Consider the following 72,089-nt stretch of genomic DNA (forward strand, 5'->3'; position numbering starts at 1 on the left):
GAAAGAAGTTTGAACTTATATGAATGTTATTTCAAATCTAATGTTTTTAGAGGATTTTTAAGCCCCACGAAAAATTTTTCTGACATAGATCTAAAAATTATGGTTGTTTATGCTGATTTCGAAGAAATGATGATAGATACATGTTAGAATTTATTTTGAATCATAAATATGAATATGCACAGTTCTATTTTTGAAAAACTAAGCAAATGAACAAAAAGCATAAAAATGAGCTCAAAAGAAAAATATATAGCATGTGTTAGGTTGTTTGGATAATTCCACAATCCTTAGTAGATGGAAATTAGATGTAAGTTGAAACTTTTAATTCCATTTTCGAAAAGGAGAGTGGAAAACTTCATGATCCTAAGTAACTGAGAACAGATACAAGTTGAAATGTTTGACTCTCATGTTATAAGGGTGAATGAAGGAAGTCACTTTTATGTCTTAGTTGATATCTTTTGGTATGCATTAAAAAAGTATAGAAGATATTGACATTTCACAAGGCATAAAAGCAGACCACACGCAAGCTATATGAGAAAAATAAGTGCGCAAAAAGAAAAAGCGTGAAAAGAAAAAAAAGAGAGAAAAGAGCTTAAAAAGAAAGAAAAGTTCAATGCTTAGAAGTGTGATTGAGAAAACCTGTGCAGAAAACATATGAGTGAGGATAAGTAAATAATAATATGTTTTTATTGGATTTTCTAAGAATAAAACATAAATAATTATGATATTTAGAAAAGTGAAAGAAATTCTTTTTCTGTGGTAGTGCATAAAAGACTAATTATATTTCGATTTTGAAATAATAGGAAATATTTGTGAAAACAAAGTCTTTAATTACCTACTGCTTATGAGGATGTGTAATATTATGCATACATGACAGAGATGTTTGTGGGTAGCATCACTGCAAACCCTCACGAGACCTTACTCGTCCACTGGGGTAACCCAGGGGTTGAAAGGGCTTGTTGCATGAGCTAAATGCAACCGTGATTCCTACGAAAGTGAGTTAGGTGATAGTTTGATTTCTTGCATTTTTCTAGTTTGCTCGAGGACTAGCAAAACATAAGCATGGGGGTATTTGATCATGCATATAATTCAGGGTTTATTAACATTTAAATATGCATGATTTTATAAAATAATGTTTCAAAAACCCAATTTTATGTTAGTTTTTGAGTAAATGTGCTAAAATGATTTAAAATTAGAAAATGCATGAAAAATAGTTTTATTTTACATTCTTATGCCTATTTTAGTTTTTGTAGTTGCTTTTAGTTTTTATTAAAAAGAAAAAAAATAATAATAATAAAAAAATTTGGAGAAAAATAGTTTTATATTCATTTTAAGTGTTTGTGTTTTTTTAGAAAAGAAAAAAATATAGTAGATTAGTTTTTGAAGTTTCTTTATAAATAAATAGTTTTGTTTTTGAAAATTTTCATAATAAACCGATTCATACGGTTTTCTTTACTTTTGAAAAAAAAATAATAATAAAAAATAATAATAATAATAATAAAAACAAACCATTATATGGTTTGTAATTTTTGAAAACTAATGGAAAACTGAAAAAATATATAAATAATAATACAAACCGGTTGGAACCGGTTTGTATTTCTAAAAAAGAAAATTGAAAACCAAACCGGCTGGGACCGGTTTGGAAGTTTTGAAAATGAATAATTGTTGTTACAAACCGGTTCCAACCGGTTTGAACCCTTTTAAAAACCCAAAAAAAGAATAGATCGGGGTTTCATTTTTGTGCGCCAAAATTTTTCTCTTCCCCCTCTGATTTTCTCCCTTTGTTCCCTTTTCCCATTTACCGGATGCTTACATCTCCTACTTCTTCTTCTTCTTCCAGCAGCTGATCTTCTTCATCCGGTGGCAAGGAACTTCTTTAATCGGTGGCAGCGCACGAGGTGGAAGCCACCTCTTCCTTCATTTCCCGGTAAGTCGTCATCTACCTCTTCTTCTTCTTCTTCTTCTTCTTCGTTTTAATTCTTTCTGAATGATAATCTGCTGAATCTCAATTTGAAAAAAAAAAACATAAAAAGAAAAAAAAAATTCTGTGAAGAACTCCGGCGATTGACAAATATTCTGTCGGAATACTGTTCTAATGAATAAATGTTGATGATCTGATCAAATTCTTGATTCAGATGTAGTGAATTAGTTTCTTTATATCAGAAAATAAAATAAATTTCTGTTCTAAGTAGTATCGATCATCTGGATTGATTTTTTTTGGCGTATGCAATTGAAACTATGGAGTTGCTGTAGATGTTGCCGGAATCCCCTGCATTAACCAGAGAGAGATTGATTTTTTTTAATTTGTTTACTGTTTTTTTTCGGTGACTGAATTGAAATAGGATTTAGTTTTATGATATTCCGGTGGATCCCTATTCTGTTAACCATTTGCAAAAATCTCTTGTTTCAGCAAGAAACTTCACATGTATCGTGAAGATATTTGACATCAGTGGTGTTTCCAAAGGAGGATATATTGTTTTTGTTATGTCAATGGAGAATAGCTGCTAGTTGAATCATGTGTTGCTGTTTTTAGAATTTTTAATGGAGAATAATGATATGATCAGACTTACTACATATTTTCAATGAATTCTTTGTTATACATTGAATCAAATCACTCGGTATAGAGAATAGTCTTCTACTGATAAGATCCAGTGAAATGCTGAGTTTCATTGTTCATTTTTTTTCTAAAAATTCACTGTTAATTCTTAATGAATTCATTGCAAAGTTTTCATTGAAAGATAATTAGATCATATTTGAGCTTTGTTATTTTACTGAGAATTGCTGAGTTTTAAATTGCTGATGCCTTGATTAAACAAGTATTAGTTCATAGCTAAATTGATTAGTTCATTAGTATATCATTGTTTAGCTTAATCTACTAATTGTTGGTATAGTCCATTAATACTTAGTAATTAGTTACACCATTAGTTAGTGTTAGTTAAATCTAATAATTAGCATTGTTAATTACTTTGTCATTAGACTAATTAGTCAATTAGTAGTTAGTAATCATTTTACTTTGATTGTAATACTTGTGTTCCTTTTTAGCTATTGTCTACTTCTTTCTCTTGTACTGCTCGTGTCCTTTTGACTTGTGCAGGATTGCACGAGATTGGAGCAGAAGAGACTACGTGACACGAAGTACGAAGATAGAAGATTTTTACTTTTCAGTTTAGACTTAGAATTTTAATTGGGTTTGTAAATATTGCACTTTACGCCCTCTGCGAAGGGTATTCATTTGTTGTAATAGCTAATTGTTTTTACCTTTTCTGAACATTTTACATTTCAATAATTCGGCAATAAAGAATAGTTTAGATTTGTGTACTTGAATACGAAATATTCCCGTTCCCTGAGTTCGACCCGGTCTCATCCACTAGTGAGAACCGGTTTTTATTATTTGATGTCTGGTTTTCACATGTTTTTCATATAGAAATCTTTTCAAAATTACAACGGTTTAAAAGAAGACATCAGTGTTTTCCCCCGATGATCTTTTTGCACTCTTTTGAGTCATTGGGCTTTCTCGGTTTTTCACATCATCCTTCATTTGGATGTCCTGACTTTTCTCTCTTTTTCAGGGAAGGGTACGTCACAAACTCCTTCATCTTGGAGATGTTCCGATCCTTCTTTTATCTCAGGGATTCTATATGATATTGGCTCAAAAAGGTCTTTAGATGTAGCTGAAATCAAATATCTTTTAGGGTTTGTCGGTAGGTTCATCGCATCTGCCTTCATCTCGACAGTGATCCGAACTTTTCCTGGAAGGATCTGTCACAAACTCCGTCATCTTGGAGATGTTTCAAATCTTCTTTGGCCCCGGGGATCTACTCGCTTAATTCGCCTTCATCTTGACGACAATTGAGAGATCTCTTTTGCGGATATTTGACTGAAGCTTTAAATGAATAAATGAGGAGATATGGATTGAGTATATTCTTTTTATGGCTCAAGATATTTCCACTGCCTGATTGCCAGAAAGTCATTTAAAACATGCGTCATAGCTAAGATCAATATCAATTCGCTTCTGGCTTTTCAACATCATTGAAGATTTCTTTTATTGATCATATCGAGGACATTTCTTACATCCTTTTGGTTGATCAATAGGAAAAGATTTGAATTTTACCTCTTTTTCACAAAAAGTTTCACCTTTTGGAAAGAAATAGTAGAGGTAATCTGAGGAAATTCTTTTTGTGTAGTCAGACTTTTAGAATCAACTAATGCTTTTAGCAGATTGGCAAAGTTTTCACGAACTTCTTGTGAAATAATCACTCAATATAGATTTTGATGAGACACTTATCTGTAATTTAAAGAAATGGTGTAAGAATCAGACTGATGAAATACATTAGGTTTTAGAAATCCCGACCAGTTTAAGAGAAACTGGATTTTTGATAATCCCGACCAGTGAAAACACCGGATTTCAAATCCCGACCAGTGAAAAATACTGGTTTTCAAATCCTGACCAGTTATGACAGCTGGATTTCAAATCCCGACCAGTTATGAAAACTAGATTTCAAATCCCGACCAGTTACGAAAACTGGATTTCAAATCCCGACCAGTTATGAAAACTGGATTTCAAATCCCGACCAGTTATGAAAACTGGATTTCAAAATATGAAGGATTTAACCTGATGGTTTGAAAATGATTGAACTTGAGAAATTATAACCCGAGGGTTGATGAGATTCTGAAGATATTGCAACCAGAGGTTGGGGGACTGATAAAATTGTGAGATTGGAAAACTTGAAGGTTTTGGAAATGATAGGATTGAGAAGTCGCACCCTAAGGGTTTGATCTTGTCGAATACATGACCAGCTAGAGCAGGATCTTTTGGAATTATATGACCAGCGAGATGCTGGATCTTTTGGAAATACACGACCAGCGAGATGCTGGATCCTTTGGAAATACATGACCAGCGAGATGCTGGATCTTTTGGAAATACATGACCAGCGAGATGCTGGATCTTTTGGAATTACATGAAGTTTTGGGAGATTTAAGTCAAAACTTGAATGTAGAAGGAGAAAGGTCTTTGGTTAGAAGACTGATTTTAGAAGGTTACCGGTGTGAGAACCGGATTTTCCAAATGAGCTCAATTTTGAGAAATAACCAGTGCGAGAGCTGGGTTTTGAAGATGAGCTAGATTTTCAAAATGAGTTTTTAGAAGATAATTCAGGATTTATCCCCTTATCCTGAACGGGGAAATAAAAAAAAGAATACCTCATTGAAAGGAGGCATCAGGTTTATCCCTTAACCTGAAAGGGTACATTTTAAAGATAAAGGTAGATGAAATTTTAATAAGATTGAAAAATTTGTTAAAACTTGACAGGGATGAGCATTAGCTTGATGTAAATCTGATCAAACCAATATGAATTAAATGAAACGAAAAATAAAGACCGCAAGACTAATTAAGATTTATCAAAATTTGAGGAAAAGAGCTTTCGTCTAATCCTGCCTGCATATGATGGAAGAAGACGATTATAAAAATGAAATAAAATGCCCCAGTATCATGGAGAAGAATGTAAGAATTGATAAAAAATCATTATTTTATTGAAATGGCTTTTTCGAAGAGTACAAAGGCTTTAGAATGAAAATTCTAGGTATAATATTTCTTCAGATGCAGAGCATTGATGGGATCTGGCATCTCCACTCCATCAGAGTTGATTAGACGATACGAATTGCGAGGCAGTGCTTCCTTAACCACATAAGGGCCTTCCCAATTGGGTGACCACTTGCCCCATGGTCGATGCTTGAGATGAGCTGTCGATCTGAGCACCAAATCGTTAACTCGAAATTTTCTCTCAATGACAGACTTGGCATAATGTCAAGCTATCCTTTGTCGATAAGCTTGAGCGTGCTCTGCTGTTTTGAGTCTCTTTTCATCCAATAAATCTAGTTGTACCAATCTCTGCTGCTGATACTGATCAAGTGGCAATTCTATGAGAGAAGTGAATTTGAGAGCGGGCTTTTGGATATGGAGAGGTAACACCACTTCAGTCTCGTAAACAAGTTCTGAAGGAGTGGTATTAGTCGGAGTCCGAATGCTGGTCCGATATGCCCAAAGCGCGTCATGAATTTTCTCATGCCAATCTCGACCTGTCTTCACAGTCCTTTCCAAAATACGGATCAAAATTTTATTGGTGGCCTCTGCTTGGCCATTCCCTTGAGGATAATAAGGAGCTGAGAAATTATGGCAAATTCTGAATTTAGAACAGAAGGTTTTCATCCTCTCATTTTTGAAATGGGTTCCATTATCTGAGACAATATCATGCGGTATGCCGAAGCGGCAAAGAATATTTTTGTGAATGAAAGAAACCACGTGGCGGCCTTCTACTGTGCGTAGAGTAACAACTTCAACCCATTTTGTGAAATACTCTGTCACAGCCAGAAAGTATTTGTGGCCGTTGGAAGTAGAAGGAGTAATCGGGCCTACGACGTCGAATGCCCACATAGAAAATGGCCAAGGAGAAACAACTGATTGTAGATATGCGGCCGGAGCATGAATGTAAGGCGCGTGTAATTGGCACTTGACGCACTTCTTTACAAATCTATGACAGTCTTGCTGCATGGTATTCCAATAGTACCCTGCTCGAACGATCTGCTTGACGAGAGTCTGATAGCCGACATGGCCACCACAAATCCCTTCATGTGCCTCTTGGATAACTTCCATAGCCTCTTCTTTGTCTAAGCACCTTGAATATTCAGAACTGAACCCACGGCGGTAGAGGACATTGGCAAGAATGAAATATCTGGTAGACATGCGTTGAATCGCGCGTTGCTCCCTTTTTGGCATTTCTGGTGGAAATTCACCAGTCTCAATGAAATTTTTGATATTTTGATACCAAGGCTTCTCCTTCTGATTAACCTGGTTTATTCGCATGATTGAAGCGAAAGCAGGTTGCTCAAGTCTGCCCACTTCGAAAGAGCGACATGATTCACCACCTTTGAAGGATAGAATGGAGCCCAGACTGGCTAAACCATCAGCTATCTGATTATGCTCTCTTCTGATGTGATTGCGCTGAAATTCTTCGAAGCTGTCCACAAGGGCTAAGACGATCTTCTGGTAGGGAATCAATTTGGAATCTTTCACTTGCCATTCAGTGTTAACTTGACTGACGACCAGTAGGGAATCACCAAAGGCATGTACTCTTTTGACATTGAAACTTTGCAGAATTTTGAGGCCTTGTATTAAAGCTTCATACTCGGCCATATTATGAGTGCATTGGAAGCCAAGCTTGAGAGAATAAGGGATCATTTCTTTTTCTGGAGTGATTAGCAAGACTCCAATCCCGATGCCAGACATGTTTTTTAGAGCCATCGAAGAACAAGTTCCAAACTGGGGGCTGTTGGATATTACAGATGTGTTCATCAGGAAAATCATCGTCTGCTTTGATTTCTTCTGTCAAAGGAAAATCTGCTAACTGATCTGTGATCGCTTGGCCTTTAATTGACTTTTGAGAAACATACTCTAGGTCATATTGCATCAGAAGGACTTGCCACTTCGCAATTCGTCCAGTGAGAAAGGGTTGTTCCAAAATGTATCTGAGAGGATTAAGCTTTGATAAGAACTTAATTTCAGAAGCCAACAAGTAATGTCTTAACTTCTGGCACATCCAAACCAGAGCTAGACAAGTCTTCTCCATCTGAGAATACTTCTTTTCATAATCAATGAATGTTTTGCTCACGTAGTAGATGGCGTGCTCTATCAGGCTGCCTTCTTCATACTGAGCGAGGAATCCACCACAGGCATTCTGATTGACTGAAATATATAGCAAGAGAGGTTTCCCCAGCTTTGGCGGCTTCAATACTGGTGGATTGAGGAGATATTGCTTGATGCGCTCAAACGAGAGCTGACATTCCGACCCTGTGAACACCCCAATTTTTTTTTAAAAGTTTTGTAAAAATGACTCTTTTGCCCCTAACCCCATTTTCTGAGAAAATCAAAGCAGTTTCAACGCTCATTCTTCAGATTGTCTAAACTATACTCCATATTGGTAGGTTAATTTCGGATCCGAATCCAGCACTTGGAATCCATATTTCCTCAAAAACCGGATCTAAACCCATTTCTGAAGAAATCTTCTCAAAATAGTTTCTAAAATTCTCAGAAAAACTCCTTTTGTAAATATTTTACAAAAACATCAAAAAAAAAAATTAGTTTCAATCTTTTGATTTCTTGTAAAGCTTTAGGATTTTATTCTAAAAATATATATATATATGTATATATATATATATATATACAAAAAAAAAATAGAAAAATAACATGAAAAAGCAAAAATTCGGAGAAATTACAGGAAAAACAAATGATTTCAAGCTTTGCAAAGTTGTCTTTTGCTAAAAACCTCATTTGAAAAGCTATTTTACAAAAAAATTTCTTAAAAGGAGTCTTCTTTTTGGAAAAAGGGAAAATCCACAACAAACTCCTCCCGCGCTCCTTCCTCCTCCTCTTTTTCATCGTCCATCTTAAAACGATCTTCTTCATTCTCCACCCTCAATCCTTAACGGATTTCCATTCTCGAATCCTCCACGGCACCTTTAAGAAGAGGCCTCCAAGCTTCTTCTAGAGAGGATTTTATTTTTTTACAACATCCATCGATTATCACCCATCGTTCTCGCATTTCCCCTTCTCCTTCAAAGGTCATTCTCCTCTTCTCCTTTTGGGTTCCGAGGGAAACTCTGCAGTAGGGCACCATCCCCCTCCTTTTGATCGATCTCCGACCCCTCCATCCACGAAGCTTCTCTCTTCTGCATCATCGGTTAGCTTCATCGCTTCTGGATATACATCCTCTGCCGAAGGAACCCCCTTCACGCCTCTGATCTGCTCTTTCTCTAAACTTCCAAAGAGGATTTTTCCCTTCAGGATTCCGGCGGACAAGGTAAGAACCCCATCCATCTACCTCCTCCAGTTTGCTTTTTAATCCTCTGACTTCACCCCATTAGTGCATTGTTGGGTATGTCGGGTTGCTTTTTAGCAACATCGGCCCCTCCTCATGCTACAGTAAAAGGAATCCTCTGATTCCTACATTTTCTTGCCAGATATTTCTGTATTTCTATGGTCTCTGCATTTTTTTTTTTTTCTCTGTTTATATTTCGATTTTTGTTCTATTTTGTTTCTTGATCATGCTCATTTCTATCTCCTATATTATCTGTACCCTTTTTAGTGTTTGATCATTCAGATCATCGCACCCGATTCAGGTTATCCTGATTATTTGACATTCGTTTGTATGATTCGATCATTGTCATTTTCAGTATATTACTTAATTTGCATATCACACCCTTTACATTTTCCGCTTGGTCATTGCTGAAATGTATCATCGTCTATTCTTAGAATCTACTTTGATTCTCGTTTTAGCAGATGGCCATGTTCGTTCATCACATACCCTGCAACCCACTTTCACTGAGCCATCGTTTTCACGTCCAGCTGTATCTGGGCACTGCCACAAAATGCAGCATACAAAGTCACCCTTCCCCACATTTGCTGTGGTTAATATTCCTACTAACCAATGGTGGTCCTGATAAGGCGAAAAACCTGAGGGGAATATGATGATGATACCAGGGCAGACCTTATATCTGCCCAAAACTTCTGATGTTATCCAAAGTGAGAAGGCATGAGCCTTCTATTGATAAGGTTCATGGCCGATCTATCTTCGGTCATCCTGCTTGCTGGCCATTTGATAATTTCTAGAAAAAAAGTTTTTAGGGGGGTTTTGCTTTGACAGAAGACTCTCCTATCAGTAAAGCCACCATTTGCTGAGATGATTTTCCCAGGTTCCTCTTATTCCTCCATTTGGCAGTATAATTCATTAGTTAGTTCCTCATACATTAATAAGCCATTTTCGTCAAGTGCGCCATCACTTGCTGTCTAACCCCAGCAAGAATCCTATCACTGAGGCAATTCCAATCCTGTCAGCCCATCGTGGGTTTTCCCACCATGAGTCAAGATTAGCTCAGGGAATTCCTTGAACCAGCAAAGAGCGTGAGTTTGCATCACTCAGATCCTTTTTTTTTTACATCTGCAAAAATAACTATTCATTTACACTTCACCCATTCTTTTTTTTTTTTCTCTCTTTTCTCCACTTCAGCATATATGCCTATGCTCTGCCATCCTGCAGAGCTACACAACACATTGTCATGCATACTTTAAACTCTTGTCTGTAATAATGAGGTCCATTGCTATAGAAATATGATCAACTCTAAAAATCTTGAAGATAGTATGACAGTGGATGAGTCGTGCACAGTTTCTCACAATAGAATTGTCTACCTCGTTTAAGCTAGACTTGATTTTTTTTTTTTGGTGAGGGGTGTTTACTAAAGATTCAGAAGATGCATTAGAACAGAGTATTTCCTCTACATAACAGATCAGACAAGATTGTTTCATCTTATCTTTGGCAAAATAGATCTGTCGTGGTTTTTCTTTCTTTCTCAATTACTGCCATCTCAAGCTCTTGTCGACCTTCAGAATTACATAGCATGGGCACAGTAGCCTTTCTGGACTTCAAGGCTATACTGATATTCATGAAGGAGCAAATGTTCAGGTTATCCGATATCTGGATAGCTGTAAGGTACCCATCATTTTGGTTTTACAGGAATTCTATCCTTAGGCTATTAAGATGAAAACATCAAGTTGGATCCTTGATTTTATGATGTCCTTTGGGCAATGAATGAGTGTATCAATTGGTGTTGCTTTTCTAGTAAAAAAAAAAAACTATAAAGAACTGTGATCATTATAGCATACACAGCACCCATCATTTTTTTTTTTTAAATTTCCTGCTATTGAGGTTGCCTTGATCAATAATAATTAGTTGGTTTTGTTTTTTTTGAAGTTTAGTGCATCTTGTCCTGTGTATGCCAGGCTCATTGTATGCATTTTTTTTTATGTTATATTCTCATAGGTAGTTCTGCATAGGCTGTATGTGTTTCTGCAAAAACTCAGGGCTAGAGTACATCCCAGTGCTGGATAGAGGTCAAATCAGACTTCTGTCATCAGTTGGTGGTCACCAATGACCTAGTTTTCCAATAAAATTAATGCCTCATCAGTAACTAAAATTCTTTCCCCTCATCCTTTCCTTTTTTTTTTTTTCTCTGCATGTATGTTTACTAGAATCCGCAGAATGTTGATTCATAGTGATTCCTTTAGAATCTCACCAGTCTTTTACACTGATATGTTGAAATAGTGTTGATAATACCTAGTGAATAATCGCCTGTTCTGGTAAGAGTCTTGTTGTGTCATTTTTTTTTTTATAATTATTCTTAAGATAGCATTTTTATTGTTCTCTTCTACATAGTGTGTTTTGTTTTTTTTTTTTTTGCTAAGTTTGCCTTACAGGAGGGCTGTGAATGGTTGAATCTCTATCCTAGATTAGGATCCTGTAATCTTAAAATTCAATTTTTAGCTAGATATTTAATGAGAATGTTATGTTTCCCGTCTTAGATTAGGATGAATGAGCATTGTAAAGTCATGATTTGCTTGCTCTCATACATTTTTTTTTTCTTTATTTCTCAAATTCTCACAATGGTGAAACACGAATGACACGTGCACCATTTCATAAAAGGTAAGTTAATTCTAAGTTGATGATTTACACCAACGGCCATAGTCGGGGTGTAAACAAAACTTAGTATTCTTATCTTTTATGAAATAATACTGGATCCATACTGGATCCTCTTTCAAAAATCATCATCTTCTTCAAATATTTTATCTTTTATCAGAGTTTAACTTAGAATTAATTCAATATATATGCCAATGGCCATAGTCAGGGTATATTGAGGGTTAATTCTATTCTAAACTCTATAAAAGCACAAAATGTGTTTCATTCTTCACTAGAATTTAAATATAGATTATTATATAATACATTCAATGACCATAGTCAAGGATGTATTATATTTTCAATCTTATTTTAATTCATTTAAAGAATGAAATAGCTTTTCAAAGTCTAAATTCAAAATTCTTCAAAATCATTCATCATTTAGGATAGAACTGCATCATATTTTCAAAAATTCCAAGTGATGTAAATATCTTCCTCAATCTATCTTCAATTCTTATAAAATCCAATTCATCCTTTCATTTTCAAAATTCAATTTTATTTTCAATCTCAAAGTTTAATTTAACTTTGAGATTCCAAAGTCATTTTTATTCAAATTCAAATCGGATTTCAAAGTTCAATTTGACTTTGAAATTCCAAATTCATTTTATATTCAAAACTCTAATCAAAACTCAAAGTTCAATTTTAACTTTGAGACTCTCGATTCATCTTCTAAATTCCAAATTCAGAAATTCAAGGTTTAATTTGACTTTGAAATTCATCTGTATATTCAAGTTCTAAATTTCATTTTTTTAAGTTCAAATTAAACTTAGAAATTCTTGATTCATCTTTTGGATTTAACTCCAAATTTCCTTTTAGGATCCAAATCCTTATTCCACTTTGGATCTCCAATCATAGATCCAAATTTCTCTTAGGATCCAATTCCTTATTCCGCTTTGGATCTTCAATCATAGATCCAAATTTCTCTTAGGATCCAGATCCTCATTCTACCATTGGATCTCAGATTCGGATCCGAATTCCAATTCTTAGGATCCAGAATCCAACCCCACTTTGGGTCTCAGATTCAGATCCAAATTCCAATTCTTAGGATCCAGAATCCAACCCTACTTTGGGTCTCAGATTCAGATCCAAATTCCAATTCTTAGGATCCAGAACCCAATTCACCTTGGATCTCAGATCACAGATCCAAAAATTCATTCTAGGATCCAGAACCCAATTCTCCTTTGGATCTTAGACTTCGGATCCAAATCCATTCTAGGATCCAGAACCCAATCCTACATTGGATCTCAGACTTCAGATCCGAATCCATCCTAGGATCCAGAATCCAATTCTATTTTTTATCTCAGACTTCAGATCCAATTCCATCTTAGGATCCAGAGTCCAACCCTATCTTGGATCTTAGATTTCAGATCCAAATACCATCTTGGATTCCAAATCTTAAATCCAATTCCATTCAAAATTTCAAAATCCAAATTCCATCTTGGTTCCAATTCATTTGAACCAATTCCATTTCATTCCTGATTTCAAATCAAGTTCCCATTTCAGATCCTGAATTCAAAATCCAACTTTTGAACTCTATTCAGAATCCAGATATTGGATTCGGATTTCATCTTGAAAATCCAACTTTTAAATCAATTCCATTTCTCAAATTTCGTGCAAATTTCCCAAATCTATATTTCCTACTGATTCAATTTTCATTTCTATTTCTGACTCAAAGTCCATTTATGACTTAGAGAAATTATTTCTTCTTCTCTCTCAAAAACTTCAAAAAAACCCATCTCTTTCCAGATCTAGATTTATCTTCCCAAGCTCTTGATTATTCTAAAAAACTTAGAACTTTAATCTTAAGTTCTAAGTTAGGAATCATTTCTTTACTTTATCAATTTCACTTGGAAATTCTTCAAAATATTTTCAAAAAGAGCATACATCTTTGCATATTGCACAAGCATGATTCATTGTGCATTTAGACTTAGGATAAAACTTAGATAAATTCTTTACAAAGCAAAAGGCATAAAATTCGACCCTTGGTTCGATTACCCCTGGTAAAGGCGCCAGGAACGGTCGAACCTCGTACCGACGAGCGGATCCTGTCTCCCAGTTTTCCCGCAGATATTTCAAAAACGGAGGCGAGTTATTTCAAATATTTTTAAAATTAAGGTCAAGTGAGACCCGCAAAAGAGTTCCTCTTCTCTTCCCTTCTTTTCTCTTCTCTCTTCACTTTCCGACTTCTATTTTCTCCCTTCAAAAGGAGGACATAGAGGTAGGAAAGGAAGAAAAAGAAAGAGAGTATTACGAGAGGAAAAATTTTGCGATGATCACAGAAGTGGCGACCGAGATGGGACACGTCTCCGTCCGGTCAAATTATGCCTTTTCCTTTTGCTTTGATATTATCCAAGTCTTTATTCTATATATGTCAGCTTCATTTCCATGCAAACCTTAGGAGCCTAGACTCTGTCCTAAAGCTGACATCATCGCATATAGGATTTAAGAATGGTTTGGTAGGACCATATTGAGGAGATTATTCCATGCTCACATTAGACTTAGGTCTGAAATACAACCCTCCTCAATTCTAGGGATTGAATGTAAAAACAATGAATGCAAGTGTATGCTTCTCTTCATTTTTTCTATCTCTTTAGGACTTGCATTAGAGCCATCTGATTTCTTGCATGTTGAACATATTTTGAAAACCTCCTTACCTATATTGTCCCGGTCTTCACGTTGCTGGGCTGTCTCACTGAACCATAGTTCGGGAAAGAGCCTCACAACTGGACCACTTATTTGGGTTCGCGCCCCCCTACCACGTACCTAAGGGCCATAGTCCGAGGTATATCGGTAGGTGCTCAAGGATGTTGGGAAGCCATTACCTTAGAACCGGAGAAATATTTCTATGCCACGTACTTCGAGCTTCGGCTTGGGTATATCGGCGTATCTTGATCGGAATCAGATAATTTGAACCTTAGAGTTAGGATTAAGGTCCTACAAGCCATTTTCAATATTGCATTTAGAGTCAGCCATTAGGGAGTGCTGTATGCGCATCCTTGTTTATGCAGCTTTGGTTGTGTGATATTTTATTCTCTCATATATGTGTATCAGACCCTTTTAAAAAAAAAAAAAAAAAAAAAAAACCTGGGTGTATTATTCAAAACTTGCCCTTATTTCTAAAAACCCCAGGTGTATATTTCTCTCTACCTACATTTTCTTTTTCTCTTCTAGATCAAATTTTCTTCAAAACCCTGGAAAATTTCTTTAAAATTTTATCAACCTTTTCAGAAATTTCCAGGTTGATTCTTTAAAGAGTCTATCCATAAGTCCTGCATTCTATCTAATTCTCCTTATTTTCTTTGCCTCAGTATCTCTCCGATGGCATCTAAATCTCCCGATACTATCTTTCCTTGGGATCATGTCCTCTATCAAATAAGGGATGGAACCCCAGATCTGTGGGTCATCCAGTCTCGTACTTTCTTCCCACGGTGGTATTATTCTTGGTTCGCCACCTTCTCACGTATGTTCCCAGATCACTTGGATGACTGTGGGTTGGAGATGGCATCAGCAGTAGGCAAGCGAGTCATCAATGGAGCGTTGATTCAGGCCATGGCAGAACGATGGAATCCACGTACCTGCACATTTTGGTTTCCATGGGGAGAGATGACTCTACTGATGGACGAGTTCAACGACATTATGGGATTGCCCGAACCAGATGGTCAGCCAGATGATCCTGTCGAGCAACAATTTTTTATCAACATCAAAGGGGTAGATGTTCGAGAAGCCTTAGCAAGAGCAACAGGGAGCAGATCCTGGCCTCTCACCGAGATTGGTGAGAATCAGTTCATCGACCTGTTCGAATTATATCAAAAGTACGGAGCCTACAAAGAGGTTGACACTTTGTCCCGAGCAGCGAAGGACAGAATTCAGCACGCCATGATCCTGTGCACAGTGGGGTTAGCCTTCTTCCAAGATGGTCAGAATTTTATAGACATCAGAGTTGCCCAGCTCTTTCGGAGATGGGGAAGCAAGCAGACCCATCAGCTCTCAGTCTCCATGGCCGCATTAGCCTTCCTTTATAGAGGTTTGGCTCGATTCGCTCTTGGGGAGACCATTCTGGTAGAAGGATGCACTTATGCCTTGCAGTCGTGGTTCCTACGCCACGTTCCCTCAAAAGCCAGTTCTTTCAGGTTCAACAGTAAGCAACCAAAGACAGTCATCCAATGCCGAGCTCTGATCGAGAAGCTGCATCAGGAGGAGATCACCTGGGATTTCTTTGACAGAAGAGAGACTGTTCCTCGATACACTTATGCTCGTGACAAACGCTACAAATTGATGGGCCCTTTCTTTTGTGTCGATTATCAGCCGGAACGATGTCTGAGGCAGTTTTCACAGCGGCAGGTCCGTGCCAACACCTATTTTCCGACAGGCAATGTGTCAGAATTCAACCTGCAGTCGGATCAGTGGTCTGGGGCATATCATGTCGCAAAATATACCTGGAATTCCTTTATTTCTCTGTCTATATTTCCTGGGCCAAATGTATCATCCGAATATCAAGAGTGGTGGCAAACTATCTGCCCACCCTCTCTTTTTCCTTGAAAGTTACAAATATCAATAAAATTTTAGTTTTTGGCCAAAAATGTTATTTTCTGTATTTTGTTTGTAGCACAAATAAAAGTCACAAAAACTTGAGTGACGACCTAATCCCAGGTAAAAGGGATATTCCTCCCGCATTTCTTCAAATCTTATCATGGTTGACAACCTCGCCTAGGTAACAAGGCACATTTCTCTGTTACCATCAAATGGTAACACAATAATCACAAATCGTGCGATGACCCGATCCCGGGTAATGGGATAATCTCTTGAAATTGTCTACCAAATCCCTCATTTCTTGCTTTCTCTCGAAGAAATTATGATTTTCAAAAAGCTTCTCCATACTCTAACCATTCCCATATTCTGCAGGAAAGCTTAGGCATCTGGAAAATGGTTCAGACAAGGGCTGACAAAAGGGCTGCTCAACAACACAGTGACAACGAGTCAGAGGAGATGAATTCTCCTAGATTGTCCAAAAAGCATGACTCCGGAAATGAAAGCGATGTTGATCCGGCCATGTACCGGGTTTTTCAGAAAATGATGACTAAAATGATGGCCGAGCAGGCTAAGGCGGCTCCAAAGAAGGCGGCTTCTAAGACCAAAGCTAAGAAGAAGCCCATGAAAAAGCCCGTCAAGATCAGCAAGCAAAAGATACAGCGTGACAGTACCTCTGAAGATTCTGAGTCAGCAGAAGAAAACTCTGAAGAAGAGCAGTTGATTTACATCCCGAAACATCTGCGGCAGTCTAAGAGGCCGGTAGAGGAGCCAGTGTCCGTGAACAAGCCCAAATATGGGGCCCCCGCAGAAGACTCGATCCAGGCATTGACAAAAATTGTCAAAGACCTGCAAGTCCGGGACAAAGGAAAAAGGGCATACACTAGGCAGGATTTCTACCTTGGTTTGGAAGGAGACATCAATTTGGAGAATCTCCCCCGAAAATTCATTAAATTCGATGGATCCGGAGACCCCAAGGCCCACCTTGCCATGTTCTTCGCAGAATGCGCCCGGTTCAGCGAAGACAACCGTGCCCTCTTCCTCTGTTTTCCCCGCAGTTTGGAGGGAATAGCCGCCAAATGGTATGCTGAGCATGTCAATCCCATCGAGTTAAGGGATTTTGACAAAGTCGTCAATATGTTTGTGGAACGCTTCCTATTCAACACGGAAGCTCTGCCCACCCTGAACCACCTGTGCAACCTGAAACAAGAGCCCAATGAAAAGGCTAGGGATTTTATCCACAAGTGGAGAAGCCTGTGCAACAAAATGAGAAACCCTATCTCTGAGGAGCATGCCCTCCAAGTCATTCTCAACAACTTCTCCCAGCCCCTAAAAGCCTCCTCTTCCCATATCCCTCCAAATCATTTATTGAACTGACGGAGCGAGCAGAATGGCTCGAAATGGGAGTAGAAAACGGGATGTACGAAGGTGTTGCCTTAGCCAAAAATGTGCAAGACCCTAAGAAGAAGGCACACTTCACCTACTCCGCCGAGGTTCCAGGGGATGATCAGGGCAGTAGCAGCAAACAGGGCAGTGGCAGTGGCACGAAGCCCGAGCAGAACAGAGGAAGGAAAGGGAAATTCTTCAAAAACAATGATAAGCCTCTCCCGACCGGTCCTCAACAAAAGGGGGACCTTCAAGAAAAACCTAAACATATAAACTGGAGCAGGGATCGGAAGTTTACTCCCCTCGACCAGCCACTGGAGAAGATTTTGGAATATTTGCTGTCTCACGGGATGGTAAAACTTCCCAAGGTGGCAGATCCACCAGTGCTCATGGGAAGATTTAAGGAACAATACTGCAAATTCCACAGAGCGATGGGCCACGACACTGAGTACTGTTTCGTCCTGAAGCATCTGATTCAGGATTGTATTGATAAAAGCATCCTCATCGAGGATGAAGAAGAGGGCAAAATGGACATTCTGTCCGCCCCATTCCCGAAACATTCAGTGTCAACCGTTTCAGAAGGCTCTTTTCTCCCGCAGAGTCACATACATCCTTGCTCCAGCAAAGAAATAAGTTTGCAGCATCAGGTGATGGTTCTACATCAGAGTCGACCTGCATTTCAGAGAGGGGATATCCTCTCATTTTTAAATATTAGAAACATGTCAGTTGAGAGTGGAAAGATCCAAGTTTTTCCAAAAAGATTTGTGAAAAGGGAAGCCTGCATAGAGGAAGCAGAAACCTCGGAAGCAGCAGAAGAACGGGCCAAAAGCCTTCAGAAGCCCATTACAGCGCTCTCCAATATCTCCATCTTTGAGTTGACTCACGACTCTCCCCAGCATAAAGAAAAACTAGATGATCTATTAAGAAAGATCAAAGTAAAGCCGGGCACCACGCCCGAAGACATGGCGCAGATAGTAAACCAAGCAATGACTAACGCGCCTATTACCTTTTCAGATGAGGACTTGCCTAAGCCTCATTCATTCCACAACAATGCATTGTATATAGTGGTCAGGACCAGGGGCATGACTGTCCCGCACGTACTCATTGATGGGGGCAGCAGTCTGAATATTTGCCCAGAAATGACAGCGAAAGCATTGGGATTAAAGGAGGAAGAATATGTGCCTGATCCCATCACCATCTATGGCTTCGATAATCATGGGCAAACTGCCAAAGGCAAAGTCTTTTTGGAAATCTTCATCAACTACTCAGTGCATACTGTATTGTTCCATGTCGTCAATGTACCACCGACTTACAATCTTCTGTTGGGACGAACATGGATCCACAATGCCAATGCCGTTCCATCAACTCTCCACCAGTGCATCAAGTGGTCTAAGGGTGGAATGATCACCACCATTTTGGGTGAAGATCCTGAAGAGAGGCTGCCACAGCCTATGATTCCTCGACCGACATTTACAGCAGATATTCCAAGCATTCGAGAAGCAGATGAGATCAACCTCAGCGATAGTCTAGAGATGCTGAAACTGAAAGATGTCATGGAAGAGGAGAATATTGCAGCTACGGTCCAATGGCAGGGACCTTGTTTCTTCAAGTTAGGAGGACGCATTGATTACGCCTCCTTCAAAGATCACCCTTTATTCCCTCAGTTCTCCAAAGCCAGAAAGGGATTTGATCTGCTGATAAAACATGGATATCAGCCATTCCGGGGCATAGGAAAGAATGAAGATGGTATAGTGGAGCCAATCGTTCCTACTCAGCATTCAGACAGCTCAGGGTTGGGGTTCACCGGCCAGGATTCCAGCAAAAGGACAGTTTTCGTCAGGGGAAACAAGTGAAGATGATGCCTTAGTTTTCTTGCTTTCTTTTCTTCTCTTTTTGTAGGGACAATACAGTCCCATCTTTTGTTAAAGTCTTGTAAATACTTTACCTCAATCAATGAAAAAATCAAATCTTCTCTTCAAGCGTCTATCATTTTTCTTCTTATACTTTGTCTATGTCATTGCTCTTGCTTTATACAAAAATTTTGATTTGGCTCATACTTTCTCTTGAAAACAACCTCTTTTTGGCATTTTCAGGACCATTAAACTCCTGAATCAATGACAAGATTTGTTATCAATCCCAAGTATCTAAAATTGGCAAGGTTTCCTGAGATGAAAGACAGAGCAGAGGTCAGTCAGGCAACAGAGCAGACTGAAGAGCCAGCTGAATTTGATTCCACTATTCAGAATTTACCAGAATTTGCTCACATTCAGAAGCAGGATGAACCATCAGCCTTGGTTCAAGATCCAACTGAGGATATCAACATTGGGTCGGAAGATGATCCGAAGATTCTCAAAATTGGGTCGAGCCTAAGCGAAATTGAAAAAGCTAGACTCATCCAATTCCTCCAAAGGCATCAGGAAGTATTTGCCTGGACTTACGAAGATATGCCAGGGTTGGATATCAAACTGGTTGAGCATCGACTCAAGTTGAAACCAGAAGACAGACCAATCAAGCAGAAACTGAGGAAATTAGACCCTCGAATTGAGCAACAAGTCAAAGAAGGACTGGAAGATTTATTGAAAGCAGGCTTCATCCGGGCCATTGATTACCCAGATTGGTTGGCAAATATCGTAGCAGTCCCTAAAAAGAATGGAAAAGTTCGGATCTGCATTGATTTCAGGGATCTCAATAAGGCCACCCCGAAAGATGATTATCCACTTCCTAATATTGACCTCTTGATCGATAGCACAGCAGGTCACGCCATGTTTTCTTTCATGGACGGATATTCAGGTTATAATCAGATCAAGTTGGCCGTTCGTGATCAGTCGAAGACCTCATTTACTACTCCATGGGGAACCTTCTGCTATACAGTTATGCCATTTGGGCTCAAAAATGCCGGGGCGACTTATCAAAGGGCAATGGCCGTTATTTTCCACGATCAAATGCACAAGAATATGGATGCGTATGTGGATGACATTTTGGTTAAGTCTAAAGAAGAAGAGGATCACCTCGATGCTCTTAGTCAAGTTTTTGAAAGACTTATTCTTTACAAATTGAGGCTTAACCCTCAGAAATGTGTTTTTGGAGTAGAGTCCGGCAAACTGCTCGGCTTTATTATCAGCAAGAAAGGGATCGAGGTGGATCCGGCTAAAGCAAAAGCCATTATTGACATGCCGCCTCCAACTAATCTGAGAGAGCTGCGAAGCCTTCAAGGGCGTATTCAGTCTATTCGCAGGTTCATCTCCAATTTGGCTATGAGATGTGAGCCTTTTAACCACTTGCTGAGAAAAGGAGTTAAATTCGAATGGGGATCAGAATGTCAGCTCTCGTTCGAGCGCATCAAGCAGTATCTCCTTAATCCACCAGTTTTAAAGCCGCCTAAGCTGGGAAAGCCTCTCTTGCTATATATTTCAGTCAATCAAAATGCCTGTGGTGGATTCCTCGCTCAGTATGAAGAAGGCAGTTTGATAGAGCACGCCATCTACTACGTGAGCAAAACATTCATTGATTATGAAAAGAAGTATTCTCAGATGGAGAAGACTTGTCTAGCTCTGGTCTGGATGTGCCAAAAATTGAGACATTACTTGTTGGCTTCTGAAATTAAGTTTCTTTCAAAGCTCAATCCGCTCAGATACATTCTTGAACAACCTTTTCTCACTGGACGAATCGCAAAGTGGCAAGTCCTGTTGATGCAATATGACTTAGAGTATGTTTCTCAAAAGTCGATTAAGGGCCAAGCGATCGCAGATCAGTTGGCAGATTTCCCTCTGACAGAAGAAATTAAAACAGAGGATGATTTTCCTGACGAGCACATCTGTAATGTCCAACAGCCCCCAGTTTGGAACTTGTTCTTCGATGGCTCTAAAAATATGTCTGGCATCGGGATTGGAGTCCTGTTGATCACTCCGGAAAAAGAAATGATCCCTTATTCTCTTAAGCTTGGTTTCCAATGCACTCATAATATGGCCGAGTATGAAGCTTTAATACAAGGCCTCAAAATTCTGCAATGTTTCAATGTCAAGAGAGTGCACGCCTTTGGCGACTCACTACTTGTTGTCAGTCAAGTTAACACTGAATGGCAAGTGAAAGATCCCAAATTGATCCCATATCAGAAGATCGTCTTAGCTCTTATTGACAGCTTCGAAGAATTTCAGCTCAATCACATCAGAAGAGAGCATAATCAGATAGCCGATGGCTTAGCCAGTTTGGGCTCCATTTTATCATTCAAAGGTGGTGAGTCATGTCGCTCTTTCGAAGTTGGCAGACTCGAACAACCCGCTTTCGATTCAATTATGCAAGTAAATCAGGTCAATCAGAAGGAGGAGCCTTGGTATCAAAGTATCAAGAATTTCATTGAGTCTGGTGAATTTCCACCAGAAATGCCTAAAAGGGAGCAACGTGCAATCCAGCGTATGTCCACCCGATATTTCATTCTCGCCAATGTCCTCTACCGCCGTGGATTCAGTTCTGAGTATTCAAGGTGCTTAGATAAAGAAGAAGCTATGGAAGTTATCCAAGAGGCACACGAAGGGATTTGTGGTGGCCATGTCGGCTATCAGACTCTCGTCAAGCAGATCGTTCGAGCAGGGTACTACTGGAACACCATGCAGCAGGACTGCCATCGATTTGTGCAAAAATGCGTCAAGTGCCAATTACACGCGCCTTATATTCATGCTCCGGCCACATATCTACAATCAGTTGTTTCTCCTTGGCCATTTTCTATGTGGGCTTTTGACGTCGTCGGCCCGATTACTCCTTCTGCTTCCAACGGCCACAAATACTTCCTGGCTGCGACAGAGTATTTCACGAAATGGGTTGAAGTTGTTACTCTACGCACAGTAGAAGGCCGCCATGTGGTTTCTTTCATTCATAAGAACATCCTTTGCCGCTTCGGCATACCACATGATATTATCTCAGATAATGGAACCCATTTCAAAAATGAGAGGATGAAAACATTCTGTTCTAAATTCAGAATTTCCCATCACTTCTCAGCTCCTTATTATCCTCAAGGGAATGGCCAAGCAGAGGCCACCAATAAGATCTTGATTCGTATTTTGGAAAGAACTGTGAGGACAGGTCGAGATTGGCACGAGAAAATTCATGACGCGCTTTGGGCATATCGGACCACCATTCGGACTCCGACTAATGCCACTCCTTCAGAACTCGTTTACGGGACTGAAGTGGTGTTACCTCTCCATATCCAAAAGCCCGCTCTCAAATTCGCTTCTCTCATAGAATTGCCACTTGATCAGTATCAGCAGCAGAGATTGGTGCAGCTAGATTTACTGGATGAAAAGAGGCTCAAAGCGGCAGAGCACGCTCAAGCTTATCGACAGAGGATAGCTCGACATTATGCCAAGTCTGTCATTGAGAGAAAATTTCGAGTTAACGATTTGGTGCTCAGATCGACAGCTCATCTCAAGCATCGACCACAAGGCAAGTGGTCACCCAATTGGGAAGGCCCTTATGTGGTTAAGGAAGCTTTGCCCCGCAATTCGTATCGTCTAATCAATGCAGATGGGGTGGAGATGCCAGATCCTATCAATGCTCTGCATTTGAAGGAATTTTATACTTAGAATTTTCATTCAAAAATCTTTTGTACTATTCAAAGAGCCATTTCAATAAAAATAATGATCTTCTATCAGTTCTTACATTCTTCTCCATGATACTGGGGCATTTTATTTTAATCCATAATCATCTTCTTCCATCATATGCAGGCAGGATTAGACGAAAGTTCCTCTCCTCAAATTTTGATAATTCTTAATTGGTCCTGTGATTTTTTTTTTTGTCTTTTCATTTGATTCATTTTGCTTTGATCAGATTTACATCAAGCTAATGCTCGTTTATGTCAAGTTTTAACAAATTTTCCAATCTTATTAAAAAAAAAAAAAAAATTCTACTTTTATCTTCAAATCACCCTTTCAGGATAAGGGATAAACCTGATGCCTCCTCCCAATGAGGTATTCTTCCTTTTATTCCCCCGTTCAGGATAAGGGGATAAATCCTGAATTATCTTCTAAAAACTCATTTTGAAAAATCTAAGCTCATCTTCAAAACCCAGTTCTCGCACTGGTTGTTTTCAAACTTTTCAATCATATATGGAGCACATCTGAAAAACCCGGTTCTCACACCGGTAACCTTCTAAAATCAATCTTCTGACCAAAGACCTTTCTCCTTCTAAATTCAAGTTCCGACTTAAGTATTCCCAAAACTTCATGTATTTTTCAAAAGATCCAGCTTTTGCCGGTCATGTATTTCCAAAGGATCCAGCATCTCGCTGGTCATATATTTCCAAAAGATCCAGCATCTCGCTGGTCATGTATTTCCAGAGGATCCAGCATCTCGTTGGTCCTGTATTCCAAAAGATCCAGCTCCCGCTGGTCGTGTATTCCAAAAGATCAAACCCTTAGGGTGCGACTCCTCAATTCTATCATTTCAAGGTCTTCAATTCTATCAGTTTCCCAACCTCTGGTTGTAATATCCTCAAAGTCTTATCATTTTCTCAACCCTCGGGTTATAATCTCCCAAATTCAATCACTTTCAAACCATCAGATTAAATCCTTCATTCTTAAAAATCCAGTTTTCATAACTGGTCGGGATTCGAAATCCAGTTTCATAACTGGTCGGGATTTGAAATCCAGTATTTTTCAGCTGGTCGGGATTTAAAAATCCAGTTTTCATAACTGGTCGGGATTCGAAATCCAGTTTCATAACTGGTCGGGATTTGAAATCCAGTTTCATAACTGGTCGGGATTTGAAATCCAGTATTTTTCAGCTGGTCGGGATTTAAAAATCCAGTTTTCATAACTGGTCGGGATTCGAAATCCAGTTTCATAACTGGTCGGGATTTGAAATCCAGTTTCATAACTGGTCGGGATTTGAAATCCAGTATTTTTCAGCTGGTCGGGATTTAAAAATCCAGTTTCTCATAAACTGGTCGGGATTTCCAAAACCTAATATATTGCATCTGTCCAGTTTTCTAAAGACTGATTTCTTGCACCATTTCTTTAAATTACAGCTAAATGTCTAATCAAAATCTATATTGAGTGATTATTTCATAAGAAATTCGTGAAAACTTTGCCAATTTGCTAAAAGCATTAGTTGATTCTAAAAGTCTGACTGCACGAAAAGAATTTTCTCAGATTACCTCTTTTATTTCCTTCCAAAAAAGGTGAAACTTTTCGCGAAAAGAGGTAAAATTCAAATCTTTTCCTGTTGATCAAACCAAAAGGATGTAAGAAATGTCCTCGATATGATCAATAAAAGAAATATTCAATGATGTTGAAAAGCCAAGAGTGATTTGCTATTGATCATAGCTATGACGCATGTTTTAAGACGACTTTCTGACAATCAGGCAGTGGAAATATCTTGAGCTATAAAAAGAATCCACTCAACACATCCCTTCTCATTTTCGTTTAAAAGTTGCAATCAAATATCCGCAAAAGGGATCTCTCAATTGTCGTCAAGATGAAGACGAATTAAGCGAGTAGACCCCCGGGGCCAAAGAAGATTTGAAACATCTCCAAGATGACGGAGTTTGTGACAGATCCTTCCAGGGAAAGTTCAGATCACCGTCGAGATGAAGGCGAGTGTGATGGACCTACCAACAAACCCTAAAAGATATTTGATTTCTGCTATCATCTAAAGACCTTTTGAGCCAGTGAGATCAATAGAACCCCTGAGATAAAAGAAGGATCGGAGCATCTCCAAGATGAAGGAGTTTGTGACGTACCCTTCCCTGAAAAAGAGAGAAAAGTCAGGACCCATCCCAATGAAGGATGATGTGAAAAACCGAGAAAGCCCAGTGACTCAAAAAGAGTGCAAAAGATCATCGTGGGAAAACACCCGGATATCAAACTGCCAAAGTTGTCAGAAGTCATCTTTTCTCATGCAAAATTCTTTTATCAATATTTCTTCATTTTCTGCTTTTATGAAATTAAGAATATTTCTTTTATTCTCATATCAGGGAAATGGACAGCTTCCTTGAAGAAATCATCAGTGCTAAAATTTTGAATTTGACTCTTAGAACTGAGGAGTTAACCTCATTTGGGGGAAATACTCTAGGTAAAAGAGAGAATATCTTTTGCACATACGTGCACATTTCCAAATGTTTGAACCGACTACGATTTTATCTTATTGGCAAAATTTTCTAGCTATTCCAAAAATAAAATAAACATTCAATATCCATTTTGATGCAACCTAGCGTTGTCTATATCTTCCAGAAGAGTTGCCTCATCCAGTTGAAGTATCTCTTCCTGTCCCATCACAGTTTCTTCAGTCAAGGATTCCGTATGGTGGACCCACTCAGGATAAGGGTTAAACCTGAACCATTTGCAAAAGATTCTTTGATTTCAAAAGCTATTTCAGTCTCAGCAATGAGGCGCACCATTTCTTCTCCCTTTTCAAAGCTTTAGGGAACCCTATATTTCCTCCTTTCGCAAAAACCCCTATCGGATTTGTTCGTCCAAATTCCGAAGGTCCCATCGTGCTTTCTCCATTTTTTAGAAATCCGTATGGTAGATTTCCTATCCAGATAAAGAGTTAACCCAGAACCTCGCTTCGCGAGGTATCTTCCTTGCAGGTTTGGGTTAAACCTGAGTCACATTCCAATGAGATTCCTCATTTTTGACGACATGTTTTCTTCCAGTCCCACCATGGTTCTTCCTATCAAGGAACCCTTGCTTCATATATTCCTCCAAGAAAGGATCATACTCGAGCTCCATTTCACAAGGCCTTTTCCAAAATGTCCCATCAAGGTCCTCGTGTATTCCTTTCCTCATTTCAAATTCATTTTTGATATATCTTCGTCCCATCCAAGCTAAGGGCTAAACCTGAATCATTCTAAAAGAGTATCTTGTCTCACACACGAGACCTGATCAAAATTCTCATTTCCCACCATTTCAGAATTTCCATCTAAAAGTCCCATCACGATTTCCTCATTTTCCACTCAATCATATCATCTTCGAGGGTTTCGTCTCCCCAAAACCATTCAGGATAAGGTTTTAAGCCTGAAAAACCATATTTTCAAAATAATTATTCCACACCCAGTTCAGATCTGCTGACTGGGGCATTTTCAAAATTTGGAGTGTTGTCTTTGCCACCAAGCTCGGCTCTCAACCGGCTTAGTAGCAAAGAGGGGCATCTGTGAACACCCCAATTTTTTTTTAAAAGTTTTGTAAAAATGACTCTTTTGCCCCTAACCCCATTTTCTGAGAAAATCAAAGCAGTTTCAACGCTCATTCTTCAGATTGTCTAAACTATACTCCATATTGGTAGGTTAATTTCAGATCCGAATCCAGCACTTGGAATCCATATTTCCTCAAAAACCGGATCTAAACCCATTTCTGAAGAAATCTTCTCAAAATAGTTTCTAAAATTCTCAGAAAAACTCCTTTTGTAAATATTTTACAAAAACATCAAAAAAAAAAATTAGTTTCAATCTTTTGATTTCTTGTAAAGCTTTAGGATTTTATTCTAAAAATATATATATATATATACAAAAAAAATAGAAAAATAACATGAAAAAGCAAAAATTCGGAGAAATTACAGGAAAAACAAATGATTTCAAGCTTTGCAAAGTTGTCTTTTGCTAAAAACCTCATTTGAAAAGCTATTTTACAAAAAAATTTCTTAAAAGGAGTCTTCTTTTTGGAAAAAGGGAAAATCCACAACAAACTCCTCCCGCGCTCCTTCCTCCTCCTCTTTTCCATCGTCCATCTTAAAACGATCTTCTTCATTCTCCACCCTCAATCCTTAACGGATTTCCATTCTCGAATCCTCCACGGCACCTTTAAGAAGAGGCCTCCAAGCTTCTTCTAGAGAGGATTTTATTTTTTTACAACATCCATCGATTATCACCCATCGTTCTCGCATTTCCCCTTCTCCTTCAAAGGTCATTCTCCTCTTCTCCTTTTGGGTTCCGAGGGAAACTCTGCAGTAGGGCACCATCCCCCTCCTTTTGATCGATCTCCGACCCCTCCATCCACGAAGCTTCTCTCTTCTGCATCATCGGTTAGCTTCATCGCTTCTGGATATACATCCTCTGCCGAAGGAACCCCCTTCACGCCTCTGATCTGCTCTTTCTCTAAACTTCCAAAGAGGATTTTTCCCTTCAGGATTCCGGCGGACAAGGTAAGAACCCCATCCATCTACCTCCTCCAGTTTGCTTTTTAATCCTCTGACTTCACCCCATTAGTGCATTGTTGGGTATGTCGGGTTGCTTTTTAGCAACATCGGCCCCTCCTCATGCTACAGTAAAAGGAATCCTCTGATTCCTACATTTTCTTGCCAGATATTTCTGTATTTCTATGGTCTCTGCATTTTTTTTTTTTTCTCTGTTTATATTTCGATTTTTGTTCTATTTTGTTTCTTGATCATGCTCATTTCTATCTCCTATATTATCTGTACCCTTTTTAGTGTTTGATCATTCAGATCATCGCACCCGATTCAGGTTATCCTGATTATTTGACATTCGTTTGTATGATTCGATCATTGTCATTTTCAGTATATTACTTCATTTGCATATCACACCCTTTACATTTTCCGCTTGGTCATTGCTGAAATGTATCATCGTCTATTCTTAGAATCTACTTTGATTCTCGTTTTAGCAGATGGCCATGTTCGTTCATCACATACCCTGCAACCCACTTTCACTGAGCCATCGTTTTCACGTCCAGCTGTATCTGGGCACTGCCACAAAATGCAGCATACAAAGTCACCCTTCCCCACATTTGCTGTGGTTAATATTCCTACTAACCAATGGTGGTCCTGATAAGGCGAAAAACCTGAGGGGAATATGATGATGATACCAGGGCAGACCTTATATCTGCCCAAAACTTCTGATGTTATCCAAAGTGAGAAGGCATGAGCCTTCTATTGATAAGGTTCATGGCCGATCTATCTTCGGTCATCCTGCTTGCTGGCCATTTGATAATTTCTAGAAAAAAAGTTTTTAGGGGGGTTTTGCTTTGACAGAAGACTCTCCTATCAGTAAAGCCACCATTTGCTGAGATGATTTTCCCAGGTTCCTCTTATTCCTCCATTTGGCAGTATAATTCATTAGTTAGTTCCTCATACATTAATAAGCCATTTTCGTCAAGTGCGCCATCACTTGCTGTCTAACCCCAGCAAGAATCCTATCACTGAGGCAATTCCAATCCTGTCAGCCCATCGTGGGTTTTCCCACCATGAGTCAAGATTAGCTCAGGGAATTCCTTGAACCAGCAAAGAGCGTGAGTTTGCATCACTCAGATCCTTTTTTTTTTTACATCTGCAAAAATAACTATTCATTTACACTTCACCCATTCTTTTTTTTTTTTCTCTCTTTTCTCCACTTCAGCATATATGCCTATGCTCTGCCATCCTGCAGAGCTACACAACACATTGTCATGCATACTTTAAACTCTTGTCTGTAATAATGAGGTCCATTGCTATAGAAATATGATCAACTCTAAAAATCTTGAAGATAGTATGACAGTGGATGAGTCGTGCACAGTTTCTCACAATAGAATTGTCTACCTCGTTTAAGCTAGACTTGATTTTTTTTTTTTTGGTGAGGGGTGTTTACTAAAGATTCAGAAGATGCATTAGAACAGAGTATTTCCTCTACATAACAGATCAGACAAGATTGTTTCATCTTATCTTTGGCAAAATAGATCTGTCGTGGTTTTTCTTTCTTTCTCAATTACTGCCATCTCAAGCTCTTGTCGACCTTCAGAATTACATAGCATGGGCACAGTAGCCTTTCTGGACTTCAAGGCTATACTGATATTCATGAAGGAGCAAATGTTCAGGTTATCCGATATCTGGATAGCTGTAAGGTACCCATCATTTTGGTTTTACAGGAATTCTATCCTTAGGCTATTAAGATGAAAACATCAAGTTGGATCCTTGATTTTATGATGTCCTTTGGGCAATGAATGAGTGTATCAATTGGTGTTGCTTTTCTAGTAAAAAAAAAAAACTATAAAGAACTGTGATCATTATAGCATACACAGCACCCATCATTTTTTTTTTTTAAATTTCCTGCTATTGAGGTTGCCTTGATCAATAATAATTAGTTGGTTTTGTTTTTTTTGAAGTTTAGTGCATCTTGTCCTGTGTATGCCAGGCTCATTGTATGCATTTTTTTTTTATGTTATATTCTCATAGGTAGTTCTGCATAGGCTGTATGTGTTTCTGCAAAAACTCAGGGCTAGAGTACATCCCAGTGCTGGATAGAGGTCAAATCAGACTTCTGTCATCAGTTGGTGGTCACCAATGACCTAGTTTTCCAATAAAATTAATGCCTCATCAGTAACTAAAATTCTTTCCCCTCATCCTTTCCTTTTTTTTTTTTTCTCTGCATGTATGTTTACTAGAATCCGCAGAATGTTGATTCATAGTGATTCCTTTAGAATCTCACCAGTCTTTTACACTGATATGTTGAAATAGTGTTGATAATACCTAGTGAATAATCGCCTGTTCTGGTAAGAGTCTTGTTGTGTCATTTTTTTTTTATAATTATTCTTAAGATAGCATTTTTATTGTTCTCTTCTACATAGTGTGTTTTGTTTTTTTTTTTTTTTTTTTTGCTAAGTTTGCCTTACAGGAGGGCTGTGAATGGTTGAATCTCTATCCTAGATTAGGATCCTGTAATCTTAAAATTCAATTTTTAGCTAGATATTTAATGAGAATGTTATGTTTCCCGTCTTAGATTAGGATGAATGAGCATTGTAAAGTCATGATTTGCTTGCTCTCATACATTTTTTTTTTCTTTATTTCTCAAATTCTCACAATGGTGAAACACGAATGACACGTGCACCATTTCATAAAAGGTAAGTTAATTCTAAGTTGATGATTTACACCAACGGCCATAGTCGGGGTGTAAACAAAACTTAGTATTCTTATCTTTTATGAAATAATACTGGATCCATACTGGATCCTCTTTCAAAAATCATCATCTTCTTCAAATATTTTATCTTTTATCAGAGTTTAACTTAGAATTAATTCAATATATATGCCAATGGCCATAGTCAGGGTATATTGAGGGTTAATTCTATTCTAAACTCTATAAAAGCACAAAATGTGTTTCATTCTTCACTAGAATTTAAATATAGATTATTATATAATACATTCAATGACCATAGTCAAGGATGTATTATATTTTCAATCTTATTTTAATTCATTTAAAGAATGAAATAGCTTTTCAAAGTCTAAATTCAAAATTCTTCAAAATCATTCATCATTTAGGATAGAACTGCATCATATTTTCAAAAATTCCAAGTGATGTAAATATCTTCCTCAATCTATCTTCAATTCTTATAAAATCCAATTCATCCTTTCATTTTCAAAATTCAATTTTATTTTCAATCTCAAAGTTTAATTTAACTTTGAGATTCCAAAGTCATTTTTATTCAAATTCAAATCGGATTTCAAAGTTCAATTTGACTTTGAAATTCCAAATTCATTTTATATTCAAAACTCTAATCAAAACTCAAAGTTCAATTTTAACTTTGAGACTCTCGATTCATCTTCTAAATTCCAAATTCAGAAATTCAAGGTTTAATTTGACTTTGAAATTCATCTGTATATTCAAGTTCTAAATTTCATTTTTTTAAGTTCAAATTAAACTTAGAAATTCTTGATTCATCTTTTGGATTTAACTCCAAATTTCCTTTTAGGATCCAAATCCTTATTCCACTTTGGATCTCCAATCATAGATCCAAATTTCTCTTAGGATCCAATTCCTTATTCCGCTTTGGATCTTCAATCATAGATCCAAATTTCTCTTAGGATCCAGATCCTCATTCTACCATTGGATCTCAGATTCGGATCCGAATTCCAATTCTTAGGATCCAGAATCCAACCCCACTTTGGGTCTCAGATTCAGATCCAAATTCCAATTCTTAGGATCCAGAATCCAACCCTACTTTGGGTCTCAGATTCAGATCCAAATTCCAATTCTTAGGATCCAGAACCCAATTCACCTTGGATCTCAGATCACAGATCCAAAAATTCATTCTAGGATCCAGAACCCAATTCTCCTTTGGATCTTAGACTTCGGATCCAAATCCATTCTAGGATCCAGAACCCAATCCTACATTGGATCTCAGACTTCAGATCCGAATCCATCCTAGGATCCAGAATCCAATTCTATTTTTTATCTCAGACTTCAGATCCAATTCCATCTTAGGATCCAGAGTCCAACCCTATCTTGGATCTTAGATTTCAGATCCAAATACCATCTTGGATTCCAAATCTTAAATCCAATTCCATTCAAAATTTCAAAATCCAAATTCCATCTTGGTTCCAATTCATTTGAACCAATTCCATTTCATTCCTGATTTCAAATCAAGTTCCCATTTCAGATCCTGAATTCAAAATCCAACTTTTGAACTCTATTCAGAATCCAGATATTGGATTCGGATTTCATCTTGAAAATCCAACTTTTAAATCAATTCCATTTCTCAAATTTCGTGCAAATTTCCCAAATCTATATTTCCTACTGATTCAATTTTCATTTCTATTTCTGACTCAAAGTCCATTTATGACTTAGAGAAATTCTTTCTTCTTCTCTCTCAAAAACTTCAAAAAAAACCATCTCTTTCCAGATCTAGATTTATCTTCCCAAGCTCTTGATTATTCTAAAAAACTTAGAACTTTAATCTTAAGTTCTAAGTTAGGAATCATTTCTTCACTTTATCAATTTCACTTGGAAATTCTTCAAAATATTTTCAAAAAGAGCATACATCTTTGCATATTGCACAAGCATGATTCATTGTGCATTTAGACTTAGGATAAAACTTAGATAAATTCTTTACAAAGCAAAAGGCATAAAATTCGACCCTTGGTTCGATTACCCCTGGTAAAGGCGCCAGGAACGGTCGAACCTCGTACCGACGAGCGGATCCTGTCTCCCAGTTTTCTCGCAGATATTTCAAAAACGGAGGCGAGTTATTTCAAATATTTTTAAAATTAAGGTCAAGTGAGACCCGCAAAAGAGTTCCTCTTCTCTTCCCTTCTTTTCTCTTCTCTCTTCACTTTCCGACTTCTATTTTCTCCCTTCAAAAGGAGGACATAGAGGTAGGAAAGGAAGAAAAAGAAAGAGAGTATTACGAGAGGAAAAATTTTGCGATGATCACAGACCCCCATTCAAATTTAACTCCTTTTCTAAGCAAATGGTTGAAAGGCTCGCATCTCATGGCCAGATTAGAGATGAACCTGCGAATAGACTGAATATGCCCTTGAAGGCTCCGCAGTTCTCTGAGATTAGTTGGAGGCGGCATGTCAATAATGGCTTTTGCTTTAGCCGGATCCACTTCGATTCCTTTCTTGCTGATAATGAAGCTGAGTAGTTTGCCGGACTCTACTCCGAAAACACATTTTTGAGGGTTAAGTCTTAATTTGTAGAGAATAAGCCTTTCAAAAACTTGATTAAGAGCATCAAGGTGATCCTCTTCTTCTTTAGACTTAACCAGAATGTCATCCACATATGCATCCATATTCTTGTGCATTTGATCGTGGAAAATGACGGCCATTGCCCTCTGATAGGTTGCCCCGGCATTTTTGAGCCCAAATGGCATCACCGTATAGCAGAAGGTTCCCCATGGGGTAGTAAACGAAGTCTTGGACTGATCATAAACGGCCAACTTAATCTGATTATAACCTGAATATCCATCCATGAAGGAAAACATGGCATGACTTTGTGATCATCGCAAAATTTTTCCTCTCTCTCTTGTGGTTTCTCTCTCTTCCTTCTCTTTCCCTTTTCTAACCTCTATTCTCCTCCTTTTTGAAGGGAGAAGGATAAAAGAAAGAAAAGAAAGAGAGAAGAGAAAAGAAAGAAAGAGAGAGAGAAGAGGAATTCTTTTGCGGGTTTTCACTTGTCCTTTATTTGAAAAATATTTAGAAAATAACTCGCCTCCGTTTTGAAAATTTGCGGGAAAAATGAAGAGACGGGATTCGCTCGTCGGTACGAGGTTCGACCGTTCTTGGCGCCTTTACCAGGGGTAATCGAACCAAGGATCGAATCTATGCCTTTTGCTTTGCCTAAATATAACCTATAAATTTATTCTAAAGATCTAAATGCACAGAGAATCATGCTTGTGCAATGCAAGAATGTATGCTCCTTTTGAAAAGAATGTTTTGAAAATTTCCAAGTATTCTGAGATGAACTTGGTAAAGAAATGAAGAAATGATTGAATCTAACTTAGAGCTTGAGATGGATCAGAAAAGTTCTAAGTTTTTGAAGTATAACAGAGCTGGGAGAATAAATGAGAAAGAATGACTTGAAGCTTTGAAAATGAAAGGAAATGAAGTTTCAAAGTTAGAGATAGACTTTGAATTTGAACTTGAATTTAGAAAAGGAAATGAATACTTGAAATGGAATTGAATTTGGGCTTTAAAGTTTGAAATTCGGAATGGATCTGAGATAATCAAATGGTATTTAAGAATAGAAATGGATTTAGGGAGTTCAGATGAGATCTGAAAATGGAATTGGATTTGAAATCTAGGATTGGGAATGGATTTGGATCCAAAGATGGATTTAAGATCTGAGATCTGAGATCCGAGATAAAATTGGGTTCTGGATCCTAAGATGGATTTGGATCAGAAATCTAAGATCCAACATGTGATTGAATTCTGGATCCTAAAACGGAACTGGATCTGAAGTCTAAGATCCAAAAGTGAAACTGGATTCTAGATCCTAAGATGGAGTGGATCTGAAATCTGAGATCCAAATGTAGAATTGGGTTCTGGATCCTAAAAATGGATTTGGATCTGAAGTCTAAGATCCAAGGTGAAATTTGGATTCTGGATCCTAGAATGGATTTGGATCTGAAGTATGAGATCCAAAGTGAAATTGGATTCTGGATCCTAAAGGGGATTTGGATCTAAAGTCTAAGATCCGATGTAGAGTTGGACTCTGAACCCTAAGATAGATTGTGGATCTGAAGTCTGAGATCCAATGTAGACTTGGGTTCTGGATCCTAAGATGGAATTGGATCTGTAATCTAAGATCCAAAGTGAAATTGGGTCCTGGATCCTAAAGGAAATTTTGGATCTGAAGTCTGAGATCCAAGGTGAAATTTGGATTCTGGATCCTAGAATGGATTTTGGGTTTTTGAAAGTCCAAATGAGACTTTTGAAAATGGATCTGGGTTTTGAAAACCCAGATTTGAATTTAAAATTCAGGAAGGGTCAAGCTTTTGAGATTCATAATCAATCTCAAACTTTGATTTTTGAATTTTGAAAATAAGCTTGGTTTTGAGTTTTGAAGATGAATCAGAAGTTTCAAAGTTAATTCAAACTTTGAATTTTCATTTAGATTTTGGAATTCTAGATATATAAGTGAATTCCAAAGTCAATTTGGACTTTGAATTTGAAATTTAGAATTTGAATTTTGGATATAAGCTGATTCTGAAGTTTCAAAGTCAAATGGGACCTTGAAATTGAATTCTTGAATCCTTTTGAGAAATAGAGTTGAATTTGAATTTATGAATAGGATTTGATATGAGAAATGAAGGAAAGAATCACTTGAATTTATGAAAAAGAATTTTAAAAATATGAAGCAATTCTATCCTAAATGATGAATTTAAATTTTTGAAATTGGATTTTGAAAAGCTATTCCATTCTTTAAATGAATTAAAATAAGATTGAAGATATAATACATCCTTGACTATGGTCATTGAATGTATTATATAATAATCTATATTTAGATTCAAGAGAAGAATGAAATACATTTGGTGCTTTTATAGAATTTAAAATGAAATGAACTCTCAATAAACCCTGACTATGGCCATTGGTATATATTTTGAGTTAATTTTAAGTTATATTCTGATAAAAGAAGAAAATATTTAAGGAAAATATGATGAAATTTTGAAAACGGATCCAGTGTGGATCCAGTGTTATTTTGTAAAAGGTAAAAATACTAAGTTTTGTCCACACCCTGACTATGGCCATTGATGTGGATCATCAACTTAGGATTAATTTATCTCTTACGAAATGGTGCACGTGCCATTCGTGTTTCACCAATGTGAGATTTAAAAAAAAAAAAATAAAGGTAAAAGCATGAAAAATAAGTAATTTATGATATTTATAATGCTCATTCATTCTATCTAAAAGCTGGAAATGTAAATTCTCATTAAGTCCTATCTTATTACAACATATAAAATTGAATTTTTTTAACTCCAAGTAATGACATCCTCCACACATTCCCTGCAAAATCCAAGTGAGCTGAAAGATTTATGTATAAAGAGACATCATGTTATATACAAATGGTGGAATAGATACTAAGATGCACGAGAAACTAAGCTTTTAGGATGCATATGATACTATTTGTGTGAAATGAGAAGGTTTTTGGAGGACGCCTATGGGAAGGTGTAAATGCTTAATGGGAAAGGCTCCATGTATGCTTGGAGGACTACAGCAATATTGAGAAGGTAAGCTATGGAGTGTCATGAATACATGATATGGTTCCATGGAGATGCAAAGGGGCTATCTATGAGATTGCTGGATACTGCTAAATAGGCTGGCAGCAGATATTATGATGTATATACCAGGAATATAACGTGTGAAATAATGAGGCTGGGGGGGGGGGGCATGCTATGGAAGGCCAAGACTGCAAAAACTGCAAGACAGGAGTCTCAATGACTTTTGGTTGGGTTACTTGTGAGGGGAAGGGTGCTATGATTAAACTATAGAGTCCTTTTATAATCAGGATGATGCTGGAGCAAAGGTAATATATTGATACGAGTTGATGGAGATACAAACAACAAGAACCTGCTGCTGCAGATGGGGTTTTTAGCAAGTGCTGGATGGAAATTACACACGATGCTATAGGTAGGTATTTAAAGATGCAGCACATGATCATTGACAGATGGTAAAGGATGCAATGCTGTGGGAAACAAAAGATAGATTGGAAACTTTAGTTGTGCTGGATAGGTACCACTATGAGAATCACAATAGGTGGTTAAATGGCCATTGTTGGAAGTGTTGGATATGAGGAAATACATCAGGCATTGTTGTGGAAATCATAGTATGTGGAATTAGGTTGATGGCAAGGCGTAATATGTTGTTGGGATGAACACTATATGGCGCCAATGGCATGGGTATATTAACAGAGAATATGCTATCCACAGGTGACTCAAAGGAATCTAAGAGGGATGTGGCTGTGAATAAATATCACATGGGCCTGCAGTGCTGGAAATCAAAGGCTGAAGAAAAGGTGGTGATGAGGGTTTTGAGTGACAATAGTGACAATGGTTGGTGGCCTATGGTTATGCGCATCATGCTACAGGCAAATATTATAGCATGGGAAGCAACATAGTAACTGGATGAGCTTGGCAAACGAAGATAATGTTGTGCAATACTTGACAAGATGAGAGAAGGATATATTGAGGGGGAACAAAAATGTGAAAGTGTCGGTTTATAGTGTAAAGTGGAGATGGTGAAGGCTGAAGATGCTAGGTGTTGTATATTTACAGGATGGTGAGATGGAAAGAGGCACTATGATCTGTTACAGCCTTTGTGTCCATGCATGCACAGTACAAATAGTTGCCTGATGTGTACAAGGTGAAGTTGCAATGAAATGTGGTGTTGTAAATGGCACAGAGGTGAAGAAAACTGTAATGGTGCTGTAATGGTGCTAAGATGACTACGCTTTGGAAAGGTGAGTAATGAGAGATTGATGTATAGGCTAACCGTATCCAATACCAATTAGCAGAGCTACAATAACATCAGAAGCCTTTCGTAGCCCCATAGCTTTCGGGATATTGCCAGCCGTTTTCTGTTTGTTCCTCATTCCTGTATCTATCAATAGCATGGGCTTCTAGAGCTTTCATTTTATTACTCAAAAGTACTATAGCAGATGGTTTGGACAAGCATAACAAGAAAAATTAGCCAAATTTTGCAGACAAAAGCATTTTACAAAAGAGCAGAACAATAGTCAAACTGTTCAATAATGAAAGTTTAGGGAAGCATATATACAAAAGCACTATAGCAGGAGTATTCTGTGAGTTATTCTAAAGCTAAAATGCTGAGCTATATTTTCAGCCATGCAGAAACAATAATCAAATAATACTTCACCTAAGGAATGGAGAAAAATTTAGACACAGAACAAGTTGTTGTATGAATTGATAGTACAAATTGGAAGGTTTAAAACAAATTGCTTCATGGAGGAAACTGAAACAAAATGAAGAGGTTTATGTAATATGATAAAATGAAAGTGTAAAAGGAAAAAGGTCATGAGTAACAGGATAGCTGGATATTACAAAATTTTTTCATTCCTCCTGGACTGAACCAAAGATAGGATGTATCATCTAGATGATTTCAGAACTAACCATACCTACAACATAATGTTTACCTGGACCCTCAACAGATTTTTTTTTTTTGGATCAGCATTAGTTTGTCCTTTCGTGAGCTTCAACATGCTTAATAGCCTTTTTATAAGTTTTGAGAATGATATATCAGTTGTAAAGAATCATCTGAATTTGCAGATGTCGATTCAAAACTATTGAGGTGGAAATATTTCCTGAATCATCAAAGGTTGGCATCTACCTTCATTTTCTGACATAAATATCCTTCACCTTTGACCAAATCCTGTGCAGAACTTCTGCACTTGTGGAATCGCCTGGCACTCCCAAATACATTAGCAAATACTATTATATTCATTGTAATGACTAATTGTAAGTCGTTCTTCCTGCAACAATGGTGATTATCCTCATCATATGAAATCAGCAACAAGAGGTAATGAGACAAGCATGACTAAGAAGATCGATTCAAAAATTTGCTCAACCTCGTAGGGAACTATACGATTTCGTTTTCCTATTAATGTTATCCCTGACACACCCTGAGATGATGCCAATCCTCTTTAAACAAAATATCTTCAGCAAACCCCACGCCCCTTTAATGTCATGCTGCAGGGAAATGAAGAGGCACAGGTATTTGGGCGCCCAGATGTAATACGATAGATCTTACAACAGATTTACAGTAGTGCACGGTGAGTATAAAAGAGATGTGTTATGGTTGAGATTCAATTCCATGCTGCTGGTGGGTGAATAGGATCATACCTAGATATTTCTTAAGCAAGATCAGTAATGATGTTCAGAGTAATTCATTCAGATGTGAGACAATCATACCAGGACCAAAGACGCTAGCATATGACCATCAATTTCTAAAAAAAAAAAAAGGGAAAAATGACTAATGTCGTAAAAAAAATGGCAGAGAACAATTAACGACTTATGAAATCTAAAGAGAATGCTTCAACGAAAATACAGAGACAAAGCTAATGATGACAACGAGACTAAAAAAAAAAAACCAACAGGATGTATAAATTGGCATAGACATGATTTTTCAAAACAGGAATACGTATATAAAAAAAAAGAAAACAAAACCAAACAATGAATCCAACGCTAAAACGAGAAAAAGAAAAAAAATGCATGTTGATAATCAAAACAATTAATAGAAATAATAACATAAAGAAAAATATCGGCCGATGTGTTACAAGAGAACTAGAATTCCTAAACAATGAAAGGAATGAGAAAGAGGGGAAAAAAATGTGTTGGGATGGGGATTCCCTTTGCTGTAGCACAGGGATGTGTTGGGGTTGCACAGGCAACTCAACACTACAAAAAGTGCCTCGATGGTGTCTAAACAAGGAGAACTCAAAAAAAAAAAAAGAATAAAAAAGCACAGGAAATAAAATGCTTACCAGATTGTTGATCGAACTAGGAGAAGAGCTTTGGCTCTATTGGTGAAGCTTCCTCGATCGACCAAAAGGGGAGGAAGAAAGAGGGCAAATGGGAAGGGGAAGAAGAAAGAAGGAGAGGAAGAATGAGGCACATGGAGGGGTGAAAAGCGGATCGATTGAGAATTATTCACAAGAAAGGGGAGGGGTGATAACGGATAGCCTAGGGTCCTTCCTGCGAGTTCTTCTTAAAGAGAAGAAGAAGGTTCGGGAAGGGCCGAGCGGTTGTTAGAGATGGATGGAGGAGGATGATCGGGTGGTTAATGGAGTGCGATTGAGGAAGATAGGTGGTTCTGCAAAATGGGAGAGAGGTGAGAGTGAGAGGGGAAAGTGGCGAAAGTGAAAGAGAGGGGGGCGATTAGGGTTTGTTTTTGTGAAAAATTTTTGGTTTATTCCAAAAAGAGGCTCCCTAAAAGAAAATTTCATAAACATGGTTTAAAACTGATTTTTTTACCAAAATCGATTTTAAAAAGCTTAAACTTATTCATTTTTCTTGAAAAATTTCATTTTTTGTATTTTTAAATGAAATCCTAGAGTTTTACGAGAAACCAAAGGTCAAAACTATTTTTTGGTGTTTTTGCAAAAATATTTACAAAAGAGAATTTTTCTGAAAATTTTAAAGCCATTTTGTGAAAATTTCTTCAGAAATGGGTTTGGATCCGGTTTTTGAGGAAATATGGATTTAAAGTCCTAAATTCGGATCCAAAATTAATTTTGAATATACCAATGTGGAATTTAATTCAGAAAGACTGAAGAATGAGCTTTGAAACTGCTTTGATTTTCTCAGAAAATAGAGTCGGGGCAAAAGGGTCATTTTTTACAAAATTTTGAAAAATTTGGGGTGTTCACAGATGCCCCTCTTTGCTACTAAGCCGGTTGAGAGCCAAGCTTAGTGGCAAAGACAACACTCCAAATTTTGAAAAATGCCCCAGTCAGCAGGTCTGAACTGGATGTGGAAGAATTATTTTGAAAATATGGTTTTTCAGGCTTTGAAACTTTATCCTGAATGATTTTGGGGAGACAAAATCCTCGAAGATGATATGATTGAGTAAAAAATGAGGAAATCGTGATGGGACTTTGGGTGAAGATCCCGAAAAGATAAAAGGTAAGAATTTAAATCAAGTCTCATGGGCGAGACAAGATCGGCTTTTGGAATGACTCAGGTTTAGCCCTTAACCTGGATGGGACGAAGATATATGAAAATAACCTGAGTGGGGAAAGGAATATATGAGGATCTTGATGGGACATTTTTGCGAAAATGCCTTGCGAGATGCCGCTTAAGTAGGATCCTGTCCTGGATGGATATACAAAGCATGGATTCCTTGATGGGAAGAACCATGATGGGATTGGAGGAAAACACTTCGTCGAAACGAGACTCAGGTTTAACCCAAACCTGAAAAAGGAAGATACCTTGATTGGCGAGATTCAGGCTTAACCCTTAACCTGAAAGGGATGACCACACGGAATCCTCGAATGAAGAGACCCTGATGGGACTGGAAGGAAAACACCTCGTTGAAACGAGACTCAGGTTTAACTCAAACCTGGAAAAGGAAGGTACATTGATGCACGAGGTTCAGGCTTAACCCTTAACCTGAAGAGGACGACCATACAGAATCCTCGAGTGAAGAAACCATGATGGGACCTTCGGAATTTGGACGAACAAATCCAAAAGGGGTTTGTGAAAGGTGGAAGGAAATGGGGTTTCCTAAAGCTTCGAAAAAGGGATGAACTTGGACGTCTCATTGCTGAGACTAAATCAGCTTTAGAATTTAGTGACCTCTCGCAGGGAGTACAGGTTTTGACCCTTAACCTGAGTGGGAACAACCATACGGATTTTTTGAAAACCGTGATGGGACAGGAGAGATGAGACAACTTTTATGGAAAATGTAAGAGATGAAAATAAGGATATGTGAGACAAATCGATGAATAAGGTGACAGGAGATGAATCTTTCGATGGAATGAAAGATGAATAAGGCGAACCCTTTATCAAGGAGACGAATCTCTTGACAAGGCAAAAGATGGAAGAGGGCAAATCCTTTGGACAGGAGAAGGTAAAAGCGAAATATGAAGATGGCGAGGAAGATGGCAATCCTTTTAGCGAGGAGAAGACAAGATGTGAAATATGAAGAAGGCAATCATTTTGGAAAGGAGAAGGCAAAAATATAAGATATGAAGGGGGCAATCCTCTTGGTAAGGAGAAGGCAAAATATAAAATATGAAGAAGGCAATCTTTTTAACAAGGAGAAAGCAAGTCCCTCGACAAAGCGAAAGACGAGGAAGGCGATCATTTAATCAAGGAGAAAGGCAAATCTTTTGACAATGCAAAAAGACGGGAAGGCAATCCTTTTATCAAGGAGAAGGCAAGTTTTTCGGCAAAGCGAAAGATGGGGAAGGCAATCCTTTTATCAAGGAGAAGGCGAGTCTTACGACAGAGCGAAAGACGGGGAAGGCAATCCTTTCATCAAGGAGAAGGCGAGTCTTTCGACAAAGCGAAAGACGGAGAAGGCGAGTCTCTCGACAAAGCGAAAGACGGGGAAGGCAATCCTTTTATCAAGGAGAAGGCGAGTCTCTCGAAAACGTGAAAGACGAGGAAGGCAATCCTTTTTAGAAAATGAGAAGGCAAGTCTCTAGACAAAGCGAAAGACAAAGAAGGTGATCCTTTTATCAAGGAGAAGGCGAGTCTTACGACAGAGCGAAAGACGGGGAAGGCAATCCTTTTATCAAGGAGAAGGCGAGTCTCTCGACAAAGCGAAAGACGAGGAAGGCAATCCTTTTTAGAAAAGGAGAAGGCAAGTCTCTCGACAAAGCGAAAGACGAGGAAGGCAATCCTTTTTAGAAAAGGAGAAGGCAAGTCTCTCGACAAAGCGAAAGATGAAGAAGGCGATCCTTTTATCAAGGAGAAGGCGAGTCTATCGACAAAGCGAAAGACGAGGAAGGCAATCCTTTTTTAGAAAAGGAGAAGGCAAGTCTCTCGACAAAGAGAAAGACGGGGAAGACAATCCTTTTATCAAGGAGAAGGCGAGTCTCTCGACAAAGCGAAAGACGGGGAAAGCAACACCAAGATATATCAATAATAGATGTCAAGTTCTTATTTCTCATTAGGAAAGCTGGAAAAACATTGCCAAAGTGATAAAATTGTAGTTGTTTCAAGGTAATTGAAGGTAAGTATTTTCGAAAAAGATGTTCCTTCTTCCACCTAGAGTATTACCCCCAACTAGGTTAACTCTATAGAATCCAGGATCAAAGTCAAATTTAGTTGTTGGTCTTCTTCAAGGATGCTATCAATTTCCTTGATATGAAAGGAGAGGAAATTTTCTTAGCTTCATAAAAGTAATTAAATGAGAATATATTGATGGAAGAATTTCACATAGATAAAGAAGACTCTTTGTAGTTTGGGCAATTTGATATCCTGGGCATTTTCCCATGATGATCTTTTTGCACTCTTTTGAGTCATGGGGCTTTCTTGGGCTTTTACATCATCCTTCATTTTGGAGATGTCCTGACTTTTCTCTCTTTTTCAGGGAAGGGTACGTCACAAACTCCTTCATCTTGGAGATGTTCCGATCCTTCATTTATCTTAGGGATTATATATGATGGTGTTGGCTCAAAGGTACCTAGATGATAGCTGGAATCAAATATCTTTTAGGGTTTTGTCGGTAGGTCCCTCACATCCGCCTTCATCTCGACGGTGATCCGAACTTTCCCTGGAAGGATCCGTCACAAACTCCGTCATCTTGGATATGTTTCAAATCTTCTTTAGCCCCGGGGGTCTACTCGCTTAATTCGCCTTCATCTTGACGACAATTGAGAGATCCCATTTGCGGATATTTGATTTGCAGCTTAGCTGACTTGAGGAGACATGAATTGGGTAGGTTCTTTTCTAACTGCCCAAGATATTTCCACTGTCTTAATGCCAAAGAATAATCTTTAAGAGTGTGCCATAGCTATGATCAATATCAGCTCATTTATGGCTCTTCAGCATCATTGAATATTTTCTTTACCAGTCATGTCAAAGATTTTTTCTTCATCCTCTTGGTTGACCAACAAACAATTTGGAGTTTGAGCCTTTCTTCACAGAAGCTTCACCCTTTTTGGAAGGAATACTTAAGGAGATTTGAGGAAATTCTTTATGTAATAAAAGTTTGAGATCAACAACCATTTTATGGCAATTTGGCAAGATATTCCTGAAATCCTTTGATGACAAAACCTTCGCTTATCATCAAATTTTGACACATTAGTGGGATTCTGGGGAAGAATCCAACATGAGATTGAATTCTGAAGGTAAATGTGAATTTAAAGTTCTGAAGGTAAGCTTGATATAAAACTGGATTTTGAAGGTAATCCTTTGAAAAGGGTATCAGGACTCGGATTCTACAAGGAAAACAGGGAAATTCGAGTAAAACTCGAATTTTCAAAGGAAAACTGGGAGGTTCGAGTCGGGGCTCGAATCTCAAAGGAAAACTTGAAAGTTCATTTATCGAAGGCAAGAAAACTCGAGATAAAGCTCAAATTTTCGAAGAACATCAGGAAGGTTCGAGTCAGGGCTCGAATCTCAAAGGAAAACTTGAAAGTTCATTTATTGAAGGCAAGAAAACTTGAGACAAAACTCAAATTTTCGAAGGAAAGCAGGAAGGTTCGAGTCAGGGCTCGAATCAAAATTTTGAAGGTTTATTTACTGAAGGCAAGAAAATTTAAAACTCAAATTTTTGAAGGAAAGTTGGAAAGTTCGGGCCAGGGCCTGAATTTCAAGGGAAAACTGGAAAGGTTCAGATTTGTGAAGGAACAGAAGACTTGAGTAAAAACCCAAACCTTCGAAGGAGAACTGAAAAATTTGAGTCAAGGCTCGAATCTCAAAGGAAAGAGTTGGAAGTTCGAGTCGAAAACTCGAATCTTCAAAGGAGAGTTGATGAGAATGGATAGAAGAAGACTGGCAGAATTTAAGAAAAATCGAGGAAAGATTGTAACATGAAGGTTTGAATTTGAGGCTTGAATGACCCGAAGATCGTCATTGGATTTAGAGCTCTGATTTTTTATGAAGGGTCAGTGCAAAAGACTGATCCTGAGAGGCTAAGTGATCGGTCAGCCAGGCACTAGCATGAGTGCTAGGCTTACCTGTATGAGTACTGAATTCTTCAAAAATGCCCCAATGTAAGTACTGGGTTTTCTGATGGAGATTTGAAGAAAAAAGGGGACACCGACATTCTTTAAGATACTTGAGATTTGAGCAAGAATGATTGTCGGCATTTTCAGGATTTTCCCTTATCCTGAAGGGGAAAATGAAATAGACATTTGGTGAGAATTTAGAAAGGAATGATTTAAGTTTACCCCTTAACCTGAAAGGGGAGAAGAATAAAATTTATAAAAATAGAGAAGAAGAAAGGAAAGAAATTTTGAAAATTTATTTTGGAAAAGAATTCTCACAGGTAGCATTATTGCTCCTATGAGGGGTCTCAGGATTATCCTTTTATCCTGATTTTAAGAAAAGTAAAATGAAGGAAAATTGATATAAATCTAGAGAATCAATAAAGATTGGCAAAACTTGTATTTACGAAAGAATCCTCATAGGTAGCATTGTGGCTCCTACGAGGGGTTTCAGGATTGTCCCTTATCCTGAATGGGAACACCTCGGACAACGACGGTCAGGTTTTTCCCTTAACCTGAGCGGGAAAGATAAGAATAAAGGAAATACCTCATGGGAAAGAGGCATCAGGTTTATCCCTTAACCTGAAAGGGTAAAAAGATTGATAAAATTTAATGGAATTGAGGAAATATTGATAAACTTGATAAAAACTTGATAAAATTGATATAAACTTGAATAAAATGAATGAAACCGATAAAAATATCAAATTTAACTGAAAATATATAAGATTTAAGAAAAAAGGAGTTTTTCTGATCCTGCCTGCATATGGGATCTTGAAAGGAAAATGTTTATTTAAGGGATAAATGAGAAATCATTTTGGGGGAAGAAAATCCACCACAAGAAGAATGATCAGCGCAAGATCTGATCCTTTAAATCAAACATGAGAGATCATCATGAGGGTTAATTTTCGAAGGCAATGGTTTTGAAATCTAATTTTGAAGCAGAAGATCGACAATAGATCTGATTTCCAAAAATAACAGTTCGAAATTGATAATAAGATCAATACAAGGGTTGATCTTTTGAAGATAATGTTAAAAATCAACCTTGGAAGATAAGATCAATCACAGGGGTTGATCTTTAAATATAATGATTTAAAACCCAATCCTGGAAGATAAGACCAACATAGGGGTTGATCTTTGAATATATTGATTTATAACCCATTTTTGGAAGATAAGACCGATGCAATGATTGATCTTTGAATATGATGATTTATAACCCATTTTAAAAGATAAGAACAACGCCAGGGTAGATCTTTGAAGAGTTTTGAGATCAATTTTGGAAGATAAGACCAACACAAGAGTTGAACTTTTGAATAAAAAGATTTGAAATCTATTTTGGAAGAGATGATCAATACAAGGATTGATCTCTGAATATAAAGGTTTTGAAATCCACTTTGAAAGATAAGGGTTGAAAAAATTTGAAATTCATTTTGAAAGATAAGACCAACACAAGGGTTGATCTTTGAAAAGATTTAAAATCCATTTTGAAAGATAAGATCAACACAAGGATTGATCTTTGAATATAAAGGTTTACAATTCATTTTGGAAGATAAGACCAACACAAGGGTTGATCTTTCAATATAATGGTTTGAAAACCTATTTTTTGAAAACATGATCAACACGAGGGTCGACAAAGGTTGGACCAAAGAATATTTGAACTCTTTAGTCATAACAAAGACTTTTTGAAATTTCATGATTTTTGAAAAGCCCTCATAGGTAATATCATTTCTCTCATGAATGATGTCCGGATTAGTCCCGCATTCTGAAAAGAACAGGAATTTAAATGTGATTTTAACAGAAGCTGATGAAGAGATTTTTGAAATATAGATTTTCAAAAGCGAATGCCCCTATGTGGCAGAAGAAGAAAGTATTTGGGATATTTAGAGATATAAAGGAAAATTGACATTTCATTGACGAGCAAAACTGATAACAAAGAACTGAAATATTTACAAACACTTTGACCAAAAGGTCACAAAAGGACTGGGCTGACTGGCCCCCTACAAGATGACTTGGCAAAAAGGGAAAAGGTAGGAGAATTCTGACATCTTCAGTCTTCTGAGTAGCCGGAGAGAGACTTGGTCATGACGGCTAGGTCATCTTCCTCTTCATCTTCAGCAAAGAGACTCTTGTCGACGCAATCCTGAACAATATTTTTGAAGACGAAGCAGTGATCGGTGTCATGCCCCACTGCTCGATGGAACTTGCAGAACTGATTTGTGAATCTTCCCATGACCGTAGGAGGATCCACGACTTTTGGGAGTTTAACCAATCCCTTGGCCAACATGAATTCGAGGGCTTCTTCAAGCGTTTGCTTCAGAGGAGTGAACTCACGATCATTACTCCAACCTTCGCGCTTTATCTTTTCTTTCTGCGGAAAGCTAGACTGAGACGGCTTGTTATTCTGCTTAGAAGACTTTTCCCTTTGAGCTGCGCCGTGGTTCTGACCATTTTTGCTGTCATTTCGGTTTCTTCTGTTGCTATCAAGATCGTTGCCAGATGTACCAGCTGCATGAGTGAACTGCACTTTCTTTTTCTGATCTTGGATATTTTTGGCAAGAGGCATGCCCTCGTAAAGCCCGCTTTCTATTCCTGCCTCGAGCCATTCGGCTCGTTCAATCAACTTAATAAAGGATTTTGCTGGAGAAGTGGCAATGAAACTTCTCAGGGGCTGAGAGAAATTGCTGAGGATTATTTGCAATGCATGCTCCTCTGGAATGGGAACTTTCATCTTGTTGCAGGTACTTCTCCACCTGTGGATGAACTCTCCTGCTCTTTCAGTCTCATTCTGCTTTAAATTGTAAAGGTGATTGAGCGTAGGTGAAACCTCAGTGTTGAATAGAAAACGCTCTATGAACAAATTGACTACTTTATCGAACTCTCGTAGTTCGATAGGATTCACATGATCAGCATACCATCTGGCTGCTACACCCTCCAGACTGCGGGGAAAACAGATGAACAGAGCCCTGTTATCTTTCCTGAAACGGCTGCACTCTGCATAAAATGTGGCTAAATGGGCTTTAGGGTTGCCAGTTTCGTCAAATTTGAGAAACTTGCGGGGAAGATTCTCCAGATTATCATCCCCATCTAGACCATCGTAAAAATCTTCGCCAGTATAGGTCTGCTTGCCCTTACCCTTGGCTTGAATGTCCTTGATAGCTCGATTCATCTCCTTCATCTGCTTGCTCATCAGGTCCTCTGCTGGAGCCCCAGTCTTGGGCTTGTTGACGGATTCAGGCTCTTCTGCAGCTATTTTTACGGACTGCCTTTGAGGATTTTGTCTGTAGACAATCTTCTCTTCCTCTTCTGACTCTTCCACGACTGACTCTGATTCCTCCGAAGTAGTGTCTGGCTGCACCTTCTTTTTGATGATTCTGATTTGCTTCTTTAAAGGCTTCTTCCTCAGCTTGCTTTTAGGAGCTGTCTCTTTCAGCTTGGCCTCAGCTTGCTCCGACATCATCCTTGCCATCATCTTTTGGAACATGTCATACATAGCGGGGTCGATGTCATCTTTCTTGTTCTGACTCTGTCCCCTGACTGATTTAGGAGAGCTTATCTCTTCCGCCTCACTGTCGCTGAGTTGAGGAACTGTTTCTTTTCCCCCTCTTGTAGTGACCATTTTTGAAATATCAGAACTCTCTGTGGAGGAAAAGTGGAGGTTTTTAGACCAAAGATACTTTTTGGAGATGTTTTGACAAAGAGGAAGGATTTAGGTAAAAAATTTAATTGTATCCCCTTACTAGGGATTGAGGCACCACCAAATTTATGACAATTGCGTTGTTTACTATACGAGGGAGAGTAACCAACTGAAAATATGAAAAGAAAATATTATTTTTGAAAAGGATATCTCTTGATGGAAAGAGATTTTTATGAAAATATAAACAAGAAATATAAAAACAGAAGAAAAATAAAAGGAAAAATGGAATTTTGAGAATAAATGGTAAGGATTTAAAATTTTGAAGAACTTGCAGGCAGAATCAGAAGAATTTGGAAGAATTTTTAGAGGAAGAAGAAGAAGAGAAAGAATAATACACCTGGGTTTCAAAAACAAAGAGGAAAATATATACCCAGGGTTTTGAAAAATATAAGGAAGATAAAATATCATACAATCACAGATATACAAGCAAGGATGCACAAATAGCACTCCCTAAAGCTGACTCTATATGCAATATTTGAAATGGCTGATAGGACCTTAATCCTAACTCTAAGATTTATATCATCTGATTTCAATCAAGATACGCCGATATACTCAAGTCGAAGCTCGAAGTACGTGGCATATAAAGTATTTACTTCGGTTCTAAGGTAAAGGCTTCCCAACATCCTTGAGCACCTACCGATATACCTCGGACTATGGCCCTTAGGTACGTGGTAGGGGGGCGCGAACCCAAATAAGTGGTCCAGTTGTGAGGCTCTCTCCCGAACTATGGTTCAGTGAGACAGCCCAGCAATGTGAAGACCGGGACAATATAGGTAGGGATGTTTTCAAAATATGATTAACATGCAATAAAATCAGAAGGCTCTAATACAAGTCCTAAAGAGATAGATTTAAATGAAAAGAAGCATACACTTGCATACATTGTTTACATTCAATCCCTAAAATTGAGGAGAGTTGTATTTAAGACCTAAATCTAATGTGAACATGGAATATTCTCCTCAATATGGTCCTACCAAACCATACTTAGATCCTATATGCAATGATGTCAGCTTTAGAACAGAGTCTAGGCTCCTAAGGTTTGCATGGAAATGAAGCTGACAGAAGCTAGAATAAAGACTCAGATTATATAAAAGCAAAGCAAAGGCACAAATTCGACCGGACGAAGACGAAAGTCCCATCTCGGACCCCAAAACTGTGATCATCACAAAATTTTTCCTCTCTCTCTTATGGTTTCTCTCTCTTCCTTCTCTTTCCCTTTTCTAACCTCTATTCTCCTCCTTTTTGAAGGGAGAAGGATAAAAGAAAGAAAAGAAAGAGAGAAGAAAAAACAAAGAAAGAGAGAGAGAAGAGAAATTCTTTTGCGGGTTTTCACTTGACCTTTATTTGAAAAATATTTAGAAAATAACTCGCCTCCGTTTTGAAAATTTGCGGGAAAAATGGAGAGACGGGATTCGCTCGTCGGTACGAGGTTCGACCGTTCCTGGCGCCTTTACCAGGGGTAATCGAACCAAGGATCGAATCTATGCCTTTTGCTTTGCCTAAATATAACCTATAAATTTATTCTAAAGATCTAAATGCACAGAGAATCATGCTTGTGCAATGCAAGAATGTATGCTCCTTTTGAAAAGAATGTTTTGAAAATTTCCAAGTATTCTGAGATGAACTTGGTAAAGAAATGAAGAAATGATTGAATCTAACTTAGAGCTTGAGATGGATCAGAGAAGTTCTAAGTTTTTGAAGTATAACAGAGCTGGGAGAATAAATGAGAAAGAATGACTTGAAGCTTTGAAAATGAAAGGAAATGAAGGTTCAAAGTTAGAGATAGACTTTGAATTTGAACTTGAATTTAGAAAAGGAAATGAATACTTGAAATGGAATTGAATTTGGGCTTTGAAGTTTGAAATTCGAAATGGATCTGAGATAATCAAATGGTATTTAAGAATAGAAATGGATTTAGGGAGTTCAGATGAGATCTGAAAATGGAATTGGATTTGAAATCTAGGATTGGGAATGGAATTGGATCCAAAGATGGATTTAAGATCTGAGATCTGAGATCCGAGATAAAATTGGGTTCTGGATCCTAAGATGGATTTGGATCAGAAATCTAAGATCCAACATGGGATTGAATTCTGGATCCTAAAACGGAACTGGATCTGAAGTCTGAGATCCAAAAGTGAAACTGGATTCTAGATCCTAAGATGGAGTGGATCTGAAATCTGAGATCCAAATGTAGAATTGGGTTCTGGATCCTAAAAATGGATTTGGATCTGAAGTCTAAGATCCAAGGTGAAATTTGGATTCTGGATCCTAGAATGGATTTGGATCTGAAGTATGAGATCCAAAGTGAAATTGGATTCTGGATCCTAAAGGGGATTTGGATCTAAAGTCTAAGATCCGATGTAGAGTTGGACTCTGGACCCTAAGATAGATTGTGGATCTGAAGTCTGAGATCCAATGTAGACTTGGGTTCTGGATCCTAAGATGGAATTGGATCTGTAATCTAAGATCCAAAGTGAAATTGGGTCCTGGATCCTAAAGGAAATTTTGGATCTGAAGTCTGAGATCCAAGGTGAAATTTGGATTCTGGATCCTAGAATGGATTTTGGGTTTTTGAAAGTCCAAATGAGACTTTTGAAAAGGGATCTGGGTTTTGAAAACCCAGATTTGAATTTAAAATTCAGGAAGGGTCAAGCTTTTGAGATTCATAATCAATCTCAAACTTTGATTTTTGAATTTTGAAAATAAGCTTGGTTTTGAGTTTTGAAGATGAATCAGAAGTTTCAAAGTTAATTCAAACTTTGAATTTTCATTTAGATTTTGGAATTCTAGATATATAAGTGAATTCCAAAGTCAATTTGGACTTTGAATTTGAAGTTTAGAATTTGAATTTTGGATATAAGCTGATTCTGAAGTTTCAAAGTCAAATGGGACCTTGAAATTGAATTCTTGAATCCTTTTGAGAAATAGAGTTGAATTTGAATTTATGAATAGGATTTGATATGAGAAATGAAGGAAAGAATCACTTGAATTTATGAAAAAGAATTTTAAAAATATGAAGCAATTCTATCCTAAATGATGAATTTAAATTTTTGAAATTGGATTTTGAAAAGCTAATTCATTCTTTAAATGAATTAAAATAAGATTGAAGATATAATACATCCTTGACTATGGTCATTGAATGTATTATATAATAATCTATATTTAGATTCAAGAGAAGAATGAAATACATTTGGTGCTTTTATTGAATTTAAAATGAAATGAACTCTCAATATACCCTGACTATGGCCATTGGTATATATTTTGAGTTAATTTTAAGTTATATTCTGATAAAAGAAGAAAATATTTAAGGAAAATATGATGAAATTTTGAAAACGGATCCAGTGTGGATCCAGTGTTATTTTGTAAAAGGTAAAAATACTAAGTTTTGTCCACACCCTGACTATGGCCATTGATGTGGATCATCAACTTAGGATTAATTTATCTCTTACGAAATGGTGCACGTGCCATTCGTGTTTCACCAATGTGAGATTTAAAAAAAATAAAATAAAGGTAAAAGCATGAAAAATAAGTAATTTATGATATTTATAATGCTCATTCATTCTATCTAAAAGCTGGAAATGTAAATTCTCATTAAGTCCTATCTTATTACAACATATAAAATTGAATTTTTTTAACTCCAAGTAATGACATCCTCCACACATTCCCTGCAAAATCCAAGTGAGCTGAAAGATTTATGTATAAAGAGACATCATGTTATATACAAATGGTGGAATAGATACTAAGATGCACGAGAAACTAAGCTTTTAGGATGCATATGATACTATTTGTGTGAAATGAGAAGGTTTTTGGAGGACGCCTATGGGAAGGTGTAGATGCTTAATGGGAAAGGCTCCATGTATGCTTGGAGGACTACAGCAATATTGAGAAGGTAAGCTATGGAGTGTCATGAATACATGATATGCTTCCGTGGAGATGCAAAGGGGCTATCTATGAGATTGCTGGATACTGCTAAATAGGCTGGCAGCAGATATTATGATGTATATACCAGGAATATAACGTGTGAAATAATGAGGCTGGGGGGCATGCTATGGAAGGCCAAGACTGCAAAAACTGCAAGACATGAGTCTCAATGACTTTTGGCTGGGTTACTTGTGAGGGGAAGGGTGCTATGATTAAACTGTAGATTCCTTTTATAATCAGGCTGATGCTGGAGCAAAGGTAATATATTGATACGAGTTGATGGAGATACAAACAACAAGAACTTGCTGCTGCAGATGGGGTTTTTAGCAAGTGCGGCACATCAGTAAGGAAGGTTTATAGAAGATATGAAGGTTGTGGCAACAGGTAAGTGGGGACGCTGAGTTAGATGGAAATTACACACGATGCTATAGGTAGGTATTTAAAGATGCAGCACATGATCATTGACAGATGGTAAAGGATGCAATGCTGTGGGAAACAAAAGATAGATTGGAAACTTTAGCTGTGCTGGATAGGTACCACTTGAGAATCACAATAGGTGGTTAAATGGCCATTGTTGGAAGTGTTGGATATGGGGAAATACATCAGGCATTGTTGTGGAAATCATAGTATGTGGAATTAGGTTGATGGCAAGGCGTAATATGTTGTTGGGATGAACACTATATGGCGCCAATGGCATGGGTATATTAACAGAGAATATGCTATCCACAGATGACTCAAAGGAATCTAAGAGGGATGTGGCTGTGAATAAATATCACATGGGCCTGCAGTGCTGGAAATCAAAGGCTGAAGAAAAGGTGGTGATGAGAGTTTTGAGTGACAATACTGACAATGGTTGGTGGCCTATGGTTATGCGCATCATGCTACAGGCAAATATTATAGCATGGGAAGCAACATAGTAACTGGATGAGCTTGGCAAACGAAGATAATGTTGTGCAATACTTGACAGGATGAGAGAAGGATATATTGAGGGGGAACAAAAATGTGAAAGTGTCGGTTTATAGTGTAAAGTGGAGATGGTGAAGGCTGAAGATGCTAGGTGTTGTATACTTACAGGATGGTGAGATGGAAAGAGGCACTATGATCTGTTACAGCCTTTGTGTCCATGCATGCACAGTACAAATAGCTGCCTGATGTGTACTAGGTGAAGTTGCAATGAAATTTGCTGTTGTAAATGGCACAGAGGTGAAGAAAAATGTAATGGTGTTGTAATGGTGCTAAGATGACTGCGCTTTGGAAAGGTGAGTAATGAGAGATTGATGTATAGGCTAACCGTATCCAATACCAATTAGCAGAGCTACAATAACATCAGAAGCCTTTCGTATCCCCATAGCTTTCGGGATATTGCCAGCCGTTTTCTGTTTGTTCCTCATTCCTGTATCTATCAATAGCATGGGCTTCTAGAGCTTTCATTTTATTACTCAAAAGTACTATAGCAGATGGTTTGGACAAGCATAACAAGAAAAATTAGCCAAATTTTGCAGACAAAAGCATTTTACAAAAGAGCAGAACAATAGTCAAACTGTTCAATAATGAAAGTTTAGGGAAGCATATATACAAAAGCACTATAGCAGGAGTATTCTATGAGTTATTCTAAAGCTAAAATGCTGAGCTATATTTTCAGCCATGCAGAAACAATAATCAAATAATACTTCACCTAAGGAATGGAGAAAAATTTAGACACAGAACAAGTTGTTGTATGAATTGATAGTACAAATTGGAAGGTTTAAAACAAATTGCTTCATGGAGGAAACTGAAACAAAATGAAGAGGTTTATGTAATATGATAAAATGAAAGTGTAAAAGGAAAAAGGTCATGAGTAACAGGATAGCTGGATATTACAAAATTTTTTCATTCCTCCTGGACTGAACCAAAGATAGGATGTATCATCTAGATGATTTCAGAACTAACCATACCTACAACATAATGTTTACCTGGACCCTCAACAGATTTTTTTTTTTTGGATCAGCATTAGTTTGTCCTTTCGTGAGCTTCAACATGCTTAATAGCCTTTTTATAAGTTTTGAGAATGATATATCAGTTGTAAAGAATCATCTGAATTTGCAGATGTCGATTCAAAACTATTGAGGTGGAAATATTTCCTGAATCATCAAAGGTTGGCATCTACCTTCATTTTCTGACATAAATAACCTTCACCTTTGACCAAATCCTGTGCAGAACTTCTGCACTTGTGGAATCGCCTGGCACTCCCAAATACATTAGCAAATACTATTATATTCATTGTAATGACTAATTGTAAGTCGTTCTTCCTGCAACAATGGTGATTATCCTCATCATATGAAATCAGCAACAAGAGGTAATGAGACAAGCATGACTAAGAAGATCGATTCAAAAATTTGCTCAACCTCGTAGGGAACTATACGATTTCATTTTCCTGTTAATGTTATCCCTGACACACCCTGAGATGATGCCAATCCTCTTTAAACAAAATATCTTCAGCAAACCCCACGCCCCTTTAATGTCATGCTGCAGGGAAATGAAGAGGCACAGGTATTTGGGCGCCCAGATGTAATACGATAGATCTTACAACAGATTTACAGTAGTGCACGGTGAGTATAAAAGAGATGTGTTATGGTTGAGATTCAATTCCATGCTGCTGGTGGGTGAATAGGATCATACCCAGATATTTCTTAAGCAAGATCAGTAATGATGTTCAGAGTAATTCATTCAGATGTGAGACAATCATACCAGGACCAAAGACGCTAGCATATGACCATCAACTTCTAAAAAAAAAAAAAAGGGAAAAATGACTAATGTCATAAAAAAAATGGCAGAGAACAATTAACGACTTATGAAATCTGAAGAGAATGCTTCAACGAAAATACAGAGACAAAGCTAATGATGACAACGAGACTAAAAAAAAAAACCAACAGGATGTATAAATTGGCATAGACATGATTTTTCAAAACAGGAATACGTATATAAAAAAAAAGAAAACAAAACCAAACAATGAATCCAACGCTAAAACGAGAAAAAGAAAAAAAATGCATGTTGATAATCAAAACAATTAATAGAAATAATAACATAAAGAAAAATATCGGCCGATGTGTTACAAGAGAATTAGAATTCCTAAACAATGAAAGGAATGAGAAAGAGGAAAAAAAAATGTGTTGGGATGGGGATTCCCTTTGCTGTAGCACAGGGATGTGTTGGGGTTGCACAGGCAACTCAACACTACAAAAAGTGCCTAGATGGTGTCTAAACAAGGAGAACTCAAAAAAAAAAAAAGAATCAAAAAGCACAGGAAAGAAAATGCTTACCAGATTGTTGATCGAACTAGGAGAAAGCTTTGGCTCTATTGGTGAAGCTTCCTCGATCGACCAAAAGGGGAGGAAGAAAGAGGGCAAATGGGAACGGGAAGAAGAAAGAAGGAGAGGAAGAATGAGGCACATGGAGGGGTGAAAAGCAGACCGATTGAGAATTATTCACAGGAAAGGGGAGGGGTGATAACGGATAGCCTAGGGTCCTTCCTGCGAGTTCTTCTTAAAGAGAAGAAGAAGGTTCGGGAAGGGCCGAGCGATTGTTAGAGATGGATGGAGGAGGAGGATCGGGTGGTTAATGGAGGGCGATTGAGGAAGATAGGTGGTTCTGCAAAAGGGGAGAGAGGTGAGAGTGAGAGGGGAAAGTGGCGAAAGTGAAAGAGAGGGGGGCGATTAGGGTTTGTTTTTGTGAAAAATTTTTGGTTTATTCCAAAAAGAGGCTCCCTAAAAGAAAATTTCATAAACATGGTTTAAAACTGATTTTTTTACCAAAATCGATTTTAAAAAGCTTAAACTTATTCATTTTTCTTGAAATTTTTCATTTTTTGTGTTTTTAAATGAAATCCTAGAGTTTTACGAGAAACCAAAGGTCAAAACTAATTTTTGGTGTTTTTGCAAAAATATTTACAAAAGAGATTTTTTCTGAAAATTTTAAAGCCATTTTGAGAAAATTTCTTCAGAAATGGGTTTGGATCCGGTTTTTGAGGAAATATGGATTTAAAGTCCTAGATTCGGATCCGAAATTAATTTTGAATATACCAATGTGGAATTTAATTCAGAAAGACTGAAGAATGAGCTTTGAAACTGCTTTGATTTTCTCAGAAAATAGAGTCGGGGCAAAAGGGTCATTTTTTACAAAATTTTGAAAAATTTGGGGTGTTCACAGACCTGCTGTGCTATCGATCAACAGGTCAATATTGGGAAGCGGATAATCATCTTTCGGGGTGGATTTATTGAGATCTCTGAAATCAATGCATATCCGAACTTTTCCGTTCTTTTTAGGGACTGCTACGATATTTGCCAACCAATCTGGGTAATCAATGGCCCGGATGAAGCCTGCTTTTAACAAATCTTCAAGTCCTTCCTTGACTTGTTGCTCAATTTGAGGGTCTAATTTCCTCAGTTTCTGCTTGATTGGTCTGGCTTCTGGTTTCAACTTGAGTCGATGCTCAACTAGCTTGATATCCAATCCTGGCATATCTTCGTAAGTCCAGGCAAATACTTCCTGATGCTTTTCGAGGAATTGGATGAGTCTAGCCTTTTCAATTTCGCTTAGACTCGACCCGATTTTGAGAATTTTCGGATCATCTTCCGACCCAATGTTGATATCCTCGGTTGGATCTTGCACCAAAGATGAGGGTTCATCCTGCTTCTGAATGTGAGCAAATTCGGGCAAATCCTGGATGGTGGAATCAAATTCGGCTGGCTCTTCAGTCTGTTCTGCTGCCTGACTGACTTCTGCTTTGTCTTTCATCTTAGGAAATCTTGCCAATTTCAGATACTTGGGATTGATAACAAATCTTGTCATTGATTCAGGAGTTAATAGTCCTGAAAATGTGAGAGAGGTTGTTTAAGAAAAAGTACGAGCCAAATCAAATTTTTGTATAAGTAAAGAACAATGACATAGACAAAATATAAGAAGGAATGATAGATGCTCAAAATGTGAAGAAAAAATCGATCTTTCATTGATTGGAAATGAAGTATTTACAAGACATTGACAAAAGATGGGATCTGCTGTAAATGTGGGACGAGGAATCATAGGTTGTGGCAGCCTTTTATCAGGGTCTTCGCCCAAAACAGTAGTAATCATTCCACCCTTAGACCACTTGATGCACTGGTGGAGAGTTGATGGAACGGCATTGGCATTGTGGATCCATGTTCGTCCCAACAACAAATTGTAAGTCGGCGGCACATTGACGACATGGAATAGGACGGTGTGCACTGAGTAGTTGATAAAAATCTCTAAGAAAATCTTGCCCTTGGCCGTCTGCCCGTGATTATCAAAGCCATAGATGGTAATGGGATCGAGCACGTACTCTTCTTCTTTTAATCCCAAGGCTTTCTCTGTCATCTCTGGGCAAATATTGAGGCTGCTGCCTCCATCAACGAGTACATGCGGGACAGTCATGCCCCGGGTCCTTACCACGATGTATAATGCATTGTTGTGGAATGAATGAGGCTTTGGCAAGTCCTCATCTGAAAAGGTAATAAGCGCGTTTGTCATTGCTTGATTTACTATTTGCGCCATGTCTTCGGGCGTGGTGCCCGGTTTCACCTTGATCTTCCTCAATAGATCATCTAGTTTTTCCTTATGCTGGGGAGAGTCGTGAGTCAACTAAAAAATGGAGATGTTGGAGAGCGCTGTAATCGGCTTCTGAAGGCTTCTGGCCCGCTCTTCTGCTGCTTCTGAGGTTTCTGCTTCCTCTGTGCAGATCTCCCTTTTTACGAATCTCTTTGGAAAAAACTTAGGTCTTCCCATTCTCTACTGACGTGTTCCTGATGTTCAAAAATGAGAGGATATCCCCTCTCTGAGATGCAGGCTGATCCTGACGCAGAACCATTACCTGATGCTGCAAACTTATCTCATCGCTGGAACAAGGATGTATGTGACTCTGTGGGAGAAAAGAATCTTCCGAAATGGTTGATGCTGAATGCTTTGGAAATGGGGCGGACAGGATGTCCATTTTGCCCTCTTCTTCATCCTCGATGAGGATGCTTTTATCAATGCAATCTTGGATCAGATGCTTCAGAACGAAGCAATATTCAGTGTCATGGCCCATTGCTCTGTGGAACTTGCAATACTGTTCCTTGAATCTTCCCATGAGCACTGGTGGATCTGCCACCTTGGGAAGTTTTACCATCCCGTGAGACAGCAAGTATTCCAGAATTTTCTCCAAAGGCTGGTTGAGGGGAGTGAACTTCCGATCCCTACTCCAGTTTATATGTTTGGGCTTTTCTTGAAGGTCCCCCTTTTGTTGAGGACCTGTCGGGAGAGGCTTATCATTGTTCTTGAAGAATTTTCCTTTCCTTCCTCTGCTCTGCTTGGACTTTGTGCCACTGCCACTGCCCTGTTTACTGCTACTGCCCTGATCATCCCCTGGAACCTCGACGGAGTAGGTGAAGTGTGCCTTCTTCTTTGGGTCTGGGATATTCTTGGCCAAGGTGACACCTTCATACATTCCGTTCTCCACCCCCATCTCGAGCCATTCTGCTCGCTCTGTTAGTTCGATGAATGATTTAGAGGGATATGGGAAGAGGAGGCTTTTTAGAGGCTGGGAGAAGTTGTTGAGAATGACTTGGAGAGCATGCTCCTCAGAAATAGGGTTCCTCATTTTGTTGCACAGGCTTCTCCACTTGTGAATGAAATCCCTAGCCTTCTCATTGGGCTCTTGCTTCAGGTTGCACAGATGGTTCAGGGTGGGCAGAGCTTCCATGTTGAACAAGAAGCGTTCGACGAACATGTTAACCACTTTGTCAAAATCCCTTAGCTCAATGGGATTGACGTGCTCGACATACCATTTGGCAGCTATCCCCTCTAGACTGCGGGGAAAACAGAGAAATAGGGCACGGTTGTCTTCGCTGAACCGGGCGCATTCCGCAAAGAACATGGCAAGGTGGGCCTTGGGATCTCCGGATCCATCAAATTTAATGAATTTCCGGGGGAGATTTTCCAGATTGATGTCCCCTTCCAAACCGAGGTAGAAATCCTGCCTAGTGTATGACCTTTTCCCTTTATCCCGGACCTGCAGGTCTTTGACCATTTTTGTTAGCGCCTGGATCGAGTCCTCTGCGGGGGCCCCATGCTTGGGCTTGTTCACTGACACTAGCTCCTCTACCGGCCTCTTGGACTGCCGCAGATGTTTCGGGATATAGATCAGCTGCTCTTCTTTGGAGTTCTCCTCTGCTGATTTGGAGCTTTCAGAAGTACTGTCACGTTGTACTTTTTGCTTGCTGATCTTGACTGGCTTTTTTATGGGCTTCTTCTTAGCCTTGGCCTTAGAAGCCGCCTTCTTTTGAGCCGCCTTAGCCTGCTCGGCCATCATTTTAGTCATCATTTTCTGAAAAACCCGGTACATGGCCGGATCAACATCACTCTCATCTCGGGAGTCATGCTTTTTGGAATGTCTAGGAGAATTTATCTCTTCTGGCTCGCTGTCACTATGCTGTTGAGCAGCCCTCTTATCAGCCCTTGTCTGAACCATTTTCAGATGCCTAAGCTTTCCTGCAAAATATGGGAATGGTTAGAGTATGGAGAAGCTCTTTGAAAATCATAATTTCTTTGAGAGGAAGCAAGAAATGAAGGGATTTGGTAGACAATTTCAAGAGATTATCCCATTACCCGGGATTGGGTCATCACATGATTTGTGATAATTGTGTTACCATTTTGATGATAACAGAGAAATACGCCTTGTTACCTAGGCGAGGTCGTCAACCATGATAGGATATATTGAAGAAATGCGGAAGGAATATCCCTTTTACCCAGGATCAGGTCGTCACCCAAAATTAGTGACTTTTATTTATGCTATAAACAAAAATACAGAAAACAACATTTTTGGCCAAAAAGTAAATTTTTATTGATATTTTTAACATTCAAAGACAAAGAGAGGGTGGGCGGACAGTTTGCCACCACTCTTGATATTCAGATGATACATTTGGTCCAGGAAATATAGACAGAGAAATAAAGGAATCCCAGGTATATTTGGCGACATGATATGCCCAGACCACTGATCCGACTGCAGGTTGAATTCTGTCATGTTGCCTGTCGGGAAACGGGTGTTGGCATGGACCTGCCACTGTGAAAACTGCCTCAGACATCGTTCCGGCTGATAATCAACACAAAAGAAAGGGCCCATCAACTTGTAGCGCTTGTCTCGAGCATAGGTATATCGAGGAACAGTCTCTTTTCTGTCAAAGAAATCCCAGGTAATCTCCTCCTGATGCAGCTTCTCGATCAGAGCTCGGTATTGGATGACTGTCTTCGACTGCTTACTGTTGAACCTGAAAGAACTGGCCTTCGAAGGAACGTGTCGCAGGAACCATGACTGCAAGGCGTAAGTGCATCCTTCTACCAGAATGGTCTCCCCAAGAGCAAATCGAGCCAAGCCTCTGTAAAAGAAGGCTAATGCGGCCATGGAAACTGAAAGCTGACGGGTCTGCTTGCTTCCCCATCTTCGAAAGAGCTGAGCGACTCTGACATCTATGAAATTCTGACCATCTTGGAAGAAAGCTAACCCCACTGTACACAGGATCATGGCATGCTGAATCCTGTCCTTCGCTGCTCGAGACAGAGTGTCAACCTCTTTGTAGGCTCCATACTTTGGATATAGCTCGAACAGGTCGATGTACTGATTCCCACTAATCTCGGTGAGAGGCCAGGATCTGCTCCCCATTGCTCTGGCCAAGGCTTCTCGAACATCTACCCCTTTGATGTTGATTAAAAACTGTTGCTCGACAGGATCATCTGGCTGACCAGCTGGTTCGGGCAATCCCATAATATCATTGAACTCATCCATCAATAGAGTCATCTCTCCCCAAGGAAACCAGAATGTGCAGGTACGGGGATTCCACCGTTCTGCCATGGCCTGAATCAGAGCTCCGTTGATGATTTGCTTGCCTACCGCTGAAGCCATCTCCAACCCGCAGTCATCCAAGTGGTCTGGGAACATACGCGAGAAGGCGGTGAACCAAGAATAGTACCACCGAGGGAAGAAGGTATGAGACTGGATGACCCGATGATCTGGGGTTCCATCCTTTAATTGATAGAAGACATGATCCCAAGGAAAGATAGCATCGGGAGATTCGGATGCCATCGGAGTGATACTGAGGCAAAAAGAGGAAGAGAGTCAGATAGAATGCAGGACTTACGGATAGACTCTTTAAAGAATCAACCTTGGAAATTTTGAAAGATTGAGGAGATTTTAAAAGAATTTTCCAGGGTTTTGAAGAAAATTTGATCTAAAAGAGAAAAAGAGAAAATGTAGGTAGATAGAAATATACACCTGGGGTTTTTGAAAATAAAGGTAAGTTTTGGACAATACACCCAGGGTTTTGAAAAAAGGGTTTGATATATATATATATGAAAGAAATAAGAGAGTTGTCATACAACAAAAGCTGCACAAACAAGGATGCGCACACAACACTCTCTAAAGGTTGACTCTAAATGCAATATTTGAAATGGCTTGTAGGACCTTAATCCTAACTCTAGGGTTCAGATCATCTGATTCCAATCAAGATATGCCGGTATACCCAAGCCAAAGCTTCGAAGTACGTGACATAGAAAATATTTCTCTGGTTCTAAGGTAATGGCTTCCCAACATCCTTAAGCACCTACCGATATACCTCGGACTATGGCCCTTAGGTATGTGGTAGGGGGGCGTCAACCCAAATAAGTGGTCCAGTTGTGAGGCTCTCTCCCGAACTATGGTTCAGTGAGACAGCCCAGCAACGTGAAGACCGGGACAATATAGGTAAGGGATGTTTTTGAAAAACATGTTTAACATGCAAAAATCAGATGGCTCTAATGCAAGTCCTAAAGAGATAGATTAAAATGAAGAGAAGCATACACTTGCATACATTGTTTTGCATTCGATCCCTAAAATTGAGGAGAGTTGTATTTAAGACCTATGTCTAATGTGAACATGAATAATCTCCTCAATATGGTCCTACCAAACCATACTTAAATACTATATGCAATGATGTCAGCTTAGTATAAGATCTAGGCTCCTAAGGTTTGCATGGAAAATATAGCTGACATATGAAGAATAAAGACTTAGATAATATCAAAGCAAAAAGAAAAGGCATTAAATTCGACCGGACGAAGATGAGTCCCATCACGGTCGCCAAACCTGTGATTATCGCAAAATTTTTTCTCTCGTAATATTCTCTCTCTTCCTTCTTTTTTCCTTTCCAACCTCTTATTTTCCTCCTTTTTGAAGGGAGAAAGATGAAAGACGGAAAGAAAGAGAGAAGAGAAAAGAAAGAAGAGAAGAGAAGAGGAACTCTTTTGCGGGTCTCACTTGACCTTAATTTTGAAGATATTTTGAAATAACTCGCTTCCGTTTTTGAAATATTTGCGGGAAAACTGGGAGACGGGATCCGCTCGTCGGTACGAGGTTCGACCGTTCCTGGCGCCTTTACCAGGGGTAATCAAACCAAGGGTCGAATTAATGCCTTTTGCTTTGCTAAGAAATTATCTAAGTATTTATCCTAAGTCTAAATGCACAATGAATCATGCTTGTGCAAATGCAAAGATGTATGCTCTTTTTTTTAAAATATTTTGAAGAATTTCCAAGTGAATCCGATAAAGTGAAGAAATGTTTTCTAACTTAGAACTTAAGATTAAAGTTCTAAGTTTTTAGAATAATCAGGAGCTTGGGAAAATAAATCTGGCATTTGGAAATTGATCTTGAAGTCTTGAAATAAAAAGAAAATGAAGGAAATTTTCAAAGTCATAAATGGACTTTGAATTTTGAACTTGGATGAATATTTGGAATGAAATTGAATTCCACTTTTGAAGTTTTGATTTTAGAAGGGAATATGGGAAATCTAAAGGAATTGAGAATGAGATTTGTAAAAGTTGGATTTTCAAGATAAAATCCGAATCCAAATTCTGGATTCTGAATAGAGTTTTGAGTTGATTTTTAGGATCCGAAATAGGGGCTTGGTTTGAATGAAATGGAATTGGCTTTAAGAATTGGAATTTTTTTAAGTGGAATTTTGGATTTGGAATTTTGAAGGGAATTGGATTTAAGACTTGGAATACGAGATGGTATTTGGATTCTGAAATCTGAGATCCAAAATAAGGTTGGACTCTGGATTCTAAGATGGAATTGGATCTGAAATCTGAGATCCAAAATAGAATTGGGTTTTGGATCCTAGAATGGATTTGGATCTGAAGTCTGAGATCCAATGTAGGATTGGATTCTAGATCCTAAGAATTGGATTTTGGATCTGAATCTAAGACCCAAAGTAGGGTTGGATTCTGGATCCTAAGAATTGGAATTGGATCTGAAGTCTGAGATCCAATGTAGAATTGGTTTCTGGATCCTAAGAATTGGAATTTGGATCTGAATCTGAGATCCAATGGTAGAATGAGGATCTGGATAAATTTTGGATCTGTGATTGAAGATCCAAAAGTGGAATAAGGTTTTGGATCCTAAATGGAATTTGGATCCGTGATGGGAGATCCAAAGTGGAATGGAATTTATACTTGGAAATCTGGATCCAAGTTGAGATTAGGATTTGTCTTTGGATTTGGGTTTTGAAAGTCCAAATGGGACTTTTGAAGATGGATCTGGATTTTGAAAACCCAGATGGAACTTTTAGGAAAGTTTGGATTTTTGAGATTCAGAATCAATCTCAACTTTGATTTAAAACTTGAAGAAAACTTGATTTTGAATCAGAAGATGGATTAGAAACTTCAAAGTTAAATTGAACTTTGGATGTTGAATTGAGTTGGAATTTTGGAATTTCAAAATTGATTTGAGAATTTGAATTTATAAATGAACTTTAAAGTCAATTTGGACTTTGAATTTGGAGCTTGAATTTAGAATGAGTCAAGAATATAAAGATGGGATTTTTGAAATTTCAAAGTCAAATTGAACTTTGAACTTGGAATTTAAATTTTTGAGATGAGATAGAAGAATGAATTAAACTATAGACTTGAGAAAGATATTTGAGATCACTTGGATTTTGGGAAAAGAATTTTGAAAAATATGATGTAATTCTATCCTATATGATGAATGAATTTGAATAAGTTTGAAATTGGAATTTGAAAATCATATCTCATTCTTCAAGTGAATTTAAACAAGACTAATGATACAATACATTCCTGACTATGGTCATTGAATGTATTATATAATAGTCATATCTAAATTCAAGTGAAGGATAAAATACCCTTTTGGTGCTTTTATAGAATTTAAAATGAAATTAACCCTCAATATACCCTGACTATGGCCATTGGTATATATTTTGAGTTAATCCCAAGTTAAATTCTGATAAAAGAAAAAAAAATATTTTGAGAAAATATGATGGATTTTGAAAGTGGATCCAATGTTATTTCGTAAAAGATAAGAATTCTAAGTTTTGTTCACACCCCGACTATGGCCATTGATGTAAATCGTCAACATAGAATTAACTTACCTCTTACGAAATGGTGCACGTGCCATTCGTGTTTCACCATTGTGGGGATTTTGAGAAATAAAGGAAAAATGCATGTAATAAACCATTCATGGTATTCTATAATGCTCATTCATTCTACCTAAAGCAAGAAATGTAAATTCTTATTCAAATCTAGCTATTACAAGATGTGAATTTAATTTTACAACTCCAAATGACAATTTTATCCACATATTTCCTGTAAAGTAAACAGATTAGTAATAAAAAGAGAAGGAAAATCACATATGTCATGTGAAAATCAAATAGTGAAAAGATATGTAGGACAAAATGATGACATATATATACCTATATACATATATATATATATATATATATATATATATATATATATATATATATATATATATATATATATATATATATATTTATACACATATGGGTGTATTCACATGTATATGAGTGTGTATAGGTATATACGTACATATATATATGAGGGTATATACAATAGGGAGGTGTGATATCAATGAAGCCACCAAAAAAAAATGTAATAAGGAAATAGATGGGAAATGTTATGAAATGGTAAGTGAAAATAATATAGATGCAGCCAATACAAATGACAGTGTAACTGGTATAGGGATTGCAGCAATTCACGGCTGCTGTAGGAGGCAAAGGTCACAGTGGCCCAATGTGAATCAGTGAATCAAAAGCCTTCTACAGTGGATCACTTTGTTTCAGCAGTAAAATGCAATTTCCAGGTATTATGCAGATGTTATGACCCATCGAATCGGTGACTACTGCTACAAAGGGATGATGATGTTACATGCAGGTGAGTGTTGGGATATTAATAACTGTACCACCTCTGACCCCATATGTTTGCTCAAAAACTCGAGATCAATGTGTTGACAAACTTCTGGAATTACCCAAAACAGAGAATGATGTTTTACAAGTCTAAAACATGAAGCTACCAATGCTGATGAGATCTGATAGATAATAACATAAAGGAATTTACGCATATTATATAATACAGATAAAACAAATGGTAATAAAATATGGATTGCATACAGGATAAACTGACAGTTTGGCCTTGGTAGGCCTAGATTATGATCATATCAAATTCTCTCGGGGAACTGATATCCTGATATTTGACCCTAATGTGAATGGTAGTGGCCTTTTGCCACCGAACCTCCTGCTATGACTGTGCCAGCATTATCACCTCCAGTTGAGTATGCAGGTGATAAAAAAAAAATACAATGGAGGTTAACATGTGAGATATAGAAACAATATGGTACATACAGGAAAATTAACTGGAATGTTACAATGTGGACCATGATGATTGTACTGAATATACACAGAGAATATTTAAAGATATGCAACATACCATGAGCCAAAACCAAATTTTATATCAGCAAAACATGTCTTTCAATGAATTAGAACCTGATTCTAGATTGATATCTTGATGCTTTTCACGACAAACCAAGAATCTGGTTTTTGGGTTAGCTGGTCAACATGTCACATAGTAAACAAGAATGATTGGGTGAAGCCGAACTAGGTGTTCCACTGTTTCCTTCAGTATACTGACTATCCTATTACCCAGTTCATAGCAAACGAACTCCTCATTATGATCAAAATTTAATTCAATTTTGTGAATTGGAAATCAGTCCACAAATGAATGTAAAAAGGAGAGTAGACAATGGAGTATGATGAATCCAAGCAATAAATAAAATTCACAGAACAGTGACTTAAAATAAAGCAGGGAGTACATATGGCACAGTTTGAGCCTCCACTTTTCAGGCTTTACCCAAGCAGACTTCATGTGTATCCTGCTTCTCTGCGCCCATTACTACAGAACCTAATATCTTTTCTGTTGAGGATGAGTCACCAATAACCCTGTGACTTACTTCTGTTATGCTGTCTAGAAGTTTTGCATAAATCCCGTGAATGAACATGGAATAGATATAATGTTTGATGCAGAAAGTACTAATTAGGAAACACGCAGATGGTTCATAACAATATGAGAGATGGGTGACATTTAAAAGAACAGAAGCAACGAGGGCATATATATATAAAAAAAAAAAATTCAGGGACATCATACGTGGCTTTAACGAGATGCTGGAAGAAAGACATAAGAGCAATGATAATAAAGAAAATTTCGCTCCTCTGTAAATGTTTTTCACTGATAGGATTTAAATAAATTTTATGCAGCAACTTGTATGAATGTGAGCGTGTGGATGTGCCTTACGATATCTCTTTCTTCAGCTTTAGGGGCTTTCGAGATGAGCTGAAAACGCCCTCTTCATCTAATTGGTAAACCCGAATCGGTGTTCTCGGATAAACCTGCTCAAATCCATCCCATTCCTCTTCTGTGGCACATGCTTGCATGCAATATTGCCGGGAGCTAGTGATGCCTAAATTGTTGTGGATGAACCCAATGAAAATTTTTAGGTATCGCAGGTCTCCCAGACTCAATATATCCCATGTTTTTACCCTCATCTCCAGATTCCATTGGCAGATTTATAATCAAACATCCACTAGGTTCATTACCTTTAGAATTTCCTTTATTCCCATATGCAAATGTGCGTCATGTAACGATGAAACCAGGGATATCATTAATCAAGAAATGCCGAAACAGTGTGTAATACTGCGATTAATGTGAATGATAACTACGGATGATGGTACGATACAGTAAATAAAAAAAAGTTATATTAACAACAAGGAAATCGAAAATCAAAAGGAAATTGTAAAAGAGAGAAAGGAATAATGTAGGAATTCAAGGAATTCCATTACTATTGCACAGGGATGCGTTAGGATTGCTATAGGCAATCCTATCCCACCCATGGTGCATTAATGGGAGTTTAAGAAAATAGAATAAAGTAAAGCAACAAGAAAAAGTTCAGAGAAAATCAAAGAGGAAGGGGAGGCTTACTTTCTTTTTGCAGAGGATTTTGGAGGAGGAAGAGAAAGGATGCTTTTCCTTTCGTTCTTCAGAAGGCCTGCTTCTGGTGGGGCGAAGTTGGAGTTTCTTCGTTCGATCGGAGGGAAGAAGAAGTTGATTCTCCTTCAGGGGAAACCAGAGAGAAGTCTGGTGGCTTCACTGGACTTGCAGGGAAGAAATGTATGCCTCCGAAGATCAGGAGATGATCGATGTCCTCCGCCGATTGGATCATGGATTGTAATGGAGGGTTTCAGAGGGAACTCGGTGGTTGATCGGTGATTTGCCAGAAAGAAAATGTATGCCTCAGAAGAGAAAAAGATGATCGATGTCCTCCGCCGATTGGATCGTGGATTGTAATGGAGGGTTTCAGAGGGAACTCGGTGGTTGATCGATGATTTGCCAGAAAGAAAATGTATGCCTCAGAAGAGAAAAAGATGATCGATCCCCTGAGAAGCGATGGATGCCTTCTTTTAAAGGAGCAGTGGAAGGTTCGAGTGGAAAACCCGTTGGAGATGGAAGGTGGAGATGAAGGTATGCGGTTTCGTGATGGAGGGTGGATGGAGGATGAGCGTGGAGATCGCACATGGGGGGGGGGGGGAACGGCCGGCCATGGAGACAGTTTCGGGAGGGGCGGCTGCGCCTCCCTCCCCCTCTTCTTCCTTACGAAGGGTAAAAGAAAAAAACCTAAAAAGGGTTTTTCAAAGACCCCCCCCCCCCCTTTCAACTTTCAAATTTTTACAAAAGAGGGCTTCGGAGGTCTTTAGCGAAAATTATTTTGCAAAAAGGCTCGAAATCATTTGTTTTTCTCAAAATCTTTCCAATTTTTTTGGTTTTTGGTGTTATTTTTCCATTTTTTTGCATTTTCAGGTAAAAATCCTAAGATTTGCGAGAAAGCAAAGATTAAAACTAATTTTTTTGTGTTTTTTGCAAAATATCTACAAAGAAATTTTTTCTGAGAATTTTAAGGCTATTTTTGGGGAAATTTCTTCAGAAAATGCGTTTGGATCCGGATTTTTAAGAAATATGGATTTAAAACACCGGATTCGGATCCGGAATAAATTTTGAATATAGCCATATAGAATTTAATTCAGAAAATCTGAAAAATTGACTGAAATTTAGCTTTGGTTTTCTCAGAAAAATGGAACCGGGGGCAAAAGGGTCATTTTTACAAAACTTTGAAAAATTTGGGGTGTTTACACCCGCTCTGAGATGGCCCATCCATTTGCATTTTCTTGTTTTAATTTATAAGAAAAAAAAATTTATCTTTTTCTTTATTTATTTTTTTTTGTTTTGTTTGTTTTATTTTATTTATTTTAATTTTTTTTAATTATTTTATTCTTCCTAAGGTGGGACCCACAAGGGGGTCACCCAAACCTCCAACCCATTTCCTTTCTTTCTTCCTCCATTTTCTTTTTTTTATATTTTTATTTTTATTTTTATTTTATTTTAGTTTCTTCTTTATTTCTTTTCTTCTTCTTTTTTTTTCTTTTTCTTTCTTTTTCTTTCTTTCTTTCTTTCATCCATTCTTTCCTCTCCCTCCACTCACGTATACCCCTTTTCAGCCCCCTTCTCTTCCTCTTTCCCGCTCCTTTTCCTCCCTTTCTTTCCTTTTCTTTCTCCCCTCTTCTTTCCTTTTCCTTCTTCCCTTCCTTACTCCTTTCTTCCTCAAAAGCCATACGGCTGTAGCCTTGGGCATTACACAACCTTCTTCATTAATCAATGGTAACTTAGGGAAAGATATCATCTTTCCTAAGTTACCAATCAAAAACAAAAGGAAAAAAAAACGGCTGGCCTCCCAAGCTCAATTCACGTCTCTCTCTCTCTCTCCCTTGAGCTCTCTCCTTCTCTCTTGGCTGTTGCAGCCACAACAGCCATCCTCCTTGTAGCAGCTCCTCACCATTGCTGCAACATCCACAGCAGCTTCTCCACCTCTCCTTCCTTGACAGCACCACCTACACTTGATGCAGCCCATCTTTCACCACAGCACAACAGCTTCATCTTCAAGTTCCAGCAAGCTCCTCCCTAATCAAGGCAGCAGCAACATACTATCATCATTAGCTCCAACTTCCATCGTTGCAGCACCTTCAAACTTCAAGCTCTCCACAGCAGCAGCCTTCTCCATCCACCTGTGTCAACCACACTTTGACAGCAACACAGCCACCTCCAGCAGCAGCCCTTTATCAGGGAGCAACTCCTTCCTTTGTAGCAGCCATTGCCACGCCTCTTTACAGCAAGACAGCCTCCTTGGACGCCCTGCCCAGCCACACAGCAGTGCAACCAGCCACCGTCAACCTCTTCTCTACCACTGGTTCAGCATAGTAGCAGTGATCTTGAAGCAGCCGCTGCAGCTCTTCCACCTTCATCCTTCATCCTTCATCACGACAGCAATCTCCAAGCCATCCAACCTTGAGTCCAACAGCACCCTTCCATGTTGGCAGCATCATAGGCCTCATTGGCGCCCAACCTTTTGCTTCCTCTCCTTTGCAACTGGTTATCATCTACAACAACCCCATCAAGTGCAATCAGTCCACATCCATACCATTATCTCCAACCACCCTTTCGGGCCTCGAAACCTCATCCTCAACCGGTTCATTACCATCGTTCCCACCAGTACAAAGGTAAATCCAAGTCTTATTTTATTTTTATGGATGCTATAAAGTCAAGTCGAAGATTGAATTGGCAGTAGTATAAATGTTTTTTTTATATATATATATATAGTTCTTAAATTAAAAAAAAATATGATAGTAGTTTCATCTCACGTATTTAGGCTAAGTAAACGATGAGATTCGTCTATCTATGGGATTGATTCTCTTGTTTTGAGAGCCAACATCAAAATAGGTCATACACCCTTCATGATGGTTTTGATTTTATTTCCATGTTTCATACAATTTTAGATTTAAAAATTGCATTTAGTTAAATTCCATTATGTATTTTGTTCATTTCATATAGTTCTATTAATAGTTGATTTAGAATCCATAAGAATTTCAATTTTGTGCAAAATACATGCATTATTTTATGAAAATTTCTGCACCAATAAATTCTGTAAATTTTAGATCAAGTAGGATTATATGTCTTTGTTTTATTGCCTAAAATTTGATTCAATTTGAGTTTTGGAACCCTTCTAAACCGATCAAACCCTAAATCGCGTTTTCTGTCATCCAAAAATTTCAATTCCTGCTTTAGCAGACAAAAACCTTCGAATTCACCCTTTTGTGGGATTTGAATCATTCTTAAAAAAACACAGTGGATTCATGATTGAATCTGCTAATGATCTGGAAATTTTGAGGTTTTTCCAATTAGTTTTGACCTTTGTAAAAAATCGGATTTCTCATACCCCTGGGAAAATATTGATTTTCTTTTGTCAGGGTATAGACAGACTCTAATGCACCGAGTCCATCCAATGTGTAGCTTGTCTGCAAACACTTTCAACACGAAAGTTGTTCCTAACATAATTTCCTGTCATTTGTTAAAATTTGGGAATTTTTGGATCTGTTTCATTATTTTTCCCGAATTTTCCATTTCTCTCTAACAGATTCCAATGTCCAGAAATTCCAGAGATTTAGATCTCTGATAACAGTATGGCCTTTTCCAAACCATAACCCGAATCCAAATGGTGTTAAAAGATAAAAACTTTCTCTGTTTGTCAGGGACATTCTCCCACAATTGCAGCCTTTTTCCCATCTTTCTTCCATTTTTCCCATGTTTTCTACCGAAACCTGTCTGTTTCCCATAAATCCTAGAGTCGCCGTATTCCGATCCGACTTGCCGGAGTGACACAGCTTCGACCATAGGTCAAAACCAGAAAGTGTAAAAGGCAAAAATCCTTTAATTACTGTCCTATGTCACCACATAAAATTTGGGAAATTTTTATGGAATTTTAATATCCTAAATCTCCTTTAGAATCAACATTTTAGGCAAAAATCACAAAATTTAGGGTTTTTATTTGAATTTTCATATTTAAAAAAACAAAAAAATTAGATTTTCGAGCTTCATTCTGTTTTTAGAGTTATTTTAGGTTTCCATGCCAAATTTGGTTTAATTCCAAGTTCATTTTCTCTATGTGTTAGTTTATCTTTAAGTTCAGAAGCGAAAATCAGGTTAAATTTGATTTTTTATGATATTTTCGTCATTTTAGGCTTTTTATCATGCACATAAGCATGTAGAATCGTATTAGGGTTAATTTTAATGTCATTTTAATTTCATATTTTTCAATTTTGTAAAATTTATTTCAGAAAACCCTGGTTTCAAGGCCATAGTCTTGTTATCGGGGGTATTTTGGTCATTTTGACCTAAATTTCGAAATTTCAATTTCTAATTCTCCAAAATTTCATGCATATCATCATATTTTATCATGTTATGTTTGATTTATTTCATTTGATTTTCAAAATTCCAAAATTTATAAAATTTCTTTGAGAAAACCCTGATTTCAAGGTCATAAGGGGTATTTTGGTCATTTTGACACCAATTTCGAATTTCCAAGTTTATTTTCAAAATTTATTCATTATTTATCATGTTTATATCAAAGGGGGTATGAATTTGGGTTTATATCTGAATAATATCCGATAATTTTCCATATTTTCGGATAAATTCAGTAAAACCTACATTTTTGTGCTAACCTTGTTTTCTAGTTTTGCAGAAACATTCAAGAAGAAGACTTAGATTTTATTTTTTTTTTATTTTAATTCAATGTAACCTCAAATGTAATAATTTGGAATAAGAGTTACTTTTCTGCTTAGAATAGGGTTGCATTGCATATAGTTTAATTTCTGCAAATTTCAATATTTGATGTATGATTCAT

The sequence above is a fragment of the Nuphar pumila genome, chromosome 9, assembly GCF_984573655.1.
Source record: "Nuphar pumila chromosome 9, dmNupPumi1.hap1.1, whole genome shotgun sequence".
In the NCBI taxonomy this organism is placed as follows: domain Eukaryota; kingdom Viridiplantae; phylum Streptophyta; class Magnoliopsida; order Nymphaeales; family Nymphaeaceae; genus Nuphar; species Nuphar pumila.